At 37.4% G+C, this 72,089-nt stretch overlaps 1 protein-coding gene across 1 annotated transcript; it reads left to right on the forward strand.

The window, feature by feature from the left end:
* The first annotated feature begins 33,584 nt into the window (after positions 1 to 33,584).
* Positions 33,585 to 55,558, forward strand: SLC35B3 (solute carrier family 35 member B3). Its single transcript, XM_080611117.1, has 10 exons — positions 33,585 to 33,609; positions 37,793 to 38,071; positions 39,376 to 39,497; positions 40,439 to 40,593; positions 42,087 to 42,194; positions 46,751 to 46,848; positions 49,596 to 49,688; positions 50,088 to 50,199; positions 53,067 to 53,136; positions 54,260 to 55,558. Exons 1-10 carry the CDS (start codon positions 33,598 to 33,600, stop codon positions 54,408 to 54,410), a joined length of 1,200 nt encoding a protein of 399 aa, XP_080467243.1. The 5' UTR covers positions 33,585 to 33,597; the 3' UTR covers positions 54,411 to 55,558.
* Positions 55,559 to 72,089: the final 16,531 nt, after the last annotated feature.

Here is a 72,089-nt window from a genome sequence, read left to right on the forward strand (position 1 = left end):
TTCTTTACAGTTTGGTGGTCTAGAAGAATTGAGATGAGAGGCAAGAAGAAACAAAAAGTTGGAGCATTAAGAAAGTACAAGTAAAGTGGACAACATAGATGACAACAGAGGGAACATCAGAAAAAAAACAATCCGTTCGACTGCAGCAAAGGAGCAAAATCTGACCAGAGACCTTCTTTCCAAGTTTCGTTTTTATTTTTAGACACTGTTAAAACATTTCCAAGATGACTTTGGAAAGCAGTAATTGTGATATTAAATTTTATTGAAATTTCCTGGGCACTGATTTGTGTACAGGCCCTTACACCAAGTTCCCACGAAGCCGTAAAACGTTTAAAATACTGTCTGTGCAAATGCAAAATTTATGAATTCACACATCTCTGGTTGATTTATGTGAAATAATAATGCACTATTTAATGCTTAAACATGGCTAGGAGCAATGCGAGGCTATCAAGATGTACAATGAAATAATAGATTTATAAGATGGATAACCTTCCTGACTAGAGAAGCTTGTTTAAAGGTGTTGTACAGATATATTAAACTATATGTAATTTTATACTAACTTAATGCTGTAGGCCTATACTGCAAGCAGTAAAAGATTACTGCCACAGTATTTGCAATAATAAAATGATCTGGCCATTCAACATAAGGTATCAGAGGAGTCGAAAAAAATTCTTTATGATTTCAAACTTTTTACTCTTCTCTTTTGATTTAATTTAAACATTTAACTATCTTTGCATTTCACAGCTCATTGTCATCAACTCTCATCTGATTTATCAAAATTGCTTTTTTTCACCCTCCAAGGGCAAGATTTTGTCTTCCTCTCTGATACTAAATAACAACATATTCAGTGATTTTTGCACTGAAATAAAAGGGACTTTATATGGGGCCTGGTGCCTCTTTCAGGAACAGACTTCTGCTGAGGTAGGAATTACCGCTACAATGTTGTTGTGAGTGATAGCTTCTATCTGCTATGTACACCTGGCAGGGCATGCAAAGGTAGCAGGATCTAGCCCTTAAGTAGACAAGAAGCACACAATATTGCATAGCAACACAATATTGACTGATAGTAGCTGGACAACTTGTAAAATACTCTGAAAGATGGATACTTGGTATCACATATTTAAGAACTTGTATTATTAATTCAGCAACAGGTATCCTCTCACATACTCACATGCTTGAGCAGCACCCACGGACACCACACAGAATATTTTACCATGTTCACGTTTCTTTTTCTCAGAATAGTTCATAGTTTGTTTGCCTGGTGTTTTTTAACTCAGTACTAAACAAAAAGATTTTAAATAAAAGGGTCTTTTAGGAAATGTTCACAGTATAAGGGTATTTTCACAGATATTTTGAATAGGACTGTCCTTGAAATGTCAATGCTTGTTTGTTCTATTTTTTTCTTTCTTCTGCTGAGTTTTTAGATATTCAAGAGAGTGGGCTTGCTTAATTCAATCAACTACAATGGAGTGCTTAATTCAATCAACAATGGAGTGCAAGCACACTGATGGGCAATTTTATTTTGTAGACACAAAAAATTACCACAATTTTTTTTATTATATAGCTTGCCAAGATTACCATAGACTGAATCCTCGCCCTGTTTGACACTCAGGCCATGAGAGAGCTCAGAGCACATGCTAAAAGTGTTCAAGTGACTCTAGGATTTTTTATGCAATTACTGGCTTATAAACATATAGAAAAAGCAAACTGGTCTAAATCCAGTACAAGATGTAAGCAGCTAGAACAAAACCAAGACAAAAGGAAGACATTTCTGTATAAAATTAAGTTGAAATACCTTCCCACTCAACCAGTTAATTAGCTAAACCCAGTAAAGCCACCCTGCTTGGCTTTGAAGTTCCTCAGACAACTGTAATTCTCCTTCTGCAGATGGACAGGTCAGTTTGAGCAAGGCAACCTGGACTCACCTGAGATGCATGAATCAGGCAGTTCAGTTATCAACTTCATGGGATTTCCAGAAAGTAAGGATAGGATACATCTTTTCTTATTTTAAATATTCACAATGCAGATGTCTCCTCATCAGCCAGCCGAGGCGGTTTTAGCTTTGATCTATGTCATATTTGAGATGAATGTCAAGATGAATCATAGCCTAGAGATGCCCATTTCTTTACATTGACTAAGAGTAGAAAATACAGGGTCAGGTTCAGAGTTCTAAACTGTAATCTACAGACAAGATCAATTCCGCACTGAGCTCTTAAGACAAAGGATTTGTCTTAAGATTTAATTTGTTCACTGCTTTCTTTCATTTTATCTTAACCTAAATTAATAAAGAATATGGAAGCTATATGATGAGTTTATTATACAGAATAATTGGAAGCAATGGTGTCTCCAAGATCTCTGTTGCTGCAAAGAATGAGGGAAGCAAACCAGAACTCATTGCAGAGATTTGCCCTAACTTGGTGGCTATACTGGGCATCTGAATTGAGGCACAGTATTACACACTCCCATTCTCCTCTGAGCTTGCAAAACTGCTATCTCCTACAAGGAGGAGGAAGAAGAGCTATTCTCTATTGCCAGCAAGGAGGACTTATATTAAATTGTTCTTTGATGATGTTCTACATTTTCAAAGTATCCTAGAGACTTTCAACTAAACCTTTTAACACCCTAATGAGACATGGGAATTGCTGTTCTGCCTCCTTCTAAATGAAGGAACTGAAAGATAGAAATCACGGCCTATGTATTTAAAAGCATTTACTAAATTTGAGTAATTCAGTATCTGGATTCTCATTTTGGGACTCCCAAAGCATAACTTTGAAAGATAATCAGTACCCACTGCTCTAAGCTCAACAGGAACTGAGATGATTCACCTCCTATGAAAAAAATCACACTGAAGACCTTTTCATACAAGCACGCAAAAGGCAGAGCACACAAAATAGCAGTCCCTTTTCAACATGTTTTCCTAAATTAATGGCTTATAAAAAAAAAAAAACAGACAAAAATCCCACCATCTGCTAGTCGCTCTAGCATTAATTAACAGCACAGAAAGAGAAGCAAATACTATATTTGAGCACGTAAATCATATATCTTCATGTTGCATAACTACTTACGCATGTTAGTTTCCTATTCCATTATTAATCACAGTTCTTTATTCTAAACAGAAAATAAAAACTCACACAACCATGAATACTTGCCTTTTTTTATTTTTTTTTTTTCTGTATTTATTCCACTGTCAGCAGTGGTTAGCATATAACAAACATTCTACGAGGAAAGAAGTTCAGTTTGTGCTAATGACACTTCTAATAGCCATTTAAATCCAGATGAAGTAGAATGCAGACAGTTTTATATACATCTAGGTGTCAAGACTTCTTTCTAACCAGTAAAACTGCTTTTTCAAATTTTGTAAAGAAATTAAGTCCAAACCATATAAAATTTTACTTCCACAAATGGTAGCCATAGCTGAAGAATGTTTCCTGCATTTTCAGAGGCTGAGCAAATATTATTTTAAGCCAGTGTATTACTGAGTATTTATAGCTATATGTATTGCAAAGGCACAAACAAGATGGTGAAGGAAATCATGATGGTGAAGGGAATTCATGAATCATGGTGTCTCAGTGGCTCAAAATTTATTGTACAGCTCCCCACTGGGGAAAAAAGCAACACATAAGAGAGGCAGGATAACCCCCACTGTGAACACAGCTACTCTTTCCGTCCTTAAACTCTGTGCAAATCCAGCCACTTTAAACTTCACCAATAAATACTGACAACTTTGACTCTAAATCCTCCATTACCTAAATTTGAAAAAATGTCAGATAAAAGAGTTGCAACTAGAGTTCTACAACCAGCAAGGAGAAATACAACACTAACAATATATTAACAGATGTGTGTTTAACAACTGCAGTTAAAGCCATTTAGAGGGAAATTCTCTCCTCCATTAACTAGAGATTTGCCACCAAGATTTGATGCAGGATACACAATGAAATTTGCCTTAGGTAACCACAGGAGGACAAAAAAAAAAAAAAATCCACTAGCTTCATCCAAGGGCATTTTTAACTAAGTTGTAGTAAAATTACTGCGAAAACTTCCAAAGTAGATCATAAAAATGATTCCATATGGGTATACTCTCTGAGGAAGAATTATATAATAGCAAACTCTCATATAATACACCACAAATACACCACAATACACATTACATCTTATCATGCTCCCTACGTTCATAATATCCAGCTAATAAAAGATTAGCTCACCATTAAAAGTACAGAACTTCTCTGCAAGTCTATCTTGATGCTCTTCAACGAACAACCAAAAACATTGTTAAATATTATAAATGTAATAGAAGAGTAAAGATGTGAGTTAAATACAGCATTAGAAGACAAGAAGAACTTAAGTTTAGATGCTGAAAATATCCCACAAAATCCAAATATAACATGCAAACAAGTACACATCAACTCCATCAGATTTCTCATAATCACTTGTACAGTCTTAACATTTTTAAGAGAAGACTGTATAGGTCTGTGAGAAGAAGCGCTAGAAAGGAACATTTGTTAAATATGTGAATCTCCAGGAAAAGAAAGTAACTACAAATTAAGGTTAATCATAAAATAACTGCAGCTTTAATTCCAATGCGATTATGAACTGAAAATGGAACATAAGTCAGTGAAAGGAATGACAGAGACCATACTCAACCCAAGGTCACCATTCTGGGTATTCACATACATAAACACCATCATACGAACAGCCCAACAAGCTACCTATTGCACACGAGATGTGCTGTTATAGCCAGTACCTTTATTCAAGCTAAACTTCCCAAGACTTTTGAAGAAAGGAACATATGCTACATGCTGAAACTGCTAATATACAAATATTCTAAATCTTTTAAGTTGTTCTAGGAGACACCAGGTACATATTTTAGCATTGTTGAATGTACATTAAATGCTGGGAGAAGTTGCTGTAGCTATGAGCTGAGTAATACAGTATATATTATGTGTTCATTTAGACAAATATATGTATTACTTCTCACTTAATCTGATTCTCCAAAATTGTGCTCTTGCATCAGAACATCACACGTCAAATTTTAAAATAAAACCAAAAACCAAAAAACACCTGAACCCAAAAAACTAATTCTGATCTCTACTAGTCTCGTGTAAATCCAAAGTTTTTATTGTCAGTTTGAGCCATTTTTAGTTAAGTCCCACAAAATTGTTTTTATTCCAATATGTGTAACTAAAATAAAGTAGCTCAACTTTCCAAGAAAATGCTCCATTAGGCTATGACTAAGCATGGAAAGTTTAAGAGCCCAGCAGGGAGTTTTCTGCAAAATTACAAGCAATTGAACATTTCCACTACAATTAATCATGTGCCCTAGGAAATGTACATCTCAGACAATTAAGTTTTCTCCTGCTTATGCTCAGAGCAGCATTTTCAATTGGTCATAAGCTTTCCCTGATTCCATTTTCTTAAAGTGGATGGTCCTCCTACAAGTGTTTCTATGCCATTTCATGTTATGTCTATCAGTTTGTTTAACAATTTTACAACATGGCACTTAAAGCTATACTTTCACAGTCATGTGCACCTAAAAGTAATTTCATTCCCCCAAATAGCAGGCATTATAGTTCCAGCTGTCCCCCGTAAATGAACATGGGAGATGTAGTCAGTACAATTAAAAAAATTATCTTAAAATAAGCTTGATAATTTTGGTATACTACAGATATCTGACACAGAATGACAAAACTTCAGTCCAAAGATTATTTTGAATACCAGGAAATATCATGGAATTTGGTATGTTTAGATGCAATGAATGCAATGGCAGAATTTTTATCAGCCAGCAGCCTGCTCTATCTGCTTTAGTTGAGAGCCGTTGATCCTACGAAATGGTAGACCAGTCAAATTATACATTTGAGTGTTGATCACCTCCTACCATCACCAGCAGTTTTAGATGAGCTGTGGCAAACCAGTAAACAGAAGCCCCAAAACAAAATTGAAAACAAAAGGCACCTTGACATACCACACTAATGCATTCCAGTGTAATCCAAAACATAAAGCTTTGCTGTCCTGAGGGCACAATGTACAAGGGCTCCTGCAACTCATCTCAGACCAAAGTGGCATCCTGACAAGTGAATAGTCTCAGGAACACAATGAAACTCAACAAGTAAAGACCAGTTCAAAGCTGATTTTATTTATTTATTTTTTTAAACACAGTTACCTTGGTATTTAGGCACTAGCATTACTTAAACTGCACATTAAAGCTAGGAAGCTTGCAAAATACTTCACTGAGGAATGTTTTACTTCCCAGGTGCCAGAGCCACCTTGCAGAGAGTCATGGGGTACTGAGAAAAAGAGTAAGGAAACAATACTTTATCCCTCTTCCTTTCTGCATGTCACATCCTCCAGAACATGAGAAGAACCAATCTGTGAATTTATTGTCCCACCACCCATTTGCTTGCACAGAAGGAGCTCAAGACACCTCTTGGAAGCCTGAGAATCATACCTGGTGGTGTTCTGCCTGCCAGTCTCATAACAACTGCAGAAATGGGGTGTAGGTTTCCTGTGCTGAAACCCAAAGTAAACGAAATTGCAATATATTAAAACCAAAAAAAGTTTGTGTGCTGAGAGAAAATACATTTCTTGTTCTTTTCCAATTAGTGAAACCCTGTATCTGCATTTATGTACAAGGAGGTTTCTATGCAGTGAAGAGGAATTATGTTTCTGGCAGCACAATTCCCATGCTTAAAGCCCCTAACTGTATCGGTCATTCCCGAGTACTTTTCCTTCTCTGCAATCCGGAAATCCTCTGGATGTGTGGACTAGCTGTGTAAAAACCACTGCATTAATACACATCCTGAATGACTCAACCTATTATATTTGCTTTTCTATTTTCATTCATTGCATTTCTCAAAGACAGTACTACTGAAAATTACATTGTTTTAGTGGGGCATAAACAATGTAGAAATAAGCTCTTAACATGCAAAGCAATCAAATTAACAAGCCAATATTAAGCTACTTTTTTGTCCTCTCTTTTTTTCTGGTAGTAAATGCAGAACACAATAAGTTCGATGTGATTTACAAGGTGTTAATAAACCTTTAGGTAAATAAATATCTTTATGATTCTCAAGGAGTCCTGAGATTGCCAGGCAGCCTTAGATTCATAGCTGGTTTCACTACAAGAATAAAAACAAAAGCAAAAAAGTTCTTAAGTACAGTCACAGAAGTGGCTGATACAGTGAGATGGTTCCCTCTTCTGGCCAAAGCTGGAGGAGGCTAAATGATGATTTTAATTGAAATCAGATAATTTGTAGAATTAAAAATATTGATGTAAGTCTAATTTTACTTTACAACAAATTAATCTAAACATTTTTACAATTTATTTTCATAAATCAGGGATGAGGTAATTTTCAGAAAACTCTTTCGTGAAGGTCATATAGCTGGTCTGTGGAACTTCATATTTAGATTACCTCACTGATAAGCAAACATTAGCATAGGCCTCAGAAACGTGTCCCACTCACTGTTCTCATAATGAACATCCATTCTGCAAAGGGAGAAAAACACAAAAGACAGCTAAAGCTAAACTGAAAGATTACTTAAGAGCATATTAAAAAAGGCCAAGAGTCATTCCCTTGCTGATTGTGACTAACCTTGTAATTTCCAACAATGTTCTAATCCAAACAGCTGCTGGTAGCTATAGCCACAGAAGTGCAATAATGATGAATTATATATATTATATATATAATTATATCTTATTTTTATACATACTGCACCTGAGAACCTATAACAGTGGCAGTACTCATTCAAGAGCATATATTATCTTTCACCACAAAGTAAATACAAAAATAATCTAATATATGAATTTGTACCAAGAAGGCAGGAAATACCAAGCTGAACTGAAAGAGTAACTCCTAGGGCAATCAGCAAAATATATTTAAATTAATAATATCATTTTAGAGTTGAATACATAATTTTCTGTTTTTATGTAGGCAGAGGCTATTTTGGAACTCATCCAAGGAAATAAGATCAGCAAAATAAACAATGTAGAAGCCAGAGAAATGCAAGAAATACAGATAATGAGTTGTTACAAAATACCAAAGAAATAAACTCATCTTTAAGAATCACAATATCTTACAACAGTGTTAAAGCTCCTTGAGAGATCATTCAGAGCACACTTGGTAACAGTTAACCACAGGAACACAATGCATGAGGACATCTAAAAACAGCTGAAAAGCTGCAACAACACACTTCCTGGTTAATTCCCATCAAATGAAGGGAAAATGGGACTTCCACAGGACCAAAAGTTTTATTCTGATTCTAAAGCTGTAACAGATAATGAAGAATTTAGGGGTAATGTTAATAGTCAGGTTATTCTACTGAAATGCTTGTAGAAGTAAGGAGACACATAAAACAGTGTATCTGATGCTTCACAGTAGTTTGTTATAAGCAGACTAAGTTCAGCCATTTGCCTAGTTTGAGCACCCATTTACTTGTCTCTGGGCACCATTTCTCCCACATCCATCCCTCTTTTTAAATTACACCCTGGAGAAATTCCCTGAAATCCAATTTTCTTCTTTTTTTTTTTTTTTTTTTTTTTTTCCGCAATCCCAGTTACTGCAATACCTTCCTGACAAAAGCCAACATCAAGTTTTGGAGCTGAAACAATGTGCTCTCCAAACTGCTACTTTTCTGGGACATTATATTGCCTCTCCTAGGGGACCTGCAACTGCTCATTCACTGAAAATCCTATAGGCCCTAAATGCTACAATAAAAAACAATAGAGAGATTTCACTATGCAACACACGTCACTCAAACCGGAAAGTTACCTGCTTAATGATGAAAAACTGGGGAAGGACATGATCGAATATTTATTCCATTTTCTTGTGCTTTAAGACTTATGCTCTGTTATATTTCAGTATGAACTCAGAGTACCAAAGTTCCACAAAAAAAGTATCCTTTTCTCCTTCCTCAATTTGATGTGGCCAAATAATTCTGAATTCCTTTAATACCGCTTCTTTTTCTTTCACTTGTCTTGCTTCATTTATTATTCAGACACTGAGCCTACTGCCTGTGGTTCACATCCTGCTTTTTTTTATTCAGGGAAAATCATAGCAAGTCAATCAAAGCTTAGTGTTATAACAGTAACAAAACATGGTTAAAAGCAAACAGAGCATACTGTTCCAGCTCTACAGCAGCCCACAGAGAACTGGGAAGCAAGCACATGGATAGGGAAACGGAAGATTTTGAACAAGGTGCAATCTTGTGTACACACAGCAGGGGAAAACAAAATAATTTTCCACTGAAATTGTTCCATAAACTGGTAAAAAAAGCAAGTCTTGAAGTCTTGCTTAGAACGAAGAGCTATTTACATTAGCAAACAGAGCACAGCCAAGGCACTGGATTGCGTACTAACCTATAACCATCTATATCAAGCTGCTGCATGTTGTGCACTATGGCTTCATGCCATGCCAAGTAGCACTCTCATAGATCATGCCCAGACTTGGTCTGCCGGCTAGCACAGGACGGAGGTTGTTCTCAATACACAATGCGGATAAGGGCGGCCTATTCTAGGAGAAGGAAGACAAGGAAGAGATAAGAATGAGTTTATCTTTAAAGGACACAAGTTATTAATTTGCCATTCTAACTCTCCCTTCTCTGCATCACTTGAGCACCTTTTACATGCAACTTAGAATCATGCTTTTCCAAATAAGATTTTTTAGGAAAAGAAATAATTTTATGAAGCACACTGACCTTAAAACAGCTGGATTTTCTGACATAATAGTGTGCAGTTGCAGTTTTTCTAACAAGTTCTGCCATAGCACTCACAGAGGTGCTGTGAATGCTAATTTATTAATGTTTGTATCAACAAAATATCCTTATTATAACCTTACTTAGAACTGTTTCTGGAAAAGTAAAGACTGTAATTTTCAATATGAACAGCACCTTATACATCACTATACTTCTTTGGGAAAAAAAAAAAAATCAGGAGGTAAAACAAAACACTCCACTTGGCTTCCCATAACTATTTTGTCCTGGAAGTTCAAGGTAATTGGTAAGTTCACTGTATTTGCTTTGCACGGCAAGGTTTTGGTAGCGAGGTGTGGGGCTATAGGATTGGCTTCTGTGAGAAGCTGCCGTGTCCAATAGGGCTAATGCAGCCAGCTCCAAGTTGGAACCACTGCTGGACAAGGCAAAGTCCAGTAGTGGTGCCTCTGGGATAACATATTTAAGAAGGGAGGAAAATTACTGTGCAGGATCAATAGCAGCCAAAGAGGAGTGAGAATATGTGAGAGAAACAGCTCTGCAGACACCAAGGTCAGCGAAGGAGGAGAGGAGATGCTCCAGGCACCAGAGCAGATTTCCCTGCTGTGGCAGACAGTCCCTGCATGCAGGCGGTCCATGCAGCCCATGGAGGTCCATGGTGGAGCAGATCCACCTGCAGCCCATGGAGGACCCTGCACTGGAGCAGGGGGATGCCTGAAAGAGGCTGTGACCCTGTGGGAAGCCCATGCTGGAGCCAGCTCCTGGCAGGACCTGTGGCCCTTGGACAGAGGAGCCCACGTGGAGCAGGTTTGCTCCAGGACTTGTGACCCTCTGTGGGACCTCACGCTGGAGCAGTCTGTTCCTGAAGGGCTGCACCCCATGGAAGGGACCCACACTGGCTTGATAGGATTTTCAGGGAATGAGAAACTGCAGGTCTCCTAGGAGAGGCAATTAATGTTCCAGACAAGTATCACTTGGAAAGCAAACTCCTCCTGAGGAAGAAGCAGCAGCAGAGGCGTGTGATGAACCAACTGCAAACCCCTTTTCCCATCCCCCTGTGGCACTGGTAGGGAGGAGGAACAGAATTCAGGACTAAATTTAAGCCTGGGAAGAAGTGAGGGATGGGGAGAAGGTGTTTTTAAGATTTGGTCTTATTTCTCATTATCCTACTCTAACTTGATTGGTAATAAACTAAACTCCTCAAGTCAAGTCAGTTCTGCCTGTGACTGTAATTGGTGAGTGATCCTCCCCTATCCACGAGCCTTTAGTTATATTTTCTCTTCCCTGCTCTGTTGAGGAGGCGAGTGACAGAGCAGCTTTGGTGGGGACCTGACATCCAGCAATGGTCAACCCACCACACTAATAAAAACAAAATCACTTTTAAATTGAAAAAGTTACATAATATTCAGAAACATCAGAAACATTTTGTAGATGAAATTAATGTTATGGGCCAAAATGAGACTTAAGTAATGCTTAGCTTTATGTTTCACTTGCATTGAATTATAGTGAATTTTAATGTTAGAATGATCTAACATTTAAAGGTTTCCTTAACATATGCAGCAAGATTTTCTTATAGTGGCAAGCCTTTTAAAATTTGACTTCTTGGAATAAATCTATGAATAAAATACTGCTTTACTTTTTGTGAAAGCTTGATTTGTTATATAAAAGAATGACAGAGAAAGTTTTTGCAGAGCAGAAAATCAGAATGTTTTGAATATTCAGACAAGCTTTTTAAATGTCCTTTGTCTCAGATGATTTGCGTCCCGAGTCTTAACTTCCCCAACAATGCCCACATTAAAAATGATAACATTACTAGATGACATATAATCTTTCCGCACACACGGAATCCAGCTGAATAGAGAGGAATTGAGAGAAAATTTCTGCCGATTTCAATGATAATGAGCAGCACATCAAAGTAAGGCATTTAATTGACAAAATTAATGGCAAGAAAGTGATAGTTAACAAAAATAAGTATAGGCAAACTGAATCCCAAATTTCTAAATTTATGAAGAACCTATATTAATTTAAAAATACCAATTTTATATAAAAAATTGATTCTATAAAAACTACTAAATTATTATTTAAATTATATAAAATAACTAAATTTATATAAATTACTATCAGTTGGTTTATACCATTCTGTACCTAGTTTCTAGGATTTTCTTGGTGCAGGAAAGATATCAATCAGAATGTATTAATATTGATACTGCCATTTCCCCGAATAAACACAGAATTTGATTACCATAACTAAGAGCAACAAATCCAAAAGATAAAATTTCACACTACAGCAATTTGAAATTTACACATGCTACCCTCAAGCAGCATTTCCTTTTTTTTTTTTAATCAAGTAACAGATTTTAGTATGTGAAAATTTTAGCATTGTTTGAGGCAGATCTCATTGGCAGAAGGCTCAAAACTTGAGTCACACGTGTAGTAGATTTTCAGGAAAGTTAAAAACTCGGTTAGATCCTCCTCTACTACCAAAAATCCAGTTTCTTAAAAGACTCTATCAATCAATATTTGCTCTGAAAGATGTTACAAATAATTCTGTTAAACAGCCATGATGCTACTTTGTTCCATACACCATTTTCTCATAGTTTTCAAGAAAAAAAAAATTAATCATACCCTCAAAAAGTAAAAAAAAAAAAAAAACAAAAAAAAAAAACACAAAAACAAAAAAAACCCCAAAACACAACAAGAAGAAAAAAAAAAAAAAAAAAAAAAAAAAAAAAAAAACCACACACACACACAAAAAAAAAAAAAAAACAAACACCAAAACAACACATAACCCACAAAAATGAAAACAACCACAGACTTCCAGATTACATTAAGAATTTTGGCCCTGACATTTAAGTGACAGAAGTTCACCTTTCTGTGAAGTTCATGGATGTTATAGTTTAGTATAATTCAACTTTTGATTCCTGAGGATATCCACACAAACTATAACTAGATTCGACTGGTTTAATTTCTTTAAACACACATGTAAATTAATTATTGCACATATTATCAGATTACCTTTCAGTTTTGCTTTCTAAACTTAATAACTATTCTTAATTAGTAGCAACCATGAAAAAACATAATCAAAAAAACCCACCCCCAGAGCTGGGTAAAATGCAGAGACCAAGTACAACGTGGCTTAGGTTTTTTGTCTTTTTCCAAAGTGGGTCTAATGTAACTCTACATAGCACCAACTTATAAGGCTGTATCTTGAACAAAGACCAGAAAAAGCAGATCAGATATATACATCAAAATTTACTAGAATTTAAAAAAGGTAAACTTAAGCAAAGTGAAGATCTGTTGAGATATCATCTATAGATGATTCATTACAATTTGCCCAGCTTTAACCCTACAGCTTTAGAAGGTGGCCTAATAAAAGCCAACAGCAAATGGCAGACTCACCTTGAGTGTCAGTCAGTTTTGCAGTCAACTGGCATTCATGCCAGCTGCACTACTACATGGAAGGAAGGCGCAATGTTTAAGCAATGTTCCCTCACAATACTCTGCAATGACTGACAGACATATTTATGCAGACGGTTTCTCAGACAGGGCTGCATTTACAAGGGATGATGGCAAACACTTCTTTCGTATTTCTGAAGGCCTTTATTCTGAGATGTGACTCTTGACACTTTGGCATGTTGATGTGAAAAGCACGGATATATTTTCCTGCAGTTTTGCATTAGACATATGGGAACCGGAACACACCTGTCACAAGTTGCCAACTGTTACAGGTAGCTTGTAAGAAAACATAACCTCTGGGAATATCCAAATGATACTAATATAGTATGGCTAAGCAGACAGGCGCCATAGTCAGGCCTGGCATGTAAGGGCACAACTGCCATTGACTTTGGATGGTGTAACACTGCCTTACACCATAGCTGTATGTGGTCCCAAATGACTCCCAGTTTTAAAAAAACCTTCATGTTTGAGTTAATCACAGGCATAATAGTAAAGACACACGTACACACACATACAAATATATATATAATAACCTTTATTTCTTTCAGGGTCATTATGACAGCATTTGAAGTAGAATGAAGCAGAAATCACCTTTAAGCCATTGAATAGCTTTTTCCTGAATATCTTCATTCAGAACATACAAGCTATTTCAGTGCCTAAATAATGAGTTCAATCACCCACAACAGTTCTTACTACACTTTAAGTTCTCTAAAAGTAAATAAAACTAAATATGTTACATATAGAGACACATCTGGAAATAAAAAGAGTGAATTTTCTGCAAAAATAGTAGGTTAGGAAATTATTCTTCACCCACAAGTTGAATAATAAGATACAAACTGCTGAAAATTATAGAAGATACACAAACTTCTGAAGTTATAAAGATAATATTTTTAATCAGAGTAGGGACAACAATGCAGAAAGCTCTGCAGAAAAAATGAAGAAGTATTTCCAGAAATATAATCATCTATGAAATTTAAATAATTGGTCTCCTCCTAAAAGCCATTATGAAACAGGAGTATATTGATCTGTACTTCCTCATGCTTTCCCACAGGTGTGCTGTTACACTTGCATCCTTATTCAACTTATGAGCATTGCAACATACAGAGAGCTTAATGACTTCTCTAACATACCTGATAAAAGAGGCTTAAGTTTCATTCAGACCATCAGTTTGTTCAGCTTGCCTGCAATGTCCTACTAATATTGAAATAACTTACTTCTTAGTCATTCTAATAGCTATGATTCTGACCCAACATCAAATCAAACACAGAGACTAGGAGCCTAAGTAACCCTTCCATCTATACCGACAGCCTCAAAATCACCAAATATAAAACCTGTATAAATTCTTTGACAATCTAAATTATCAATATGCAAATGGAAGACAACCTGTGGCTGCACAAGTCTCACACCTACTCCTGAAACACTCCTCTGTTCTGGCTCCTGCCTCCTAGTCAAACCCTAGCACATTCCTAATAGCCAGCTCACGGAACTGCTTGCATGGGTAATACTTTACTATAGTTTGTTTCCATTAATTCTGTTTATCATTTGCACTGAAACAGAGGTCAGGCAGCATGTTTTAATTCCTGTACAAGCTCGCAGTAAAAAACCAAGTTCATACTCCTAAAAAGCTTGCAAACCCCAGTGTCGCAATATTTAACATAATTACAACTATGTGGTATCAGAACCTGACCTTACATTCCAAGAAGTGCTTCATTGAACAAAAATTCCCACTATACTGAGCAGAAGCAGCAGAACACTTGCAGTCTATCGCATCCAATCAGTACAGTCAAGTGATACACAACTTAATTTGTGACTGAAAAAGCACAGTTACTGAGTGATGTGCATCTAGCAATGCCACTTCTTGCAATCATTTTTATAGCAAATCCATGTAGTCACTAGACAGCCCAGGGGAACACTACTGACTAAAGAAACAACTGATAATATTCAAAATGCGAGGTCTCACTAGATACAACAAGAATGGCAGCATGGTCCGAAGGTAACAGAATCTCTAACTGAAGTCCCTGTTCCTAAGAATAGGGATCAAATAATAATAAAGGAAATCATTTAATATTTGTAGCAATTGTGAGTTAACAACCAGACAATGCTGCAACCTTAATCCTGTGATCTTCTACAATAGCTGTCTTCAGAACACTCAAAGCAATGTGACGTAAAAAAAATAAAAAAATCAAGTAATTAAGTAGTTTAGATTTTAAACCCCTCTGCTTAATCTTAAGATTCTTAACATCATGTACTAAGGCACAAAATATGCACTCCTGAAAGTCATTATCAAAATCACAAAAGGTGAAATTTCATTAAAGAAAAAAAGTGCAACCAACAGGTTTAGACTTCCTTGGGATATCGTGCTATAGACAGAAATAGAGAAAAGAATGGCACTGGGTTTGTTTGGGTTTCAAAGGCTGGCTTTCTGTAGGTTTTGAGTCATTTTCAATTTATGTACAAAGAAAACTAACAGAAAATTCATCATCCTCCTCCACTTTTGTCTCTTTTCTTGTGATGATCTATGGTACTGCCTAGATGATTATACTTCACCATCTGGTTAACCTTATCAGCAAGACACTAGAAAACAAATCCTGTGCAGTACAATTTTATCTATACTTCAGTTATTCTGATCACAAACAGTTACCCAAAACTATGAAAAATTGTTACGGAGGCTTGAAATGTGCTGCATAAACCACTCTTGACTGAATTCAACTAAGGGCTCCTGCACTCTTCATGGAAAAAAATATTCCCCCCCAGTGCCACTCATGATCATAGTTCTCTTGAGCAAGAATATGCTATGTTAGATACTAGAGAAATGGATAATACTGGCTCGTACCACAGTATTGGAAGAGAAGAGCACCCAGAAGCAGGTTAAAGATTTTCATAAGCAAAAAAACCCAAGTTTTCTAGTTCTGGTAACATATTTTTGATCTAGGAAAAATAAGCAGCAATGAAATTTTGCATTTGAATCTCTGGGGCAAAATAAGCAGTTTATCCTACAGAACAATAGTTACATTGCAAGTCTCACACAGTGGTCATCCATATACATATGAGAAAAAAAACCCCAGCATTTGCAGCATAATAAATCATAAATCAGCAAAACTGAGTATCTCATACCCTACATGAGAAAGTCATGTTGATAACTATAAGTAAACTTTTAATAAGAAAGTTACTTTATTAGAGGGATGTATATCTGTGTTAATTCTATGAAAATTGATCCTTCTCAGTTTTTTGAGACACTAGAGTCTCCTAAACAAGCCACTGAAACTTTAAAATCAATTTTGACCATGCTAGAAAGTGAAGTGCAAGTCATCAGCCATACTGACCACAGTTCTTCTAACTCCTTATGGAAAAGATTTGCTAGAGTAAATTGTGACTGCCTCACACAGGTCAGTCCATATTCAGCAGGTAACATTCCAAATAGATTGTCCATTCTTAACTTTTCGATGCAGCAGTTTTTAAAAACAGAAATAAAATTTTTAGTCCTATTTAGTCCCATGCACCATACAAGGTCATAAACAGAGATTTGCTCTGTAAATGAATGCAAACTGTTCTACTTATCTATATGCTATAGCATTTCAATAGCAGAGCTGCTCTGGGTTTCTGCCCATGGCCTTTATCCACCATCGAAGTGATAAACAAGATGAATAAACCACAAGGAGGTAGGGAGAAATTACCAAAGAAGGTAGCATGGAGTCAACACAAACTGCATGCCAGGTCCTAATACAGAGCACAGTTAAGTGTTTGGAAAGCTTTGATCTCAGTGCTATAGAAAAGATACGGTATACTGTATCCCACTGGCTAAAGAAATTGTGGGTAGCTGGCTTGCTATGAATTACTGTAGTCCCCAGAAATTCTCTAATTTATGCCAGAAACTGTTGTAATCCCTCTCTTGACAAAGCCTTCTGTATTTCACCTCTCGGGACAGTTGTATCAAATAATCTGACCACTAGGTCATGTATATTATAGGAATACAAATGTTTTACTGCAGGACTTCAAGAGAGAGGGCAGCGCATGCTGTTATTTTTGGAAAGAGCAACGACGGTATCTTCTGATAAACACTTCACTTGAAAAGAATTGAAACATTTTTGTTTATAAAACAAAAATGTCAAACACCCCTTACATATTGTTATTCGAATGAGAAGCCAGTAACACAACATAGGTTTACCCTGAATATACAGATTTTAGAGAACTACAACCCTATTACAGTTTATATTTCACCAACCTCAAAAACTACCTTACAGGACCACCACATCCTACTAACACTTGATGTTCTGCGTTCCTAAGGAATTCCATTACTCTTAACCACCTTTACAATCTGTCTTCCTCATACCTACAGAACGCCAAGAGCTTTGAAATGTATTATTATGCAAATATCTTGGGTGCCCTTACTACACATTTATATTGCAGAATAATCAATAAATTATTATTTCAATATTTATTGGAATCTCAGAATAAGAAAGAAGACAGATTACACAAATCCATCTTAGCTGATTAATGGGTACTCCAGCAAAAGGCATACACTGATGGAGTGGGTCAGTATGCAGACTATATTACTGAATATTTCAGCTGGGTTGTAAATATAGTATCTGTTTCTCTTAGGGACTGTCACACTGAGTGCAGTATAAAAGGCAATAAATTTCAACAGATTAATTAACTCTTTGGTTACTGGGGCTGTGTGTCACCTATCCTGGCACCTAATAAAAAATCCTTTAATGCCAAGACATAAAGAAGGGCCTCTTTGGAAATGAGTTATTAACAGCATTTTGTGAATAGATGGAGAAATTGTAGCCCAGCCATTTAAGTGTCATAAAGTGCAGGCAAAGGCTGCTGGAGGCCTCTGAGGGACGCCAGGCAATACCATAACAATCAAATCTGAGATGGAAGAGGGATTGAGCTGTCCACTCAGAATTTTTATATTGTCAAAGAGCAGCGAGGAAATAATGTGATCAAGAAGTGAATTAACCTTGTGTGTGAAAGAAAGGGGATGATCTGATGGAAAAGGCAGTAAAGTAAAAATCACTCCATAATGCCTACATTGCAGGCTGGTCATGAGGGGCCCCTAATGTCTGCAGGCTGTCAGGGAACAGATCCAGCCCTCTAAGTACCATAAACGCATTACCTGCATTAGTCTGTAATTGGAATACATTTATTCATACTTTTTAAGTTCTTAGGGTTCTGGTGCTGGCTAACCACACAGTATTAATTTCTGTAAATGTTCTCTGTTTCCATCTTTGTGATAGAACATGGACAGTCTTCTGGGGCAATTAATACTCAAAAAGGGATGGAAGACATATATGTCTTATACCATGTTACATTTATACACGTCTATATCACGCCACACTGTTTAATCTTGTTTCCTTGGTGTCAATTCCCTATGAAGCTATGCTGGCACTTGTAGTAAATAACAAAAAGAAATTTGTACTCTTAGAATTGACACAACCATATGGGAGGACTCTACCAAGGAGAAAGTAATCCATATGAAATCTAACAAGGTTGCTTTGACCTAAATGTCTTTAGGAACATGCTAGTCAAGCAAGAGGCAGTGAAAGTCATATAGTACGCTTCTGTTACATAGGAGTGTGCAATTTTCTTTTTTTTTTTTTTTTTTCCCCTCCTCTTAAACAAGGTAAATTTTCCTTGGACCACATTTTATGAAAGTGATGGGCACAGTCTAGGAGTAGATAATGTCTGCTGGACACAAGCCTCCTACATATACGTCATTCACAATCAGATGTGAAGGCCTAGACGTGAGGCCTAGTATAAAAATACCATGCACGGGTACATACACTTAAAGTGACCCACAAAGACAGATAAATTACACACAGAGTGGGTTCACACCTAATGTATTGTATGTTTAAAAGTATCTTCTATTATTAAGGCTGCCTTCCTCATAAAAAAAATTGTTCACTATTACTTTAAAGAAAGGCATATAAGAGTGCAATGAGAGCCAGAGACCATCTAAGCAATTGGTTGCAGCATCAATATATGAACTGAGCACAAGAAAAGCATCCTTTAAAGGTCTAACAAATCCTTATCCTGACTACAGAAATAACTACAATTACAAAAACAATATGCAAGTTTAACAAAGATTTAAAAATGTACTATTGCTGTCCAAGAATTCTTATGTTACTGAGGAAAATTTAGTTATTATCCATTCCAACATACTTCAGCTGATCAAGCAATCACAAACAGATTGAGAAATGCAAGGATGCAAGGTCTTCTTGTTGCTGCCAATAGAATTTAACAAAACGAGTACATTTCCTAGCCAGTCATTGCCCTGACAGGAAGCGCGCAGGACTTCAGGTATAAGCCATCTCTCTTCACAGATATGTTCAGCCACCATCCTTGGGATATCACTCGCTCCTGACTTACAAATCTCCCCAGTCCAGCCCCTAGCACTTCTGACTCTCAGAATCTGAATACAGTTTTACTGTAGCTGAAAAGATTTATTACAAACTACTGTTGCAACTAATTTTCAGAGGACCTAGAGTAAGTACAGTTGCAGCTCTCACAGTCCACCCTTTCCTCTAACAAACTGAAACTAAGGAAAAGAATTTGCAGCTGACATTTCTGCAAATACCACTTCTTGGACAAGCTTTGGTGAAGCTGCATGTTTATATTTATGCAGAGGATTTACTAAGAGTAGAAAGGGATACAAAAATAAACAATTTCATAAACTGAAAGTATTTACTACTCATGGGGAATATATTCTCTTCCTGAAATTCTATTCAGCAGGTCAACAATAGCAGAAGTTAAACGAGTTTGGAAAGTTCTGGACATGCTTATATAACAAAGAGATTACATTATGAACATAACCATTGAGTTACATTTCTCTGCTCCTTCAAGATTGTCCCCTCTCTTATAAGTTCATGACAAACACAGAATAAAAACCCTTTTGTCTGTCAGTATTATATCCACTTCCAGTTGCTACAAGAAAATACACAAAAGCTGCCTCTAGGAGCATCTTTCCAGGGCATGAGAAAATACATCCCTAATCTTTCTGTCCCTTTTGTTCAACCAGCCAAATATCCAAAGCACCTAAGTGAACAAGCAATACTGGAGAATACATTCAAAGCTGAAATTAGGTTAGTCAATTCCTGATTCTGAAGAACAACAAATAACATACACAAATCTATTACCCAAGAAAATGTGGAATCAAACTGTGCAGCACTGAACAGATTAAAAAGCACTTTCATCTAAAATATATATATAAAGTGTGTGTATATATATATATATATATATATATACATATATATATATATACAGTGGAAGAGCTGAATGAAAAAGTCTTTCTCCAGGTCTGCAGAACAGCTGTGAAGGCCAAGCATGGCTCAAATACAACAAAATTAAATCTAGCAGAAGTCCAGGCATAGACTGCCAAGCACTGGGCGCAGCAGGGACACAGAAACCACTCATCCTTCCCTCAGACCTCCAGTATCAGGTGAAAACACCTCATCATTTTTAGTAATCTCACACTGATAATACAATTGCTTGAAATGAAAAATAGTTTTGCCAAAGAATATTAAATTCAGGCAATATTTGCTAAGCCTAATGGCATTTGAGCACATGACCACAAAAAGAGCAAGACAAAGATCAATTTTTCAGACTCTCAGATTGGTGGGAAACAGACACTTAGCTCCTCAACACACATCACAAAAATTGACACCTGTATGAAAAGCTTGTTTAGTAGTTCAGTTACATTTTTGTTCCTTAAAACTTATTACTGAATCCACAGGCTTCATCTTCTGTTTACAAAACAGGAACTTCAACCCACAAACTACTAGGAGGAAAATTTACTTAACCCATACTCATGTTCACATTCATGATCATAGAAGCCTTCCTAATCCTGATTAACTCTTAAATTTCATTCAACTAAAATCACAGAGCAGAAACATACAGGTATGTGTAAATAAAAGTGACAAATGCCTTGAACCAGCAAAATTTTGAAAAGGAATCAGCTACAGGTTGGGCAGAGAAGAGATTCAGAGCAGCCCTGAGGAGAAGGACTTGGGGGTGTTGGTCAATGAGAAAATGAACATGAGCCAGCTTCAGTGTGCACTCGCAGCCCAGAAAGCCAACCGTATCCTGGGCTGCATCAACAGGAGCGTGACCAGCAGGTCGAAGGAGGTGATCCTGCCCCTCTACTCTGCTCTCGTGAGACCTCACTTGGAGTATTGTGTGCAGTTCTGGTGTCCTCAACATGAAAAGGACATGGAACTGTTGGAACAAGTCCAGAGGAGGGCCTCGAGGATGATCAGGGGACTGGAGCACCTCCCGTATGAAGATAGGCTGAGAAAGTTGGGGCTGTTCAGCCTGGAGAAGAGAAGGCTGCATGGAGACCTCATAGCAGCCTTCCAGTATCTGAAGGGGGCCTACAAGGATGCTGGGGGCAGACTATTCATTAGGGAGTATAGTGACAGGACAAGGGGTAATGGGTTAAAATTTAAGCAGGGGAAGTTTAGATTGGATATAAGGAAGAAATTCTTTACTGAGAGGGTGGTGAGGCACTGGAATGGGTTGCCCAGGGAGGTTGTGAATGCTCCATCCTTGCTGGTGTTCAAGGCCAGGTTGGATGAGGCCTTGGGTGACATGGTTTAGTGTGGGGTGTCCCTGCCCATGGCAGGGGGGTTGGAACTAGATGATCCTAAGGTCCTTTCCAACCCTAACTATTCTATGATTCTATTTGCAATCAGCCTAGATTGCGAAATGAAGTCAAACTCTCCTTAAAGTTGAAGCATTCTGGGACAACGATCACCAGGCTGTGAAAGAAATTAATGAGCTCTAACAGTACAAGTACTACTGCCCACTGTGTTATAAAAGCTTCCTTCCTTTAGTTTTCTCACCTAAAAACCAGAAGCTAGAATAGAAACAGCATGGTGTTGAAAGACTATTTGTGAGAGCTTACATCATCTTCAGAAATAATCGTACACTGTACTAGTTCAAAGTATTACAGATAAATAGCTGGACTAAAAGACCACATTTCTATGCAGATGACTTGTCACTTCGGGAAGCAAGCAAACAAAATTGTTTTCATTCTTTCATAATGGAAAATGTTATAAACGGACAGTGTAAGTCATGAAATATCACTGTTCATTGGTCATATCTACCACCACACTCAATCACTCTAAACAGAACTCAGTTCAGTTTTAGTCATGGAATTTAAACATCTGTGTGAACACTCCAGCAAATGTTTCTAAACACATGTAGAACATTGAACATCAAGAGACTAAAGAATCAGAGGGAAAATTACAGAAAGAAGCTTTGTTTCAATCTAAAAAAATAATCTGTCATTTTTTGTAAGAGTCACTGAAATATGTACAGATACCTCAGCCAAAAGCAGTGGTTCTGGTTAGTAAGACTGGAACAATTGTGCTGGTGAGTGAACTACCAAAAAGTTGCTAATAGGGAGGTTTCAAACTAGCAGAGTTTTAGCTACTTCCTATAAGGAATGGCCTTTTAGATTGCTGAAGTATAATACCTTACAAGCAAAAGACCATGAAATTAATATTGTCATGTAACCAGGCGCTCTTCTAATACAACTGCAGTATATCATGTTTTCAGAATGGCTGATTGTGATTAACGCTTACACAAACAAGTAGAATAATACTCACCATGCTTACCAGCCAAGGCATTTGCCACAGCCAATGACATAAGATCAGCTATTCATTTTAGTAAATCTACAAAAGTTATTTTTTCTTTTTAATTTCTTATTCTCTCCTGGAGTAAATAAGAAAAAGAAAAGTGATTAATTGCCAAAATTGAATGCATTGGGTACAGAGGACCTAAAGCCCACTAGGTTCTATTTAAACAAAAATTGTTCAACACTACCTTTAATCCTTTACAATGAACCCTGCTGGTACTTGCTCATGGAAAGATTTTCTGCCACCAGCTTTTGTGCCCCTAGAGATTTTAATCTTTCTCACACACCATTAATAATGCCACTGCTCCAGGTATCACTAAGCAATACAATTAACGGAGCCCAACTGCACTGCAGCCTTGCCATGTTGCAATGTGCTTTGAGTCTATAAAGAACATGCTGAAGGCCTTGGCAGAATTGGCTGGACTACCTCAAAGCATAATGCTGTGTAGGTTCAGGGGGAAAAAAAAACAAACCCAAAACCAAAAAACAAACAAGAAAAAAAGAAAAAGAAAAAAAAAAAAAAAAAAAACAACAAACACACAAAACCCCATACACCAAAAACTCCACAAAAAATACACCGCCTTAAACATAACCAAGCAATTGGAATACAACTGTAATAAACTGAGAATAATGAGCATGTTATAATGCTACTTAACTTATTTGTAAATATCAGTTTAAACTGCTTAGCAAAGGAAAAAAGCTTGCAAGATGGACCGTGGGGAAAAAAAAAAAAAAGACTCTAGATTATTGGCCTAAGTTCAGCAGCAGAGTTAGCAATTTATGGACTTGATTATACCTTCAAAATGAACAATAACCCAGTAACTACTGCAGTAGAAAGGTACTAAATTTTTATGATATGGGGTAATCAGGTTGGCTACCAAAGACATAGTAGACATGCTGCAAAGAAGAAACAATTCACATTAAAATAGCCACCTAACAAATTCCCTTCTTGAAAAGGATATTTTTCTTTATATGATGTCTTTAGCAGACTGTAGGCTGTTTCTTTAAATGAATGCATATGACACAATTTTCAGGCACACTTGGTTACAGAAAAAGGCACTGCATTGTACATCATGTTTAGAAATAAATAGAGCTGTCATACCTAGATTCATATTGACATTTACATCAGACTCTTAATCTGTATAGATTTGACATATAGGAAAAAGTCAGTCACCCCACATATAAATGATACTTACATATTCATAATCAAAATATTTTTGGTTATTTACTCAGTAAAGCAAAACTAGCTTCTTTATATGTTTCTAGTGTGGCAGTAAACAGTCTGACATTTCAGCATATTTGGAGGCAGTATGCTATTTTATTGCAATTACTATTTCCAGTGAAAAATTAAGGGGCAAAAATTGTGGTGATTTCTCAAAAGAATAATGTATTCATTTTTGTAGAGCAAAAAGAATTGTATTCTTTGCTTCATGGTGTAATGGGTACTCACAGACTGTGGAATTAGCAATTTCATGCAAAATCAGTAAACTTTTCCCTTTTATTTAGTGCATGAGTTGTTAATAAAAATGAAATAAAAAAAATGAAGTACCCATGACAACTCAATAAGCACTCAAAGGAATGGAATGCTTATTTAATTACTTAATGACTATAGGAGTTGCTATAAAAATTATTAAAATTAAATTATAAAATTCAGAATTTAATATAATATCAAATGGTTTTATGACTCTACTATGTTTTTTTCAAATTTCTTGCTATTCTAGAACTTAGAACAGCTTTTTTACTGTCCTCTCCTGAATGATTGTGTAATGAGTTAAGCCCAAAGCTGGGCACTATCCCTGTGTAGTTAGATGGTGGATGCATCCATAGGGATTTCCAATGAAGTCACATATGACGTGAGACATTTTTTAGGCCATTGAAGATATCGATTTATCTTTGTCAGCTGCATTAATCATGCCAAAAAGTATCTTTCTGTTCAAGCATTTTAGATAGACTCTGAATACATTGTATCTTACCCTACTTCAAAAAGCCAATACACAATGCTTTAGAAGGAGAAAAGGAAGTTTACCAATACACTTAATCCTAATGAAAAGAAATCAACATAACACCAAAAATGCTGATGAAGCTCAGCCTTCAAAGACACAACTCTCTGTGTCTTTACCTGAAGGTACACATACAAATTTTATCCTTCCAGTTATTTACCAAAATGTGTGGAAAGGTTGATTGGTTTAGTTGGTTTTGAAAGTCACATATTCACAAGCTAAGAGGTGTAATGTTTGTCAGCACACTGAAGGATCTAACCATACTTCTTAACTGGGTATTTCTTGAAGCAATAAAATTCCCAGTGTAATCCACAGCCCAGGAGCTCAAATATCTTTGAGCCAAGGCCAGGTTTTAAACATCACACTGTGTAATGTTTATTCAGGCTTAAGTTGTGAGACTATGTAAGCTACAGCCTGGCAGCAAAGCAAAAGGGAAAAAGCAAACTAAAGTAAAACTACTACTACTACTACTACTACTACTACTATTTTAGTAACTCAAGTGAAAAATACCAACATGACACAGTACAAAAGCCTAGCAAAAAGTCCTGAAGATTCAGAAGAGACACTTGACAGACTAAGGATTGTCCTGTTCTGAGGAACAATGGAGATCAACACTTCCACAGCTTCTGGAAATCTTACCAGATGTCTGTATTGGAAATGGCAAGATACTAGTGCTTCACCTTGTGGCATGTTAGCCCTAGCTAACCACCACATGTGTTAGCAGTTGATAATTGCTGTATATTGGAAATTATGTATAATATGCTTGCACTCTCTCCATGTACAGCAGAATATGCCCAAATAAAGTGATTCCACAGAAGGTATATTATACCAAATGGACTGTACATCATTAAGAATTAGCACTTATTTCTATTTTTCCCTGATATTCCACATTATCAACTCCCCTGGTCAGAGAGTATTTCCAATGTAAGCCTATACAAACTTGAGCACAACTGAAGCCCTGTCTTGCTTAAAAAAATCTAGAACCTATAGTAGTAATAATAAAGAAGATTTAAGCATAACTAGGAGACTTTCTTACTAATGGGAAAAAGACATTACACAAATATGCACAATTCAAAAAAAATTGCTATGAAAGGAAAATACTATGGAAATAAAATTCCAAGAGCTTCTTTCTGACATATATTCTTTGTGCATTGAAATATCTACATAATAAACATTTTGTACTTCCATCAGTGCTTGCAACTGGGGGGTGCCTTGGGGTTTGGTGGGGTGGGAGTGTGTGCTGCTTTTCATAATCAAAACCTGTCTCTCCACTCACAACTTTCTTAAGGTAGCAATTTCCAATAGTATTGCTGATTATTTATTCCGATTCACAGGGTTTCACCTGGTCAGAAAACACAGGCAGCTGTTTGCTATTAGGTGGGAAAGACATGGTTCTTCAGGGATCTACAGCAGTCAGCAGCTGCACAACAATCATGTGTATGTCCAAAAGCATGCAGCACCCTGCTGTCTTACAAGAAGATCGCCAGCTGGCTTGACCAGACCATTAGCACAAGAAATCAGAGGTCTTGTTCACTGTCGTGGAAAGTAGGCCATGCCAGTAAATGTGCACTGACAATATTAGCACTGAAAAGCATCAACTAAGTCTGCTTGCTGTCTTTGTACATCATAGTAACATTGAAATCACACAGACAAAACCAAAAATCAATAGAGCACTTGGAGATTAAATACAACTTTCTTGAGAGAGATAATGATACTTGGGGAAGAAGGGGTGGAGGGAAGGATGAAACATGACATGGGACATGACATGGGACAATAACAAACATAGTTGTCCCTACTCCTCTTCTGTACAGCTCTGAAACTTGAACATTTCACATTTCTAAAGGCATTTTAGTTACTTTCATTGTCTTCATGCCATTTTAGTATAAAAAAATCAGGCAGAGTCCTGAATAGTAGGGTCTCAAAGTAAGAAAAAGCAAAGCAAATTACTTAGAACAAAGCAATGCTCTTGCAGGCCCAGCCCCCCGGTCCACACATCCAGACAATTATCATTAGCCTGCACATTTTTTCCTATGGCCTTTTAACATATGGCAAACAATGGTGAGATTGTATAGAAGGAAAGATATGCTCAATAAATCACTCTTATCTCACTAGTTCACACTGTGGGAAACCAGGCATGAGACATCTCCAGTAACAGAAAGCAGTACTGATGACACCAAATGCTACAAACCAAACCAGAACGCAACCTTATAGCAAAGAAGAGGTCAGAGGGTGCAGCTGGCAGTTACAGAAATCTCAAGACTTTGACAGTTTTGATCACCTGCCTGTTGCAAAGCTTGAACTATGTTTTTCACCAACATAACCAGGGAAGCAGAACCTGGCACATGTCAGTTCAGAAGAGACTCCACTCAATGCCAAGTAGAGAACATCTGTGATGATGACTCTCTGGATACACTAGTCAATTCTCTCTATCTTTTCATGGATGGAATATATAACTTTATGTTGACTCGGGGCAGGGACAAGTAGTCGCTATAGTATTTTCAGTGGATACTCTTTGCTATAGTGTGCCACATGGATCTATTCTCAGTTGTAAGGTAGAGAATAGGATAGCTTAATAGAACTTTTCATTAAAATGATTTGGCATACAGATGAAAAGTTCTCAACCCTTGCAAAATACAAGCTTACCAAGATCTGCATTCCTTTCTTACCTCAGCCACTAAAGTCCACATAAATTTGGACATATCATTGTATCTTGTAGCATACCAGTTCTGATGCCCATAAAGCAGTGACAAAGATATCTCACAGGAGTGCTGTTTTATCAATTCATGTTTGAAAGATACTCATAAGACACTATAAAATATCATAAAAACACCCATGAGTACAAAACAAACGACATGAGAATTCATTTCAGAACCCTCTCATGCGTAACGTTAGTTTCTTCAGATTACATTATGTTGTAGAGTTATTTCACAATCTTTCTTGCCTTCAGAAAATTTGAGAATACATGTAAAACCTATTATTTATCATACCAGGTCTTTAGTAATAAATGCAGTACATTGCTCTTAAATGCAATTGTGGCTAATTCCCAGCTGAATTTATTTTTCTAGCACATCAGCAAAGCATACAGAGTTCTCTGACTCAAATTATTAACTGATATTATTAACTAATCCAGTAGAAGAAACCACTGAAGTGCAAAAATTACTTCAACCCTCTATTAAGAAGAATTAAGATGTAATGATGAATGAACCTTGGAAACTCAGGATTTTTTATACAAATTTATTTCCACACAATATAAAACATTTTGATATTTATCTAAAAGTATCATTCTCTAATCAAACCTGTTCAGATCTATTCTCTTCCTAAAGCCACCAACAAGAAGCATAAAATAGACCTCCTATTCTCCTTTCCTTCTTCTGAGAAATAGCAAAAACTCTTTGTTTGTTTTGTCTTCCAGGAATATACCTTGTTTGTCAATCACTTACTTTCCAAGTTCAGGTACCTCAAATACTGTATAATGTCTCCAGTTACCCATGGCCTTTACAGTACTCTTCAATCCCAGATACAGCCAAGTTGAGAATCTTTTAAAGCTCCGTACAGCAGCTCTTTAATTGAATATTATGGAGGCCAAGAACATAAATAGCTTCAAAAGAAGATAAAGTGATGGAGGAGATGTAAGCTAGTGGCCATTAAACAACCTAGACACAACCTTCACTCAAGTTACTAGCACAAGCCAGACAGCTATGCTAGGAGGAGGACTCTTAAATGTATCCTCAGCTACTGAGACTCCATCAGAGAGAGTGACTAAACAGACCTCTGATCTGACCCAGTATTTGTTCTTAGGTTAGTTCTCAAGCCCAGATATCCCTCAACATTTCATCAAAGCACACATCACAACTCCAGTACGTATAAAAAGCCACCCTTACTGAGCAAACCTCCCAAATCTTATGCTTCAAGAAAGAACATCTATCACATCTTCACTTCTCAGAAGTAGGGCCTGAATTCAGACTTTGCACAGCCATGACACACCCTGTTATTTACAGCCTAGAAGGCCTTAAACTACTAAAAAAAAAAATAAAAAAAAGTCATGCAATAGGACAGTGAGAAATTTTTTTATATAAAACATTCTATCAATCAACCTGCCTCACTAGTACTAACTCTGCCTTTGTCTCCAGCGTAACAGAAGACCTGCAGGCACAAGTGAGACAGCTTTTACTCACATGCTCTGGAGTGTCATCAGTGTAACATTGTCAATTTCAGGTCATAAGCCTGTTCAGAACTGCTTATGAATAAAAAGAAGTTACTCTAAAGAAGGCTGCTTGTGACCTAAACTGACTGGTAAAGTTACCTTAACTCCCTCAGATCATGGAGTACAAAGTAACTTGAATGCATCCAGGCTTAAAGCACAATTTTTCTGATATCAACCAGTTATGACTGCAAAATTCCTTACGACATTATTCCAAACAAGTGGTAGAATATACATCCGCACACCCACTCTGAAAAAAATTACTTATTCTTTGCACTTCCAAGTACTAATATGTATATGCACCAGCGACAAGACAGAAATAATGAAGTTGTATCTAGACAGTTATCAATACTTGATAGATTATCTGTCTGGTCGTATGTCCCATGTTTTAAGTGCAATTTAAAAATCACTATTACAGTACTTTGTAATGTCAGAGGCAGAACCTTAATTTAACTTTACGATTCTAGATAAAATAGCTTTCCCTTGAAAATGAAGTGATGCATCACACATTTCAAACTGGGTATTCTATAATCATAGAGCTTTTTGTTACTGTTAAAACTGCAATTTAGTTTCTGAGGCAGAAAAATGCAGTAGTACAAGGAATATGTTAATAAAGGTTTTAAAAATTAGGCTAAGAAAAATCATTGCAGCTCGAATTTCAGTACAGGAAATTACAAGAAAGGACTCAGAAAACATTTGTTAGAGAAACCTAAACATACACATTTTAAGGTGCTTTTTTAATTGCATGGATATTATACTTAACTAGCCATCAACAGTTTTGATGGGATCTTATTCCCAAATTCCGTATTTAGTTTGTTCTCATTCCACTGCATTTCAGAGTTAACAGCAATAAAAACCTGTACAGAGCTGGCAGGAAAATCTTACTGTGAAACATATGGCATTAAATTATCAGTAACACCATTATATTTGTCAACAGAAGACAAATATTGGTCTTCTCCCCCCTCTTCCCCATGCTAGACAGGTAAACCGCCTTTTTTCTTTTGGCAATCAAATTTCTAGGTTCACCTAACTCCCACAAGCTCAGCAGATGACAAGTTAGAACAGCCAAAATGCACTGTCATTTAACCAAAATACTTACTTTTGCATAATACTCATGTGTCTTGAATGCAGACCCTAAAGCAAAATTCACAGAAAAATAGGAGGCTTTGCATGCAATTCTCCACCATTTTTGGTAAAGATCAATAAAATACATTGGGTTTAGCTGTATTAAGACTTCAAATCCGTATCCTCATTTGCAGTTTTTAGTCAACCGAGCAGATTCTAAAATCATTTATACAAAGCTAAGAAAACACACAGCTCTAAGAGGTGGGTTCAAGCTTTTGAAAGTTGCATTACTTTGCTTTTCATGCTGAAATACAACAAAAAATCCTCATTGTTTTGCTTCATTAACTTTATTTTATTTATCAGCCAGGTGAAAATGTTTATGGATACTTGCGTCATTAATGGAAGGCCTATGTACATGTTTCAAAGGGAAACATTCCTGTATTGAGTAATTTTTGCACACATGGGAAATATTTTTTACTCCTTTAAATACTTAATAGGAACACGTTATGCCACAAAGATACTACTGTCCATAATCCACTAGGAAACAGCAAGATGTGCATTTTGTAGATTCCCTTCCACTAACAAGAAACCCAGAACACATTTGTCCTGCTATTTCCCAACCTACTGTGTAGGGCATGGGTACAGGAGTACCATTTCACAGTTGAAAAATTAGAAATGCTCATATTCAAACAGCTGGAAAACAATCTAGGCTAGACAACAAAGACAACAAAACCTAACATGAAGCTGGCATTTCTAAGTTGGATTGTAGTGAACAGAAGTTCTTGTCAACAAAACTACAGCTGACAGCATTATTGTGTATCTTCACTTATGCATTCCAGAAGACAGACATAGGATTAAGCAAGTTTGTACACAGAGTAAGCTTTCCTACTGGCACCTTGAGTTGGTTCAAAGCAGAAGTAGTGCAGACAGGTACAGGCAGCATGAGAACTTTGAGATCTTTAATGCTTCCACTGCCTGTGCTTGTGATGTACAATATCTATTTCCTGGATAAAGAGAGAAGTTAAGCCCCCAGAGTCTGAACCCCTTACCTTTCATAAGCTCTAACTTCATTTTTAAAAATGATAAAAGAAAATGTAATTTGCTTTCCAGCTTTACCAGTAATCCATACGTGTTCATATTGCAGACTGCAAAAACATCTGTGAGATCAATAACAAACATCCTACTCCTTGTTCATTCTTCTGCCTTATGTAAAGAAAACATTCCCCAACGTACATCCACTCTACACTTCTGCAGTTTGAATGATAGAATATGGATAATACAAACAGAAACTCACATTGTAAATGGCAAAATGCATGTCCTTTATCAAGTCAGGACACCTTTAGAAACAAAAATCAAGTTCTGCATTTCTAGACAATAAAAAAAATTAAAATTTTACAATAAGACAGCAACCAGACTGAAAAGTCTCAGATGTCAGGGAGTATCAGAATCACGTTGGCCAGTGTCTCTCCTCAATGCTTTTCCATGTCAAGAGGCCCACTTCCACAGGTTCCTCATTCCAGTTACAGGTTACTCAGTCAATCCCCTTTAGTGCTAAGATTTGATTTTTTCCTCCTGTATCTGCCTGCTTCCACTGAGTCATTCAGGCACACTCGACTCCAAATCTTGCCTCCTATGTACTTTAACTTGCCTTCAAGCTTCACAGAGTTGGAAGTTTTGCACTTCCTCTTCTTACCTATTTCCCATCTACCTGTAACTGGGAAAAAAACCCCATCATGGACAAGTAATCGCTCCACTTATATCTGTAAGATATACAGACATTACCTAGAGAATTTACTTATAGGAAATCCCAGCTGCCACATGCAAGCTTGAATATATTTACTTATTAGGGCAGTTACTTCTATCATGAAGATAGCAAGAAGCACCATCCCTATTGCTGCAAAAAAGCACAGTTATTTGCTAAATGTGAAATCCTCAATTCAAATAGTGGAAACCCAAACTGGGAAGCACCGGAACCTCTCAAGAAGACGGCTGCAGATGCTCAACCATCACTAATCCTTTTTCTCAGCAACACCTAGTTTGCCGAAAGGTTTTGGGGTTCACTTTTTCTTAATTTCAATCTCGAGCACACACCTTTTTTTTTTGGCATTTGTCACTTAACAAATAAAATTATTCTAAATGCCGCTGCACTTGTTGCTGCTATCCATCATATGTGCTGACTTACTATGCTAGCACTCAAAAAGGTAAAGGATAACTTGTAAAACACTGCAAACGTAAAAACTCTTAATTTCGAAACACTAAAGGACAATATATATATTTCTGCATAATGTTAAGTACTTCTGTACTGTTCCTAGAAACACAGAACTTCCATTTCATAGCCTGATACGATTAACAGCTAGACTTGATGTATTTTCACGTTACAACTAATTCATACATTTAAAAAAAAAAAATGCCTGTAGCTACCTTTTCCCTACGCTTTTTACCCGATTCTTTTGGCCATTATGTTCTCTACGCAGTTTGCTGTTATTGCTCTCGTTCACCTTTCCGCTTGCCATTATTTAATATTTTCATTATCTCCCTCCTGCAGCCTCACGTGTGAGGATCACAAGGCAGTGTAGAGTAAAACTCATTTAGGTGATTTTTATTAAGGCTGCCGCTTCACACGGCTGATTTACTGCTTACATTAGAACAGCAGAGCATTAGCCAAGCCTCGGAACAAACCTCCCTGCCAAGCATCCTGAAGTATTTCGATCCCATCGAGCTGTGAAACGCAGTCGCGTTCTCACAGGGCTTTTTCACAGCGTCAGAGCCCTCCGGCTCGCTGCGGACCCGACAACCGACCCCGGTGCAGGGGGGGCACATCCGCACGGCGACTGCTGAAAATCAATCGTTGCCCTCTCCGCGCCGCCACTGAGGCACCTCTGCCTGCCCTCATCAGGCGGCCGCTACCCGCCACCTCTGCAAGAGAACCGGGCAGGTGAGGAACAGGGCGCACCCCGAGAGCAGGAACGCTGGCTCCCACCACCCGGGCCTGCCTCCCCCGCCCCGGCTGCGCTCCGACAGAACAGAACGCTGTAACAGAGCTCACCACTGCCCGCTCCCACCCCAACCGATCCCAAACCCAACTCTGCCGGCCAGGACCGAGCATTCCCGGCAAGCCCCGCCCCTTCGCCGCCGAGGTGGGCGTGTCCTAACGATGAGACTCCGCCCCCAGAGCGGGAGGGCGGAGGAGGGGAGTGAGATGTGAGCCTGAGAGCGACATCAGTCGCTTCAGGACGAATAGCAGAACGCCGAGCGAGTGAGCGGTGCTCTCTCGATGCTCTCGGTGCTCGCGCCGACCCCTGGTATCCCCATCGCCACTTCCGGGGGTGTGGCAGGCAGGCGAGCCGGACGGGAGCTGCGGTGGGGGCGGAGGGCAGCTGGGGGTTGCCGGCGCGTCCCTCCCTCCCCGCGTCTCCCGCCGCCCGTCAAACAGGTACGAGGGTGAGGCTGCGCTTCCCCGGCACGCACCGGGACAAAGGGGGAGGAGGCGGAGTCGCGGTCGCTTTCTCGGGAGCGTCACCCGGCAACCGAGGGCTATGGGTGCGATGGTGAGGAGCGCGGAGTGCTGAGGACCGGGCAGGAGCGGCGTGTGGCTGGTGCTTAGTGGCGGGAGGAGTTTGGTCGGCCTGAGGAGGCGGTGTCCCGCGGCGTTGGGGCCTGTGAGCAGCGAGGCTTCCCTTTCCCAGCGGGGAGGAGCGAGGAATGGCGGCCTGTTGCGGCTGCGGAGCCTCTGTCCCGGCCCTGCCCAGGCAGCTGGCAGGTGCTTCGGCAGAGCCCCGTCTGTCCTGGCCTTGGGGGATGGCGTGAGCCAGCCCTCAACAGCCCGCTGGCAGAGGGCTGGGCGCAGGCGAGTGTTTAGGAAGAAAGCTTCAATGATCGTGTTGGGCCCTGTCCCCATTCCCTCTTTAGTCTGCGGGGCAGGAGCGAGGTACCACCAAGCAAGGGATCCGTTCGAGTTTGCCACAGACGTGCCGTATAACCCGGAGTATCCCTGTTAGGGTGTCAGCTGCTGGCCTGCCACCAAGTGTTTGTGGAATTTGCTCCAAAGGAAATTGAGCATGGCCAGGGCCAGCGTGGAACCTGCCTTGTGTAGCTCATGCAAGTGATTTTTCTGAGAGTACTGAGATGCTCTTCAGGGTTAAATAAGAAAACCCAGCTCTTTCACAGTGCTTTTTTCATGGTTGGTACAAGGCATTAACTTTTTGTGGGGCTTTTGCAGTTACTCGTTCATTTGCTTCTTTTTGATGTAGTACTCTGTTTTACTTGTGTGCTAGGTTAAAATCTTGCTCTGCACGGCACTTTATTTCAAAGGGAGAGAAACAAAAAATCTCCTATCTAAATGCGTTGTTTACATTTTTACACATGGGAAAAAAAGAGGAGGGGAATATGCTATTTTATACATCAGGACAGCTCTTAAGTCACTTGGCTCTTCAAAAAACAGATTTTTTGCTTTAAACTTAAAGTGGGTAAATTTAGATTAGATATAAGGAAGGAGGTCTTTACTATGAGGATGGTGAGGCACTGGAACAGGTTGCCCAGAGAAGTTTGTGGCTGCCGCATCCCTGGCAGTGTTCAAGGCCAGGCTGGACAGGGCTTTAAGCAAACCTGGTTTAGCAGACACTGCCCATGGCGATGAGTTTGGAAGTAGATGACCTTTAAAGGCACCTTCCAGCCGAAACTGTTCTATGATTTTTGCTGCATGTTTGTTCAAAAGGTGAATCAGTTGCTTGAGGGATTTTGGTGAGAGGGGGATGAACAGCATTTGTGGTACTTAAAAAAATAATAGTTTGAGAAGTCACACTAAACCTCAGAAGAGTTCTGTCACTGTTGGTAATGAAATTACTTGTTGGAGAGTTTTCCAAATGGATATTTACGTTTGCAATTTCTTTAGTTGTTAAATAATGTTTCTTGAAATGTTTCTTGAACGTGATAGAAAAAAGCCCTAAGTACTATGCATAATTTTCTTATGGATGGGTTGGGTGTTGTTTCTTACTACTTCAGGGGTAGAGTCAGTAATTGATTAGAAATAGTGTGCAAGAAATTAAGTGGACCGATTGTAAAAACTGGTGGTGTTCTGAGGAAATACTATAAATAGTTGAAAATTGGAAAAATTGTGTTGTGTGGGTTAATGCTGGTAGGCATCTAAGCACTGTATAGTCCCTTGCTCACTTTCCCTCCCACTCCCAGAGTGGTGAGGGAAGATGAAAAGTAAAACTAAGAAAACTTATGGGTTGAGATAGAAATTGTTTAAGAAATGGGGTAAAAGTAGAAAAAGAGAGACTGAAAACAGCACAGGTGATGTAAAGGCAATCACTCCCACAGGTAGACCAATGCCCTGTCAGTTCCTGAGCCAAAATATAGCTAACCTCCTGAAACCCTCTCCTCTCACATTTTATTGCTGAGTGTGATGCTTTATCACATGGAATATCTCTGGTTAGTTTGGGTCATCTATCTGATTATGCCCCCTTCTCACACTCTTGTCCACACCCCAGACTATTCAGTGGGTAGGGGACAGATGGAGAAACAGAAGAGGCATTGATGCAGTGTATGCTCTGCTCAGCAACAGCTAAAACTTTAGTGTGCTGTCAGCATCGTCTTGATCACAGATCAAAAATGCAGCACTATACAAGCTGCTATGAAGAAAATTAACTCTGCCCCACCCAGACCCAATAGATAAATGCACTTGTTACTATTTCTTCTTCCCTCTGCTTCTTCTGATCCTAACACAGGTATTACACAAATAATATCTAAATTAGTGGCCAGAGTGGGAAATGTAGGTACAATGCTATGCATTATACAATTCACTCAGTTTTCGGACTCCTGAAGCACACATGACAGTACTTGGCTGTGTCTGCTGCTGGGCATACATAATTTTCTGTTTCAAGTTGGCTGCAAAATGAAGCTCAGATTACTTCTGCAGCTCTTGTTCCTGCTGAGAAAGTGTGGCATCAACAAATTTATGTAATTGCTTTCATAAACTTCACCTTAAAAACAGTTCACTTGTTCTTTCTTTCATTTTTAAGCTGCTCTAGAATAGAGACAGTCTAGGGATGAAAAAGTAGTTTCTAGTACTGTCAGTTCATAATCAGTTCACGCCTATTTGCTCTCATTCTACTGTCCTTAAAATTAAAACTGTCTTTCCTCCTTAGCGGTAGCCCCTGTGATACTTTTATTGAAAGTAACTCTTATTTTGTTTTCATCCGTGTTTTTTGGCTAGTGAAGTTACACTTTCATTTCTGTTCATAAGGACAATCTGTTCCTCCATTCTGATAATCTTTTTTGCAGTTGCTCTTCAAATCTGTCTTTGAGGGCTATCAGAACTCTCTATGATACTGTACTTAAAGGCTCACTAGTGCCCCTCTTTGCAGGACATTGGTACTTTTCTGGTTTTACTGAAAAGGTCTCCTTTTTTATGGCCACCTCATTTTGGGTTTACCTGACAATCCACAAGGGTAAACTCTCTTCCTCTCGCTTTTGATTTTCAACTAATGAGCTCTGAATTTAAACACAAATAAGTATTATAGTCCCTAAACTCCTGTTACAGTCCCTAAGCTATTCTTTAAAAACTTTAATAGGTATCTTGTTCCAACCTGATAGTAAGTTATATCAAAAAAGGAAACAACTGCATTACATTTTTTATACTAATCCTTCATCTTGCAGCTAAATTTGTAGATTCTTATATTGTACAATAAATGACCAGTGTCCGTGCAGATTACATTTACTACATTTATTGCATGATTGAGCTTTTATATACTATACATTGTCTGTTTAAAAATAGGGGGAAAAGCATTTTTTTGTGTATGTGTGATGAGAAGTATTTTTGAGCTGGGGAAAACAAACCACAACAAACAAAATTTAATTACTGACTTCTTGCTGAGGTAAATGCTGACCTGCACTTTAAAATCTTGGGACTACTGACTGACTAGTGTGTTTATCTTGGGGCTAAAAAGAAAAAAGGAAAAAACAACCCTCAAACATCATACTCTCTGGTGAGCTGGGAAAAAGAATTATTCTCCTCAATCTAAACTCCTTCTGCAGCTTTAGTCATCCAATTTTGTTTTCTGTTACACATGGAAATGACTGCATGTGGTTAATATAAAAGGGACAATGCCACAAGCCTCATCAGATAACCAGTCTAATTTCTGAGACTCTCTTAACCTTCTTGTTTCTGTCTTCATGTTCTGTTCCTCAGAACTGTGTGAGAAACTGAATAAATGTGAAAGTGAAGGGATAACTTCTAGTTCAATGCTTGTAACCGGTCATAGCCTCAAATGTGTATTTTTCAACAAGGCTTCCCATGTAGTGGGCTAGTCTAGTATGTTTCACTGTGAAAATGAGGTAGACGGAGCTACAGTGCTTCAGTATCAGTTCTTTCCTTGTGATTTAATCATGGGGGTCACTTCTTGTCAAGCAGTCACTCCTGTGCAAAAGGGCTAGTTTGAGTTGTTGTGAAACTGACACTGGTTTTCTATTGCTAGTGTTTTGGGGTTAGTTGGTTTGTTTTGTATAGTGTAAGAATACTGCTTCCTACATGAATCAAAACTCTTTTTATAAAATGATATTAACTCACGTTAACTTTGGACATCAGGAAAGAGAAATAAAATTTATGAATAAAACCAATCCAACAAAACTCTTAAACTGTTATAATTTCCATGTAAATGTCACATTTGTTTACTGGTATTGTTGAAAAGCTGTATGTTATGTCTTACCTGACTTCACCATTTCTTTCAGCGTTCAGACAGAGGACACACAGAAAAAGAAGAGCAGAAAGAAGATAAAAATAACACCGAATGCAGCGAACTAGGAATCATGGATCTGAAATTTACTTCTTCAAGAAAATACATTTCCATCAGTGTACCTTCCAAATCTCAAACTATGTCTCCTCATATCAAATCAGTAGATGATGTTGTAGTTCTTGGCATGAATCTCAGCAAATTTAACAAACCTACTCAATTTTTCATCTGTGTTTCTGGAGTTTTTATGTTTTATCTGATCTATGGATATTTACAGGTAAATACTATGAACTTGTGTCTTAGGCCGATTCCTTCTACCCCTTTTCTTTTTCAGTAATATGTAGAATATGTATTTTAATATGTGTAGACATATATATGAATCAGAATTTAATAGCAGTAAATAATTGTATAATGTAAGATTCCATTATAATTCATATGCCTACAAGTTTTGGTTCAGTTGGACTTTCAGAACTTGGATCTTTTACTTCTGTGTGCGAGATAAACTTTCAATATTGTTTTGAATATGATTTCTTAGTCTTCTGAAAACAAACAAATTGTAGAACCCTACACCCTGGCATGTAAGTCTTCATTGGTATTGAAACCTTTAGATCTCCTTGAGTTCCATGAGTGCTGTACAGTAGCAGACTGTTGTTCTCTCTGCTCTCCTTTCAGGGCAGAACTGAAACATGGACTGTGTTGGTTAGGTAGAAGAATAATACTTATGCTGTTTCAGTTAAACATTTCCCTTCTTGCTAGCCTTTTCTCATTTATCTTGAGCAGCTACACTTCTTTTTAAGTTCAGTGAGTATTCTCAGTAAAGCAGTGATTTAAAAGTTGGTAATTAAAAATCACTGTTTCCAATGTACCTTTCAAAAACAGCTGAGAATTTTGTTAAAATAAAGTTATTTCCAGAGAATTAAACAAAGTTATTGGTAATTGAAAGCAGAATCCGAAACAGGAAAATATTGGGTAGAGTTTTGTTTCATAATTGACACATCTGCATAATTCTTTATGCAGCGCATGTATTTTTCCATAACAAAGTGCTCTAGTTTTAAATGTTCCTACATTCCTACAGCCTGCAAATTTATAAGCTCACAAGTGCTGTTTAATGTAGGCACTCAAAATACTAGGGGCACATTCCTAAGAGATGAAAATTACCAGTAAATGTCTGTTAGAGAAAGGTAGTATTTAATTTATTGTGAGATATCTATAAATTTTGGATAAAAGCAGTCTACTGAAGCAAATTAACTGAAAACCAACTGGAAAGCAGTCAGGAAACTATCTATAATATGGGATGACTATTAATGGATCAGATGTATTCCCCTTGATGAACCAATCTATTAATTTCAGTGGACTTACACCAGTAGTAAATTTTCTCATTGCATTTTGGAAAACCTAAATTGTCTTTTTCAATACTTTGCAAATTATGTATAGTAGGTAAATCTTATGGTTAATAACCACCAGCTGCAAAGGCTAGCTTTGCATGTACATGAAGAAAAAAAAAATCTGTTGATTTTGGTTTGATTTAATGTTTTGGTGCCTGTGCATGACCTTGCTGGGTTGTTTTTTTTTTTTTTATAGGAATTGATATTTTCAGTGGAAGGTTTTAAAGCTTTCGGTTGGTACCTCACTTTAGTGCAATTTGGATTTTATTCCATTTTTGGACTAATAGAATTGCAGTTGATTCAGGACAAAAGGAGAAGGTGTGTGTTTTTCCAAGTATTTTACCCACTGTTCATGTTAGAAGCATTTGATATTTATGGTAAATTTAAATTGAATGTGAATACTGTGAGGCATTGTTAGCAGTTCCATTGTTAAAATAATGTGAATTTACTGGAACAATGTTAGGAGTGTTTTAGAAGCACCCACTTAGATTTGAGACCTGTAAATAGTCTTCTTGACTCTACTATCACATTGTCCCACTTACAAAGCATATTCTGTCCCCAGGGTGGCTGAAACAGACTGACTCATGCATGTGTTACTTGGGATTATCATGTCTAGAATAGGACCAACTGCACTTCACAGCACTTGAAGCCATCTGTCACTGAATACCTTTTCCTCAAACCTTGGCACCTCCTTACCAAGAGGTTCCTCTAACATGCTGTGTATTTTGGAGAGTGTCAGAGGTCTGCTCTCTGTTTTCCATGTGTCTAAGTAGGTTTGCTTTAAAAGGTGTGCATAGGTTTTGTGTTTTTCATTTAAGATAGCATTTTCATTCTAAAAGTGTCAACGATCATGTGAAAACTTCACAAAAAAAATTGTCACAATGCCATGACAGGACTAAGAGTGAGGGTATCTTGGTATACCAACCTTCTGTGTTTCCTTTGACAAATAAACTGAAGCCTTCATCTTGACTCTTCTGTAAATATACCTTCTCAGAAGGAGGTTAAATGATTACTACTTGAATACTTGCTGAGCTATGAAGTTTTATTGTCTTCTATTTGAATACTGTTTATTAGCAGTAATTGAAAGAAATGACATTTGATACCAGTCATTTATGTGCATTTTTAAATTTGTTGCAGAATGAAATGCATTGAGAAAGATGGTCAAGGTGTATTGCAAAATATTCCTTTATCTAAATTTTCCAAGCTAAATCTCCTGTAGATGACTGTAATACCAAGATTCGTATGTTTATATTTTGTAGAATTCCTGGCAAAACCTACATGATAATAGCGTTTTTAACAGTGGGAACTATGGGTTTGTCAAATACCTCTTTAGGATATCTGAATTACCCTACTCAAGTCATCTTCAAGTGCTGTAAGCTGATTCCAGTTATGATAGGTGGGGTTTTTATACAAGGTAAGTTAGTCTTGCTATTAGATTATTTTTTAATTGTTTCTTTGGGAGGCAGTCAAGTATGGAATCCTGTACTTTGTTAAATTCCCCTGAGGCTTTTGGAGAAGGATAGGTAGCATTTTTCCTTTAGGAGAAAAAATACATACTTCTGAAGCATCTTCTCAGATTTTTATAAATACAATTAGATGTGGGGAAAAAGAAGTTATACTGGTCACTCACAAAACTTCATTGTTAAGTAAAGTAACGTTGTTTTCTAAACCAAATCACTTCATAATCGAACCATTTTCAATAGCGAAATGAAAAATTTCAATGGAAAAAAAATTAAAATCTAGCTGTTTTGTGAAGAAATCCCCAGCTCTTCTTGTTTGAATCCCAAATTCCTAATTAAAATTCCTAAATTTTGATTGTTTAACCAAAAGTACATGACTTTAAATGCCTTTGGCTAGTCCCAAAGTCATAGCTCATATTCCAAGAACAGAAAAAAGGATCTGGAAAGCAACAGATAAAGTGTATAATAATTTGAATAAACATCAGTAATTCTGCATTTAAAAGACTTAAGCAGATTATAAATATTTCTGTTTGTTCAATATACAAAGATTCATGAATTCAGTAAAGCTCTGCATGGGTAAGTGACATGAAACAGAGTTAGGATGATATGTTTCTATTGTTGAAGTTAATTTTGCCCTTCTATTTGCAATAGAAAGTTAAGCTTTCAGAAGAGGTTACAAGTTTACATATGCACATGCATGCACAGTATTTACCTTTTATTAGGAGTTATTTGTATTATTTTAATGCAGAAAGACTGGTACTCCCTTAAAGCTTTGTGAATCTATATTGTAGTTGTATTCTCTGTGATTAAAAAAAATACAATTATTATGTAAAAATTTTCAGTTAAAGTTTGAGAAGTTCAAAAAAGTTCCTTTGGAAGCTTATAGTGAAAGTACAGTTTCTGAGAAAGGAGTATGTTACTTCAAACAAGATATATTAACTGCTGACTTTTCATTTCTGTACTCTTTTTCTGCTTCCATCCGTATCCCATCTCTTCCAAACTAAAGACAATATAGAGTTCTAAAAGTACCCAAATAATCTGTTAGTGTTTGGTAATGACTCCTCTCTAATCAATGAAGGCAGCCAAAATGTCTTTCATGAGGGAAAAATATTAAAACATCTAAGCTGATCTAAAGTTTCTGAGATGGTGCTTTGTCAGGGAGGATGTGCCATGTGTCATTGAGAATACGCTTTATGTCATTAGGGTTAAAACTAAAACTGACCACAAGAATCAGATACTAATCTGCTAAGATCCTTTTCCATGTTAAAAGCTTCTGTTGTAGAAGAAACTAATTTCGGTCATGAAAAGGCATAGCATTAAGTCTTCTGCTTAAGTAAAAATGTCATTGGAACACTTATTCCTTTGACTTCTAGTCTGCTGAGCATGATAATCATGAAATTCTGAGAGTGGTAACAGTCCTTTCATGTTGTTTGTATTGCTTTTGTAGGAAAACGTTATAACATTGCAGATGTATCTGCCGCCCTATGTATGAGTCTTGGATTAATATGGTTTACTTTAGCTGACAGCACAGTTGCACCAAACTTCAACTTCACAGGTAAATATATATTATATTGTAGAGATTAACAAAATGCTTGGGTTTTTCCTACAATAAGTGTTCTATAGAAGTTCTAAGAGTTCTTCGTGGAGTGCCTTCAGGTATCGTATGGAAAATGTAGGTTTCTTTGCAACTGCACTTGGCAGAACAGTATCAGTGCTAGAAGAGACCTTTATTCCAAGTGGGGTTTTTTTTGTTCTTAAAACTTCTGGAAATTCCACCCTTTAGTTTGAAATGCCTCATGCTTGTTCTCTGGGAAGTACTTACTTCCCAGTAGATATGTTTATCTATGATAAAATTCATTTTAACCATTTTAAAATGTTGACTTTCTCACTCGGATTTGCTGTAGATCTTAGTTGGAGTGCCCGTGTTCTAACTTTTCTGTGATGTGTAAAATCAGAAGCAAAGAAAAGATTTTAACCTGCTTGGGTTTAAAAACTTAGTTGAATTTCTATCTCAAATGGCAAGAGAGAATTGGTTCTTCATTAAATCCATGTAATTTACTTGGTCAATGTTTGGATTAATAACTGAATAGTCAACTTTCAGTGTATTCTCCTTTTGAAATTCTGAGATGAGTTACAACAACTGTTATGACATATTTAGTGTGAAACTATTTCTTAGTAATGGAGGCAGTGATTTAGAAGTTTTGTTCATAGCCATAATAAATTCTTGGTTTTCAGGAAAAAACTTCTGGTTCTCACAAAATATTATTTCATCTAGGGTTAGTAACAATCAATTTGTTGTGTCACCTGAACTCTATATATCTTTTGCCTTCCTCATAAATTAGTTCTCATGCATTTTATTGTAATTCTAGTGCTATTTGTAGTGGAAGAATTTAAAAAGAAAAAAAAAAGTGAATTATATAACCTGCTGTGCATTTAATGTGTTTGTGTGGTGTAACTGGATAGCTGCTTTAAAAATATAAATATTTTGAGTACAGTATGACATTGATAAGCATGTAATTCTATTCTAGTGTTTCTGATGTATAGATACATGTTACCATTGCAGTTATTTTTTACTACAGCCTATAAGTGCATTCACATGTTAATATATTCCTTTCATGAAATTTGAATTGTTTCAAATATGTCTTATGACTTAATTCTGAAAAGATTTGGAAAGTTGATTCTTCAACTGAATGGGACAAGGCATAGTGCAGCAAATGTAGTCAAGTTCTGATGCCCTCAAAGATCTGCAAAACACAAGATAAAAAACTTTAAATGTCTTCAGAGAATAAACAGGGTTGTCTTTCATTATAAATTTATTTTGAATACTTCAAACAGGTCTGTATGTGTTGAAGCATAGATCACTACCCTTTGGAGGAAGTTAGTTCTGTGAAAATAGAATATAGAACTAGAATTCAAAAGTCTGCATCACTCCTTAGGAAGGTGATACAAAATTCTCCTGCTCACCTTTTGAGAGGGTATTTTCTATATTTCTATATTCTCTTTTCCTGTTTCATTTTATTCCCATGTTGCTTAATTTAACCAGAAGAAACTTTTCATAATCGAAAAAGTGGAGATTTTCCATTTCTTGGATGAATTATGGAGATAGATGATCTCTTCCTTCAAGAAATGTATTGATTTTTGGTATTGCAGAAATACAGCTGCTGAAGTGTAAAACCAGTGTTAAGAATTATTAAAAACTTCACTCACTCTGAAAAATGGCAAATTCTTTTGAATAATTACACTTTTCTTCGTGTAAATCACAGAATAAGAACTGAAAGCCGGAAGGCAGAATTTTTTGTCTTCAAGGAGTATCTTCAAAGAAATAACAAAGTATTTAAGGATATTCAAACTTTGAAAAACATAAACAGCAAAATAAATGTTTAACTTCAGAATTACTGTTTTCCAAAATTGCAGTTTTCTGTTGCTGCCTACTTACTGCCCTATAAATTCATGGGTTCCTTCCAGTGATTTATTCACAATTATTAGAACTGCTTCCATGCAAATGAGTATGATTCTAGCATGGTTTCACAGAACTACTAACTTGTTAAGACTAAAGATGTTTACATTTCACAGTTCTGAGAGCGCAAAACTTTACTGTGACGTTAAACAAAATTCATAATCTTTGTTTGAGGCAAATACTAAAAATGGAACATGAGCAGATATAAAATACTACCTGGATGAACAATTATATGAGGTTTTCAGTTTGGGGTTTTTGTGGGCTTTGAGGTTTGTTTTTTTTTTCCTTTCTTGCTGTTGAAATCTAATCTCAGTATTACTGGGCCAAAAAGGTGTCTATGCAGATTTTGTTTACACATGAAAGACGTCAGCTAAGAAAGCAGAAGCTCTGTTCTGCCAGAACAGGTACATATTTGTAACAAATGGAGAGGTATTCTCTTCAATATGGAGTTGGTGCTAAGAGTTCAAAGCATCTTCTGTCATTATTAGATCGGAGAGGTAGTGGTAGATATCCTAAATAGCTGTGAATAATAGATACAGGAATTCCAAGACAGACCAGAAGAGAAGGGTGTGGAGAAGGAGATAGCCTTGAAACATTGGTGTTATGGGAACTTCCACTGTTCTGGCTTTACAGGTGTAAGTGAAATTAACTATTTTCAGAGAAGTCACAGTAAAAATATTGGTTCTATGCAAATTCTTCCATCCTGGACTATTTGTGCACATGCAGTTTAGCCTTGCAGACCAAGGTGTTTTGTCCTTAGCTTCTCTGTTGTTAAGGAGATACTACTTGGTTTGTTACATCTACTGTGTCTTCTAATCGTATGTATGTGAATTATTAAAGAGGTCTTAATGGGCAGGTAAACTCCAAACAACATGCTAACACATTTGTGTGGTACCAATTGTGAGTATGAGAATGTGTTGGATATTTACATAAGTTCCTCAACAACAACTTATAAATGTATAAGCAGTGTTAATATCTTAAATGACTTCAAACATCACATTAATAGGGTAAAATACAATGTAATGTAGTATTTCAATCAAGTTGGTTAGTGCAAGACCTCCATGTTTAATATCTTTCAGAAATAATTTAGGACCATTCTTTCAATCGTTTCTACTCACACTTTACATACTATATAACATTACGGGTCTCTTTCATGGTTTTGCTGCTGCTGCTTAGCAGGTGTAGTGCTGTTCTTCTCTTCATACTCCAAACTGTGTATGTAATATTAACATCTGTCTTGTCTCCACATTTCTCTTTTCCATGCACACTTGCACTTCAGATTCCAGGTAACCTTTTCATCTCAATCCAGTACTGAACCTATGCATTTGTCCAGTGTTGCGCCTGGTTCATTAAGCACTGCTGGAAAATACATGATATTGAACATGGAGATATACTCAGTCACTTTAACGAAAGGGATCTGCAGCAATGCTATTGGCAAGCTATACCTTTGGACCAGAGCTGAATCCAATTAGTTAATATATCTATGTCTTCAGCATAATTAGTATTAAGGTTATCATTTCATTTCCTCATACCTTTTCCAATGCCTGATAACTTTGAGTAATGAAAAATCTTTTTATATTGTCCCAGTTGTATATTACTCTAGCCTGGGAAAAGAAATGGTTCCCCAACAAAAAAATGCTGGTTTGAAAGTCACAGAAGTTTCTCAAGAAGATGCCACCTTAAACTTCATTGTTCTTAAAAATGTCAAATCTTTAAATTCTGAGAATCTTAGGAACTGGATTTTTTTTTTTTCCTTTGCCAGAAACTTGCACTCCATTTGGTCCAATAAAACTCCTAATCTGAGACCTCCAGTAGTAAACGTAATATTAAGAAAATATAACACTGCTTGTTTCTAGTCTTACACTCCTCATTCGTCGAGACTAGAGCACACCGTAAACATGATTTTGATGACTAATATCTTCTGTAATATTGTATACCTAGGAAAAGTGGTATTTCAACCAGTATGTATCATTAAATGCAGCAGTCGCTACAGTCATGAAAGAATTGAAGTTGGGAGGTTGGAAAATGCATTGTGACTGGTGTGAAAAGAAAGTTACTAATTTTTGTTGTTGGGAAGCTGATTGCATTATTGACTGTGTAATGACTTTGTTGTGAACAAATATGGTAACCTAAAACCATGGGGTTTGTACCTGAACAGCAGGTTTTAAAAATTAGTATTTCAGAAATGGAAGACTTCTGTTGTGAATCCTCTTGCATTTGTTTAACCATTATATCTAACATTTTTATTTGCCTTTTTCAGGAAAAAACAGGAGTAACTACCCAAAAGAGTGTGTTGTCTGGTTATATATCTTCATTAAAAATACCTAAATAAATGCAGTTGACATTTTTTCACTCTTGTTACTACACAAAGTACAGCTGGCTTCTTTATAGCAATGTCCAAATGTTCTTGTCAAGCTTTGAGGCACACAGTGCTCAGGAGTTAACTGGTGGAGAGAGTGGAGACGGACACTGCTTTATATCATTAAATCATTTTGCTGACATTTAGAATATGCTATAGAGGGGGGTTGTTAAGATTTTCCTGTTCCTTAGATTTATTTCTTCCCCCCCCCCCCGATAAGTAAGTAGTGTTTTTTGTCACTGCTCTGCTGATAAATATTCTGAACAGGTTTTTGTTTCTTTCTTTCTTACATTAGGTGTGGTCCTAATATCCCTTGCCCTCTGTGCAGATGCAGTTATAGGAAATGTACAGGAAAAAGCTATGAAGTTGCACAATGGTTCTAATTCAGAAATGGTAAATACCAGATTTGCAGTTTTAAAATAACATATCATAGACAAGGCATACAATGAAAGAACATGAAACTTAATCTTCTTTTCTCTTGCATATGTAAAGGAGAGCTCTTCGTGTACTGTTCTTGAAATTTTCTCTTTGTTTGGGAGCTTTTGCTGATATTTTGTTTGGTTTTTAAGGTTTCAAGGGTGCTGCTTTCTACGTGCAACTTAATGTACATATATTGCAGCTACAGAAACACTCATTTCTAGCAACAATTTCTATGTCTACGCTGCAGGCCTGAAATCGACAGAGTGTTTTCTGAATGATCATGTGCATCTCTGAAAAATACGTACTGCTTTTCTAGTATAGATGTGCATGTGTTACATGGAACACATTGCTTTTCTTACTTGCTAGACTTCTGCTTGTAGTGTGCTAGCATTTGAGAGGCAGCCTTTTTTGAAGCTTTTGAAATCCATAAAACTGACTTTCAGAATAGATGAGTATGTGTGTTCCTGATTCAGTGAAATACATAATTCTGTAAAAAAAAGTCTTGCTCAGTATTTTTTATATACTTACTTGGAATGTGGATTATCTGTTTGTGAGGAGTGCTTTTTTTTTCTTTTTTTTTAGATAAAATATGTTTGAACTTGGCATCTTTTTCTCTAAAGTCAATACAAGAAAATCTTTTATTATAACAGGCATTCTTTGAATATGCCAAAGTCAAAAGTAATTGAAATTTAGTTTTCATATTTGGCAGGTATTTTACATTTAACTGGGAAATCCAGTTTCTCATTTGTGAGGATAACTTCATACATGGAATAAAAAATCGGTTAGAAGAAAGTTTCATTTAAGGCTGAAAGTGATCTAGGTTGGCTCAAGAAGTTTGATCTGAAAGTTTCTGGGAAGTGGAAGAATATACCAGAGAAGTGTCACTGTGTTCTTGGTTTTACTTTTGTACTTTTCTCTAGTATTCACTGTTGACTGCTGCTGGAAGCAGATTTTAGCTACATGAACCTGACCTGACCTAGTGCAGACTTCTGTAGCTGTACTCTCTGAAATCCAAAACAAAATATAGTCTGTAACTGTTTTCTTGCCCACTTTGTACCTTGCCAGCAGTCATCTGACAGTTATTAACTGCCTTACCTGCAAAGCTCCTGTTACCTCCAGAACCTTGCTACTTATTCTGTGATAGTCTGACAAATTTTGCTCTTCGTATTGTATGCTCATACTTTTTGTACAGAATCATTGTAGTGATTAATGATAAAAAGATTTTGGTTTTTTGAGGCCTAGAGATTACACTCCAGGATTTTGTTTGGAGAATTCAGTGCAGGAGTACAAGCAGGATTTCAGAAATTATTTTTCCAGCCTTGATAATGTAGGTAAAAATTTAAGAGGTCTTCTGTATCAGAGATCGCATATAATGGACAGTTATCTGGAAATAAAACTGAATAGCAAAGGAATGTGTCATCCACAAGATCTGTTTTGTTGCTGAATGTGGAGCTTGCCCTGGATTAAGCAATTATGAAAAGAGAAACCACTGCTCTGGAAGGTTATACCTGATTTTGCCTTGTATGTCATTCGTATGAAGTGACCTATATCACACTGCCTAACAAAGAACTAACAATGTGGTACTCAGTCCTGGTTGTGAAAGTGAGGTCTTTCGGTAGTTTGGGAGAAAAGCTGGATGTAGAGGCAAATTAAGAAGTAGAGGCTAATTTTTGTGTGTATAAACGGTGTAAAATAAGAGCTCTGAAGATCAGGTCATGAGCTTCAAAACAGTTTTGCTTTTAAAAAGTATATTCATCCTCCTTTATTGTAGAGCAGTGATAAGTCTTTTGATGTCTCATGGCATTGTAATCAAATGTTAATAGATTTATTTTTCAAATAATTGAGATAATATAACAAAAAGTAGTTGATTAAACTTGTGTTGAAAGAAGGCCTGTAATTGACACTGAGTTTTGAAAGTGTAGTCAGCCTGTTCTAACTAATGATGTGTAGAATAGTTCTGTTCACTGTATCCCTTTTTCACAAGAAAAAGCCCAACAGCTGAATGCTTCCCACTACATAGATGGACAGTTTCAGCTTCTATTGATGCTTCTACATGGGAAAGGATAGCATGAAGGCTCTTTCGTTGCTGTATGAAGCTATGAATTAAATAAGGGTACAGACAAAATTAATACCTGTTTGTTGAGTATAGGCTGTTTTGAGTACTGAGCTAGGTCAGAGCTGGTTGAAAACCTTGAATCCTATAACCGTAACACGGGTGCATCATGTACTTGAACTGAAGTGACACAGATAAAGCTTATGTGACACTTCTGGCAGTTGTGGTGATTATGTGCTACCCTTTGTACATTTAATGTAACACGGATCTTTACTGTGTAGGGTAAGTAGCAGAAAACAAAGTACATTTAAGATATTATTTGAACTATTAAATTACATAGTTATGTGAAGTTTTATTTAGGCTGTGAAATCCTGTATTTGAAGGGTTTACTGCAGTCAACTTTGACCTCAGGATATTATCAAACGACTACCCTACAAAACCTTTTTTTTTTAATGTAGTTGTGGGTAGGAAGAGTTTCTCTATCACTTATTACTCACTTTTCACTGTAAATCAGCTATTATAGAAATCCTAGTAAAAGTATCTTCAAACATTGCAAATTTAACTCTGAGGAGTTGAACATATTAATAGGACCAAGCATTTGAAAGAATTTACTTTTGTCCTTTTGTATAGTATCACCTGGTAATTATTTTCTCTTAAACTATTCTAGGTTTTGTATTCCTATTCAATAGGTTTTGTGTATATTTTATTTGGATTAATATGCACTAGTGGATTAAGCCCTGCAGTAACATTTTGCTCAAAGGTAGGTGTAAAGATTTCCTTTTTTTCTATGAAGAATCTCATTGGAAAACATTGTATGGTTTAGAAAATCTCACCACTTATCTAAAGTCTTTCCATCATGTAAACTGGTTAACTTGTATATTTCATACATTAAGTTGTTACAGTCTTTGATGTATAAGATAGGGTAATGTTTTAAAAAACAAAACAATCACAGGACCAGGCTTATGAGCTTATAATTTCATTATTATTTTTCCATTATTTAACTAAAATTAAATAAGGATCTTTGCATGAATGCATTGTTGAACAGCTTGTTATTGCTGAAGCAGTTGATTAAATTTTGTAGTTTTATGTCATTTTGCAATACCTCAGGGTTTGTTTTACATTTTCCTAACAGGCTTTTTTTTTGTTGTTGTTGTTGCAGCATCCAGTTCAGACTTACGGTTATGCATTCCTTTTCTCCCTGACTGGGTATTTTGGCATATCCTTTGTTCTAGCTTTGATTAAAATCTTTGGTGCCCTTCTGGCTGTAACAGGTATGAACAAATTATATCTTTACTGCTTTTGGTATAAAACCGTAAAGTAATTCCATTATTTAGGAAGGACCTTTTGAGAATTGTTCTTACTCTGCATTTTTTTCTGTTCTTTATGCTGACCGATTGTGATTCGTGTAGCACTGATCTTTACTAGTATATGTGGTTGAGAGCTTCCTCGTTCCTTCTGTGCCATATTTTCAATATTGAAGAGGCTGCTAAGTAATCTTGTACATGTAGCCTGTGCTATGTTTTAGTGAAGGAACAACACTGTTCTACAAAGGGAAATTGCAATGGAAATGTATAGTCAAGTGACTGAAGTGCCTACATATCAGAGTATCCCCAACTGCAGGAAAAAGGGGAAATGACCTTGCTGTTCATTTTAACAGCAGTTGATTCCACTATTAACATTTTTTATGTATCTAACAACACTAAAGGAAAAGTCTGACACATTTTTCATCATCTTCATGTGCACCTGTTTTAGGCTGTTCCTGAAATTATTACTCAGCACTATATACATACCGATACAGAATGTAAAATTCTTTGTCTGTAGAAAATTGTTGCTTCCAAACTTAAAATGTAACTTGAGTGTGTTTTTCAAAAATCAGTTATTTAGCTTATTCTATCATCTCTATAGTTGCTACAGTAGTCTGTCAAGAACAGTTACACTGGGCTCATTCCTTCCTCAGGTTACCTTTCCTTTAAACTACAAACATTAATCACAAGGGCCTGCAGGGGAAGTTGTAGCAAGATGCCATGGAGATACTTTCCTCTTTTCCTTCTACCCCTAAAGGCTGGTTTCTGTCAGGTGATGCTCTACCTTCATCTGTGGTCATGGAGAGGAAAATACAGACAGGTTTTTTTCTGACCTGAGGATTGCATGCTTTGCTTTCCCATTAATTATTTGTTCTGCAGTGCTTCTGTTTCATGTATGTTTTTAATAAAGTTCTTCTGACTGGACAAAGGTCTTCTGACTGGAAATTGGCCCAGATGAGAGTGTTGGTTCATGTATTAAAATAGCTTTTTTAAAAAATAAAAAAATCTTACTGTGCTAAAAAATGTCTAAAAATACTAAAAAACCCTCTCCAGGTTTTCTTGTGCTTGACCTTGATAATTCCAACTCTTTAGCCCTTTCTGTCTTGCCTGTAGCAATGTGAAAATATTTATTGTGCCTTGGAAGAACACCACATTCATTACTGTCCCTCCCACCCCTCATCTGCCCTCCCCTTCTTTGGGGGGGAGCGGGGTGAAAGAGTTTAATGAAAATTATATTTCTATTAGCAGAATGAGAAATTATCAGACTTAATTGAGCAAAAGAAGAAAAGGCACTTAATTTAGAAGGAAATGGTTACATAAATATTCTAATTAATAACTGATTTGAAAGAACAGAAATAATTGTAATTAGAAAAACTGAAGTAATTTACCGATTTTTTTTTTTTAATTATTCATCTGTAAACTGTTTTCTAATTAAAACTCAATTTTCTTTTTAATTCTCATTTAATTTTTTATGTAATAGAAAATCATTTTATTTGATGCACATAAATTTCTTTACATTTTAAGAAAATTGCTACTTAGAAGTTTAGACGGGCAGATAAAGCAATGGTGAAGACTGTTTCTTCTACTACAAAACATGCTTTTAAGTAAATATTTGTTTGTGGGGGCAGGTTGGAGAGAATGAAACTTGCTTTTCTAGCCAAAACAGTGAGAAATTACATCAGGGGTCACTGGTTCATTTTTTCTCAGTGTGTTACAGTAAGACTAATGTGAGACTAATATGGATGTAGTTGTACAAGTAAGGCTTTCCAGTATTGTATAGTAAAATGTACTTGATGGTAAGCAAAATACTTCGTGTTAATAAAAATACATATTTTTATTTAAGTGCAGGCAGTTGTCTCTGTTTGTTTGTTTTAACCAAGTGAAAAGCCTGCACTATTATATAGAATAGCCCCTTCTCATTCCCTTAACCATAGCTGAATTTGTATGCCTGGCTGTACTGTCACTTTTTTTAAACATTTGCAATAACTTCTACTCGTTTATTGGTTTTGTTTCAGTGATGAAGTCTGTAGGCTTCCCAGTACATAATTTGCTGTATTGTTCATAGCAGATAGCAATGAAATTGTTCAAATCATTGTTGGAGCTACAGTTAGTTTGAGAGTATCCCAAACAGATAGTTTACTTCCATTTTTAGTAACAGGGTTGTGTTCTCAACTCCCCTTACTCCCTTAATTCTTTCTAGTGAGAAGATGACATGTAGAAGAAGGTCTTTTAATGGTTTTGATGAAAACTTCCCAATGCAGCCTCTGAAGTCAGACATCATTGAGTTTCTTGGGTTTCTAACCAAAATTGTATTTCTCTGCACTGCTAGGTAAATTTTCAGTAACTTCAAAAGAATGCCAAGGTGATGACACCATTCCACTTAAAAATAAAGCCCCAAACACCACTGAACTGTAATAGCATGAGGTGGAAATGGCAAGAGGTTTGGTGTATCCATATAGTGATACCAGTTTTTTCTTCTTTAACAGATTAATTTATACCATTAGTTACTTGAAAGGGTTGTTTGTTGCTTTCAGATATTGTGAATTGATCAGCATGAAGTTATTAAATAGCAAGTCTTCTGGAAGTTTCTCTGCTGCAGATACTGTGACTGAAGCTGATGCTACTGATGCAGTGTACTTGTTTCGAACAGCATATGGTTCTAGCGCTATTTTGTACTGGACTAGTGCATCTGCAGTCTGTGTTTGCACCAAGGATGATCATTGTGTTAGCCAGACAATTAAGTAATGAGGTTATCTACTAATATTGAAGCCTATATTGTGTTCTTTTGCTGTGACTGAATGCTTAAAGAAGTAAATATTGGTTTTCCTCTGCAGTAACAACAGGAAGAAAAGCAATGACCATTGTGCTTTCTTTCTTGTTCTTTGCAAAGCCGTTCACATTACAGTAAGTATTTACAGTTTTGAATAGGGTTTTATGTGTGTTATAAAAAAATCATGGTCTTGATCATGGAAATATAACAACAGTAATTAATCATATTCAGACTTTAGTGCTTTTCATTTCTTATCTTCTACAAATGTTGGCATTCTGCTGTAAATATTGACTGGCTTGTTGATGCTAATCATGCTAGAGAAAATAGTTTCCATTTTTCAAAATGTCTGGAAGACAAGCTAGTACACGTGTTGGCATTTTTGGGGTTGGTTTTGTTTTGGTTTTTTTTTTTTTGTTTATCTAGTGCTTATGATAGCTAATAAATTGGGTACTTTCTCTGTGAAGGAAGATTTAAAGGAAGGCATTTTCTCCATGATGGTATTATTTCCCCATTTACGAGCTCAGGTGTGAGTTCTTAACTAGCCTTTTTAAACAACTGCAAGCTTCTGTTATCTTGAGATATTAAATTACAAGTTTTCTGAGCTTGGGTTTCTTCCCTTTTTTTTAATTTCAAGGAAGAGCTTACATTGCAAAATGCAGCTAAGTTGATACATTGGTCCTGATTACTTCTGGTTTGAAGCAAAATAGTTCTCAATTCTATTGCTATGTGTAATTTTTTTTGAGGTTTGAGAACAAAGCTTACAGCCAAATGCCCTAGTGCAATTTACTTCAGCTAACAATCTTGAAGCTTAAAATAATGGAGAGCTGAAACAAAAATGCGCTTACATTGGAAACTATGACTGTAAGGCACAGAGTGAGAACACATATTGGGCCAGTTACAGAGAGTATAGCTCTCATAACTGTAGGAAGAAAAAATGTACTAAAACCCCTCAGGACTCCTTTATTCATGTGAGAAAGAGCAGTTACTGTTTAGTTGCTATTTAACTATAAACACACCTTAATAAGCTCTTCAGCCAGAACAGGAAAAGGAAGGGTGGAAGGATAGTAATAATAAAGATGTAAGCAAATCTTTCTCACAGTCCACTAATTTGTGGTTGTTTTTTTTCCTTAAAGTCTTCTCTCCTTAATGTGGGGGCTTTATTTTTATTTCATCCACAAATATTGGTATATAAGTGTTACGGATAAAGTACTAATGTACTAATGGTAACTTTTTTCTCTTCCTTCCCCTTCCTTTTAGGTACGTGTGGTCAGGCTTACTGGTTGTCCTTGGTATATTTCTGAATGTTTACAGTAAGAATATGGATAAAATCAAACTGCCTTTCCTGCATGGTCTCTGGAAAAAAAATGTGGAAGAAAGAAAAACAAGGACGTTGTCACAAACTGTATAGACAGTGGTTTATGCCTTGTCTAGACTATGACTTACTATTATTTTATTGGAACAGTCTTCAACTGATTCACTTTCCAAAGGGAACATTATTAAAACCAAAGGAGCTGAAGGCATATTGTCTGCTTGCAGATTGCTAGAAGTGCACATTTTTGTGAGCCCTTTCTTCAGAGCACTTGAATTCATCGTTAAAGGTGTCGTAGGCCATTGTCAGATGGCACTATCAGGCAATGAAGGACAACAGCTCCCGGCAAATGGCTGAGAAGCTACACTCCAAGTGGGACAAAGGAGAAGAGTATTTTGGGCATTTTAATAATACTGGCCATGTGGCTGCTCTGAGATTAGTGGTCCTTTGTTAATTGTCTATGTGGGATAATTTAAATGTAATACTGTATTAACATTTAGTGGAACCTTAATCAGCAACTGGTTGACCAAATTGTGATTTTAAAGGTGGAAGGTTTACAATATGGTATGTTGTCGCTCTTTTTCATTTTAAATAAAAATGTTGGGGGGTTTTTAAGTTACTGATTAGATCACCACAGAACTTTGTATTTATTGTAATAATTTTTTTTTCTATGGGAATATAACAGTGTTACTTTTTTTTATTATTGCTTGCAAGTAGCTAAAATGAGATTGAGGTTGTGCAGTCAACACACCTATGCTTTCACAAGTGGTGAACGGGCTTTTAGGCCTGAACAGGGTCAGAACACAGCATGAAAAAGCAGAGATTGAAACAATGGTGTAAAAACCTGTTATTTGCTTATTCTGTGGTGAAATACAAAGTTTTTCATTGGCCTGTGGCCCTGCATATCATGGTGGTGTAGAGAGAGGTGGAAGTCCTTTAAATTAGTATCATCAAATCAAAAGTCTTCATTTGCAGTATTGGAGTAAAGAATAACAACATCTGCTAAGGTATTTGGAATATGTATTGTGTCAGTCTTAGTGTGGTCCTGTGATGAACTTAAGAGGATTAGGGTGCAGATTACAATTTTCTTTATTTAATGACAGGAGGAGATGGTGTAATACCAGTCTGTCTTTTTAATCATGAATTTAAGAAATTAATTTAAGACTAAATCCATTTATCTCTCTTACTTTCATATTCAGCTTTCTTTTGAATTGCTTGCCATCTCTTTGATTTTATGTATTTAACAATGGCACTTTAAGAATACTGATCACCTTACAGTTAATTGTTCTCATGTTGTCATGACTTTTTTGTTGTTGTGTCTCTTAGATGCATCTCGGTGTGTGTTCTTTCAACTTAGACAAAAGTAAATTGGATAATAGAATTATGCAGTCAGGAAGGATGTACAAAGAATTGAAATATCTCACAGGCTTGCCTTCTGCCAAAAATGCTGGTTTATGAAAGTATTCAAAATGTGCAAAAGTGTGTTTCAGATGCTTAGGAAGAATTGCTGTTCCAAGGAGTTTGTGATCAAAGCACACACACAAAATGTGCCTTAAATTTTGCTTATTGTCTTTGTAGCTAGTTTATGCCATATTAAATATATTATAAAATAGAACGTGGAATAGCATAGCCACTCTAGCACAATGGGACAAATGAGTGGAGAGCTGTGTTAGCATAACTGCACTGTTTCTAACACTTGAGCTACTGTGGTGTGTCAGCAAAGCCTTTTACCCCATACACATCCAGTATTTCCAAGTTGGGAGAATTTATTACATGTAACATTTTCATTTTTCAAATTCCCAGCTACTGCAGGATTGATTCTATCCTGGATTAGGTAGAGAGGTGGGAGTGTGGCCAACAAATACATCTTGAAAGAGAAGAATGGCCTGCCATGGCTATTCATTTTCATGTTGCAGTGATTTTTATCATAAGAAAAAGGGTTACAACGCAAGAGTGCATTTGACCAAGTCAAGGGGATTGATAGACATTTCTTTCCTCGTAATACTTAATCAACTTTCATATTCTCTTGCATTCTTTTCACTAAATGAAGTTGCTCTTTCCAACGAGTTCAAGTTACCTATCAAGCTAAAAGAGGGACAGGTTTTGGACCACTGGAAAGAGAGTAACTATGGAACATTTCTGTCTGTTCGTTAGCTTGGTGGAACTTGCCAATAAGCATTTGAGCATTGTTTTGAGGATTTTCTAGTCTCAGCTTTGCCATCTGTAAACTCCGTTGCTAAACTTTGTTGAACTTAAGGAAATCAAATTACATGAAAGCTTCATGCAGAAACATGCAGAAAGTTGTAGTAAATATAGTTCATTTGGCATCTGTTTTATATAACTAGATGAGAAGTCACTCCCAAAGTTTGACTAGAATTCAAATGTAGCATGTAGGTTGATGAACTGTTCATAATAATCCCATTTTTCCTCCGTTCTCTCATTTTGGAGAGCATAGTGTTCACAATAATTTACTTTTTAATTTATTCTCTGTTATGTACATGCCTGAGTTAATGGAGTACACCGTAGGGGAAGTTTAGATTTCTTCTTTTTTTATTCATTTTCTTAACTATAAAAATGTCTGTTTTGTTTTACAGGTGTACTTTTAAAAGTTATTTTTATATACAAATGAATATTGATGGTTTAGTGTTAATAGCATACATTTTAGAGTCAGATTTTTATTTTCACGGGTGTGAGTCTGGTACTAGCTAATCAACAGCATGCAGGTGTGTTAAAGAAAAATGTACACGCAAGTGGGAGTAGTTCATCATTTGCCACCTCATGTCTGCAGTTTTATGCTTTCACCAGGATGTTAAGAAAACCTAAATTTCAGTGGGTTGCTGTTTGTGGGGGAGGTGATTGGTTGGTTGTTTTTTTGTTGGTTTTGTTTGGTTTTTTTTAGTGAGTCTTATAGTGCGTGCGAGTAAGAGAACCTTACAAAACCCTCCAAGTGTTATTACAATGTTTTGGTTTAGGATCTTCTGTACTGTATATGTATATGTTGGTTTTGTGTTGTCTGTGAAATACAAATAAGGGCTTGTCCACAAATCAACTGTAAATTCCTTATTTTTCGTATAAGAGCACTTACATTGAGGTGTTGGTTAATCCTTCCTAATGTTGCTGTGTAGCCTGATCATAATAACGTTTGTATTTTGTATTCATTGGCTCCTGGACTCTTTACAGTAGGCATTATGAAGCTACAGAGAAAAAAATCATTCGTTCTGTCACCATAATATTTATTACCTAGCTATAATGTGAATTAGTTGCTGCTTATTCTTATGCTACACAGCTTTCTCCTCTCTACAGAAAACTGTGATAAAGGAATTAGTTATTCCTGAATTGAAGTTCACACTAAAATTTAAGGCTGCTTAGGGTTTCCATTGATGTCAGCAGTCTGCCTCTGTGACACCCACTAGTTCTGCCTCTTTTGGAGGACTGAGGGAGCTCCATTTTCCTAAATTAGTATGCATTTGCAGTTGCTTTCATATTACATTTTTGCATTTATTTGGCACGGTTGAATACCGAAGTAATTGTGCAGTGAATTTCTCTAGTATTCCAGTACATTAATATCATCAAACTGTTAATTATTCAGCTATCTATATGTGAATACAAGTATGGGAGAACTAATGCTCTGAACGTCCCCACTCTCCCCAAACCTACACTGTTTCTGATACTGCATTAAACTGTTTTTCTTAATCTTATTTTATCACTTATTTGCACTTACCAAACATTTTGAGCTAAAACTCAGGCATCTATCATTACTACTCATCTTCCTTACTTGTCATTCCGAATTTTGGATGCAAACTCCTTTTTTAAGATGTTCTGTCAATGCAGTATGCACTGTTTAAAGTTTCTATTCCTGCATTTAAGGGCTCACATGATGCTAGTAGAGATTGGACACATTTTGTATTTTCTGTTTCGTATCAGTTATGAGTGACTGAATAATTCTTTTACATCCTCTTTTCTCTACAGAGAGGAAAAAAAAAATATACTTTCCATTTATTTTTGGAAAGGTCTTGATGAATACACATACGAGTTAACTCCTTGACGTCATTCCATCTTCCAAGAAAATCTCTCTTCTCCCTTGCTTGCCTTGAGAACTCGAGGAAGAGGAAGTAAATTATTGCAAGTGCTCTTTTTTGTTTAATAAGTGCCTTCCTTACTAACCTGGTTTGTCTTGTTTCTTTTCTTTCTGCCTCCCATGCTCCTTGGCACAAACACGCCCTTCTCTCTCATTTGACCACTGCTTGTTCAGTCGTGGAAACTTTTTGAGTTGTTTACTGTTCTGAAAAGAGGTATAGAAATGCATGTATACTCTGGGGGGCAGGAAATAATAAGTAAACTTCACAAGTTAGGGAAGTAATTAAATGGATTCATACTTTCTTTTCTGGAGGGATTATACATATATATGGTTTAGGTAATAGCTCTGAATTTGTTAGTGGAAGGGGTTTTATTCTCTATTACATTTTACCTGTTTAAAATCTTCATATTAATTTTAATATTTAATATAAAACTCCTGACTACTCAGGCAGTTTATAGAGATTAATTTTAGTCTTGCCTATGAGGCAGAAAAATCCTATCTCCATTGCACTGATGAAGCAGAGATGGTAACTTGCCCAAAGTTGCCTTAGTAAGTCTGTGATGAGCAAGGAACAGATGTTAATACTCTCAGTTACTCTATGCCTCAAGTCCAGCAGAGCCCTTCTGTACCTGAAATGAAACCATACCGATGTAAGCTGAGTTTTCTTTTACCCCAGTATTAGAGATGCTTCTGTGTTCTGTAGTAGTATAATTTAAAGTGAAAGTAAGACAACCAGGAAGTAGGCTTCCTGCATTTTGTCTGAAATTTATCTGCGTTGTGCGCATTGTTACTGTCTTGTTGATTTTCTGTTCTTGCTTTGCTATTGAAACAAGCTGGGGACAGTAGCAGTCATAGGAGAACCATAATATCCTTCACTTCCAGGTGGCTGGTCCAAATTTAGTTCACCTTGCTACTGGTCAAAAGCTGCTGCCATTGGAAAAATGTGAGGAATTGTCATAATGTGAGGAGCTGAGCATAATGTTGTCATGCCGGATCTGTATCTTCTTGCCAGTCACTTGTAGAGAAGCAAAGATGGTAACACAATAAAGAACATTCATGCACAAATACTCAGCTGAGAATATAATGCTGATTTAATGCTTCTTTTCTGTACCTGGATTGGTTTCTGCTATTGTCCTGTTTTTTCTTGAGGTGTGATAGTACTCTATTGCTTCTCTACACTTTTGGATATTTAAATATTTTTTCTTTGTTAGATTTCTCAGGTTTTTTGCTTCCTCTATTTTAAGTGTAAAGTTCTACCTTGTAAAATTGTCATTACATCTGTAGTACTGCCTCCAGTTCTTGGCTCCCCAGGACAAGAGAGAGATGGGGCTACAGAAAAGAGTCCAGCAAAGAGATGTGAAGATGACTAAGGGACTGGAGCATCTCTCCTGTGAAGACTGGGAGAGCTGGGACTGTTCAACCTGGAGAAGAGAAGGCTCAAGGGGGGGTTTCATCAATGTATTTAAATACCCGAAGGGAGAGTGCAAAGAGGATGGGGCCAGGCCCTTTTCAGTGGTGCCCAGTGATAGGAGCACGGCAATGGCACAAGTGGAAACATAGGGGGTTCCCTCTGAACAGCAGGAAATACTAGTTTACTGTGAGGGTGACAGGTTGCCAAGGGAGGTGGTGGAGTCTTCATCCTTGAAGGTACTCAAAAGCCTCTGGACATTGTCCTGGACAACCAGCTGTTGATGGCCCTGTGTGGGCAAGGGCAGTTGGACCAGATGACCTTCAGAGGTCCCTGCCAACCTCAGTCATTCTGTGATCCTAAATCTTGTGGTCTTTTTCCTCCTGTTTCCAAAGAGTTAATAAACATTTGAAACACATCTCTGTGTTGGCTACAATGACTCTACTGAAGCTGAAAAAGCCATCCTGACAACACCCCACAGTGTGATTCTTGCTGAATAGTGAGTGTCTTCAGAGCACAATTCCCTTGAGAGAGATACCTTCATTTGGTACCTGCTGCTCAGTGCAGAGTACGTGAACCTCTTAGAGCCAATGCAAGAAACTGGTAGATGAAATAGGTGCTGTCAGCACAGAACTATTTAAATGTATTCATGAATGAGTTCAGAGTTGCTTTTGGTTTTCTGCATTTAGCTCTTGCAATGGTATTGAGTGTTTTAGTGCATCTGATCTGCAGAGCTCTGTTAGAAGTGTTGCTAAACCATTTGCTTTCTGTTAGTTACCAACATTTTGCATTGCCATGGTGTGGTAGATGCCTTACTACTAGTTCAAAACCCAAGTATAAATTCTACTTAATACAGTTCTGTAGTATCAGGCATTTACACGAGCATATATCTATGCAAAAATATCTGTTAAACAGCAGTCCTAGTTCCATATAAAACAGAAGAAAAGTTCCTGTGTCAGGTTGAGTAACTGTTGGTGCTCAGTGCTAACATAAACATGGATATAATCAAACCCATAGAGGGAGAACTCTATTTCACTCTACCACAATGAAAACAAGAGTAACACAGCAGTGGCATCTCTGTGACTAAGCATTGTAAAAGCTGTGCAGCCCAGTTACATGTATAATGTGATATTGGCTGCATACTATGGAGGTGCATTGCTTCTCCATGGCTTCAAGAACTGCAAACTCTCATGGTAGTTCTATTACGTGAGAGCTGTTGCAGTGTTTTGCAGGACTAGGCATTATAGCTAGAGAACCCTCAGCACAAAAAATTAAGGGCGCTATAGGTTGTACTTAGGAAGTGGATTATGTTATAGCTATCTGCAGAAAGCAGACACATTCAAATGTGCAGATAGGTGTTATTCAGACCTATATCAGCTGTAATTTGAATAACCCAGTCGAGCTAAATAGTAGTCCCTCATGAGCAAAACAGTGCAGTAGGAATTGGAGGTGCCCCATCTCGACTTTCAATATTGCCTACAGTTTAAAGTACCCCTTCAGAAGAGAGTTGAGAGGGAGACATGGCTCTGGCCACTGTTGCTGCAGAGAGAAAAGCCACATTATCCAACAATGCTCAATGCTGTTTAAAGTTAGAAATGGCTTCTCTGCTCACTTTGTCTTTAAATGTAGCCAGCTCTATTAATACTCCTGCCTAATCCAGTAAATCTTATGCTTACTAATAGGTAAAGTTATGTTTATTTTGAACTTGATAAGTATTTCAGTTTGAGCTAGACATTGCAGCCGTTTGGATAATCATGGAGTACTGCATCCAGCTCTGGAGTCCTCAGCACAGAAAAGACATGGGACCTGTTGGAGCTGGTCCAGAGGACAGCCATGAAGATGACCAGAGAGCTGGAGCACCACGCATATGAAGACAGGCTGAGAGAGTTGGGGCTGTTCAGCCTGGAGAAAAGAAGGCTGCGTGGAGACCTATAGCAGCCTTCCAGTACCTAAAAGGAATTTACGAGAAAGATAAGACAAGCTTTTTAGCAAGGCCTGTTACAATAGGATGAAGGGCAATGGTTTTAAACTAAAAGAGGAGAGATTTAGACTAGATATAAGGAAGAATTTTTTATGATGAGGGTGGTGAGACACTGGAACAGGTTGCTGTGGCTGCCCATGCCTGGAAACATTCAAGGCTGGATTGAATGGGACTCTGATCAACCTGGTCTACTTGAAGATGCCCGTGCTCATTGTGGGGGTGTTTGGACTGGATGACCTTAAAGATCCCTTCCAACCCAAACTGTTCTATGTCCACAAAGAGGATTTGAGGTCCCTGAAAGGCTTTAATGCATAAAGCAGAGTTCATACAGGCTTCAGGCAGTGACTAAGCAAAATTTAAGCTCTTTAGGCTTTAACATGCCTTTAATCTTTTGTTGCCTTAGCCTAAAGTTAGGATTATTTATTTTGTGTGCTATCCAAATTTTGGATACTGGAAAATCATTTTAGTGAGGAATATGCTAAAAATTGCCCTCAATAAGCAGTTCGAGTTAGCAGCTGGTAGTATTATATCCCTAGTTTATATCATTCTGTGCAGTACAGCTAAAAGTAAAAATCTGAATGTGAGTGCCTGACCTCTTCAAATGATGTCTCTATTCATGGTTTTAGGTAATACCACCATCCTTGATTTTAACAAAAAAACCCATACTATTTGGAATTCATAGGTAAGCACTGGTTTAGAAGTACCCAATCCTTACTGTGATCATACCTGATTTCCCTGGACTCCTATCCTTAATAAATGACTCATGCCTGGCTGTACAAGTTTGGTTTGCAAACTCCATCTTTTCTGGGATTAAAACAGCCTGAGATTAAGCAACCATGCTTGCATGCTTGCCAGGGATAAGACCAGTCACTGCCTAAAGCTTTTGGATCCCCAGCATGGAGGTAAAGGCAGCTCGAATTGACCTTCTTAGAGTTGGTAAATTCTGCATTGCAAGACAGCTTCAATATATCTGTTCTTTCTCAGATAACAGCTCATATTTTTCCAAGAAGTTGAAGCATAGACTGTGTACAAATGATACGTTTGGCTTCTAAATAGAAATGTCACTGGTTGAGAGATCTAGCTTTTTTCCTACTGAGAGCTAAATTTGCATGGAAAAAGGGTGCAGGTGTGTACCAGAAAGGTGCAATGTGGTATCTTTTACCAGGTTTATTTCTGCACTGTGTACTGTGGTACGATTAGGAAAGAAATGTAAATCAAGATGTGTCGGACAGCAATAGCATTAATTCTTTGATACCCTAATTTTCCATTGCATAATTTTGGATGCAGCAGGTACAAGGCAGGTTTCAGTTATTGGACTAAGAATCAAGATGAGGATTTTTCAAAGCAATTGAAGACAACTACTTTACTGTTCTGAAAATATAAAATTCAATAACCACAGAAGAGCTCTAGACTGCTCCTCTCTCTGCTAAGCTTCCCTTGCTGTCTGTGGACACCCACTGTGAAGACAGATTCATCTTAGACGTATACCTTGGTTGATGGGCAAAGACATTCTTTTAGGTATGCTAACACATCATAGTTGGAAATAGGATGACTCCTGTCAGTCATCTTCATTGCAGGTCCTTCAAAGTGGAGAATAGCTGTGCCAAACTGCAAATGGTTGAGATACCCTTGGTAGATGTGCAGATGGCTGAAGGGGGCTGTATATGATTTAGTGTGTGATTTCTTCAAACTATTAGATTTCTACTTCCTGAGCTGTGGTTGTTGGATCAGTTTAACTGTTCTCTCTCTGGTAATTTCTTAGAGTGTTAAAATGTATAATTTTGTATTTGCACTGTTTGAGGGTGCTTCAGGTTGCTGGTTTGTTGGTTTGTTTTTTTCCTTTGTGTTTTGCTAATTAACATTCTGTGGTGCAGGGGATTCTTCATAAATAATTTTCAATATTGAGCTTTTTATCCCCTCTGTTTATTGAGACACACAGTAAGAGCTGTCTGCATCTCTTCTTCCTTGTGTTCATTTCTATTATTGTAATCTCTCTCCAACAGAATTGGTAACCTGTGTTATTTTCTCAGCCTCATGTAGTAAATAATGGTACATGTCTGAAGCTTATCACAAGAGCAAATAAGATGGTGCATAATGCATCATCTCTCCAAATTGTCACAGCAGGAAGTACAGGGCTTGCAGTCCATCCATTACCTCTGTTATTTCTCACAAACCCCCTGAATTTTTCTGCCTGTGGATGCTGTAAGGCAACAACCAAAAAAGAGATGAGGTGGCTACAAGAGGATGTGGACCTCTGGGAGAACGTTGTTCCTTTTAAGTCAGAAGAGCAACCCACACTGGATTGTTTATGGTTTTATCTCAATATCTGCTTTTCTGCCCTCACCTATTTTGTTGTTTTTCTTAGGTTTTTTCATTCCTGTAGTCTAACTGGAGAATACCAGTTAAAAACCTAGCATCCTAGTTACTAGTTTTATACTGTACAAGTAATTTTTCTGTCAATTTACGCTCCTCTCATTATGACAACAACTATGATCTTATTAAGTGGTCATAGGTTTAATTTTCAGTTATTCTTTTGAGCCAATTTAGTCTGTTTGCCTCTGGAATGCTGGTATCCTAAAGCAAGGCAAGTTATTTACTTGGATTCGTTGCTCAGAAGTCTGTGGCTGAGACTACTGCAGATTGTTTTTTAAACAATGGATTAATAAAATTCTGTTCAGTCATGACTCCCTGTTTCTCCACAGTTGTCTATAAAAATCTATATTGTTAGGTTGCAAGAACTGCAATAACTACAAATTCATAAAAATCCTATTGAACAAGGTACAGTGCACAGCATAGCATAAAGCCTATTGACACGTATGAGCAGCACAGACTGCAGATCTGTTGTTATTTCACTACAATAAGACTGTAACTGCTACAATTCAAAGGAGAATAGAAGCCTCAGAATAACAAAATCTCACCTCTTTGGGATATCTTGTTGAAACAGAGGAGCTAGTGCTTTCCTTGTCTTTCCTGAAGAAAGTATTGAGACCTGTCGTGGTTTAAGCCCAGGCGGTAAATTAGAACCACGCAGTCTACTCCCCCCGCCCCCCCCCCCCCCCCCGAGGGATGGGAAGGAGAATCGAAAGAATGTAACTCCCTCGGGTTGAGATAAGAACAGTCCAGTAACTAAGGTATAACACAAACCACTGCTGCTACCACCAATAATAATAGTGATAAGGGAAATAACAAGGGAAGAGAATACGATACCATCCGCCGGAAATGAGCGCGACAGAGAAAAGGGACGTGCCTTTCCGGGTAACTTCCAGTTACATCCCCCGGCATGACGTGCTGTGGTATGGAATACCTCTTTGGCTAGTTTGGGTCAGGTGTCCTGTCCCTGCTTCCTCCCAGCTTCCCCTCCTCCCTGGCAGAGCATGAGACTCACAAAGTCCTTGGTCAGGCTAAACATTCTGACCAGCAACTGAAAACATTGGCTTTATTAGTATTATCCCCAGGCCGAAAGTCAAAACCACAGCACTGCACCAGCTACTAAGAAGGAGAGAAACTGACTGCTGCTGCTGAACCCAGGACAAGACCTTTCCTTATAAATGGAGGATGGGAGACTACTATGAGCTCATCTGTTTAATACGCATGAAATTAGGGGTTTATGCAGAATAGCTAACAACAATAATTTTTTAAAGAAACTGTGGATACAAGTAGAGAATTGTAGAAAATCTTGAAAAGCAAAGCAGAGAGATTACTACAACCAGCTCCTCCTTGGGGCTGAGCTTCTGCAATTTAAACTCATTCAAAATCAAGAGCCAAACTGAAGCAATTACATGTATAGCTTTTGGCTTGCACTGAGGGCAGATTTCCTTAGGGAAAATGTAGAGAACATTTTGGTGGTAGGAGAGGCAGAGGTTTCTCCATACAATCAAAACCCAAGGAAGAACAGTTTGATCTGAGACAAGATGTTACATTTTTTAGTTAACAATACTGTTAAAAAGCCAAAAGAATGAAGGAACTACATTGACAGAAGTGCTGGAACTGGAGACTTATTCAGTGGTCTGCTTACCAGACCAGTCTTTTTGGCTGCTGGAGTCTCTTTCAGTCCTTTTTTCTTGAGAAGACTGTAATGTTGCCAGAGATGGTAAAAATTTATATAGTAGGTTGAAATATGAGAAAGGAAAGATTGACGGACACTATCCCAACACTGCACAATGTAATCTACTTGGGCATTTTTGTAGCTAGCAGAATTAATAGAATTAGGTCTTCTATGTAGGTTTTCTGTAAAATGTGCATTGTTTCCTATCAGTTTTACAGAATGAAATTGAATCAGCACATTTACAAATTATTCTGCTCAGTTTTATCCTCTGTATTTCCCCAGCAGTTTAGCTGGAACACCAATACCTGACAATCTGTTCTTTACACTTCTGTTACTCCTCCAAAGTAAGTCTGGGGTGGCAATGCAGGAGGAGGTCAAGAGTGCATTTTGAATGTGAAGAAGTATTGGGTCCTGTTTAACCCATCCTGTAGAGATATGGCCACTGAAAATCATCTTTGGAGGGGAAAAAATGTCAAAATACTGACCTGTTTTTCTTTGCTCTTGATCTAGACTTTTTTGGAGTAACTGACTGCCTGGGGGTAGGGGATGTTTCTCAATGGTCTTCATTAGGAATATTGAATGCTAGTATTTTATTTGAGTTTCTTAATTGGTATTCATGGAACGAATTTTTAATGACTTGTCCTAAGGAAAGTCTTAAGCTAAATTAAAACTAAGTTCAGGTTTTGATAATGTAATGCACAGAACAGAAATTCTATAGAGAAGCTGTAACTATCCCCAGCCAGAACAGTACAGTTTGCCACTTTGCCCTCCCTCCTCTCTCAGATCCCCAACACCTTTTCTCTCCTTGATTCAGGCATACAAAGGATAAAACATTGGAGGAAAATGTATAGCACTGTTTTAAAAGTGCTTAATTTGAGAAGCTAAAATACCTCTCTTCCTTTGAATAGTCATGGCTTTGTGTCTCTACAGGGCTGAATTGAGGCAGAAAGCTTTAGTTACATTCTCTGCTTTGTTCTCTGTTGTTTCCTAAGTGTAACTTTAATTGAATTTCCTGTATTTACAGTACTTTGTTAAGGAGAATATCTGAACTGCCTAGCTATCGCTGTTAGTGTTGGGGTAATAGCACATACCTATCTTTGCCTTGCTGGTTCCCAAACAGCCCTGTAGTACAAAGTCATCCTCATAGAAAACAAACAGAACCAACAGGCAGACAGCTGCACATGAAAAGTGACAAAACATTTCTCCCCATTTCACAACAAAGAAGGAAGGACAGCTGACATAGGAATGCTGTGCAGGGTGGCTCTAACATGGGCCTGCTGCATCCCAGCTTGGTGTCTTTATACCATAACTGCTGGATTGCCGTATTTCTCCTCCTTTGTTTTATAGGATGTACTTCTGGTCAGTAGCTTTATGCTGCTGTTTTAGGAAATCATATTGCACAGCTTTATTCCCATCAGCTGACAGAGATGTAAGAATTTCATTAGCTTGATAACTGCTCTCGTTCTGGCTGATATAACATGAAAAATGTAGTTTGAAAATACCTTCCAGGGCTGCTGAGGTGGCCCAGATAGGTCTGTGTCAGAGACCCCAATTCATTTCGTAGCCTTTTAGTCCTCTGGATGCCACATTTCCTAAGTAGACTCCCACCAGTTTCTGCACAGCAGGCAAAAGGGCAGCTGAGCAATGAGCTTAGTCAGCACACGTTTGGATACTTGCTGGAGATTCATCAGGAAATGCTTCTGATTCAGTAACTTCCTAAGGCTACTTTAATTAGCACACAGACTTGCAGCCTTCTCTATGCCAGGATGCTCTCCCGGGGCAGCCAGATAGAATTGGGTCCCTTTCCCACCTAGCTACAAAGGGAGCTGTGAGTCTCCTGGGACACATGACCCCAAAGCAAAGCACTCCCATCCTCATCTGTGAGTTATGGATTGAAATGTTCACGTGCTCAACTTTATTTAGGGGAGATAATGTTCAAACCCTGAAAGCGGGAGTATTCACAAAGTAAAATTGTTTCGTACATTCCACTTCCCAGGCAGAGAGCACAGTTATGCCATGTGACTTCTGCATCCACTCAAGATACCTTGGCTAGCTACCACTGAGCACCCAGCTCCTCCTGGATAAACAACAGGCTACAAATTTGTCACAAAAATTGGCAAATAATGTTGAATTATAAATATATTTGAGAAAATTGTACTGCGTTGGCTGACAATTCATTAAGAAAAAGGAGCTAAAATTGATCAAATGAATTGTTTGTTACTAATTATTTGCCTAGTGCTAGCTGTGATGTGAGACCTTGAGGGTGGGAATAAATTATCTTAATGAGGGATTAGGTTAAGGCATGTTATAAATTCTGATTTCAAGTGCTAACCCCACCATTAATATATTTGCCTATAACTGTGAATCTTTTTTAATAGCTGCCTGTCTTCTTTGCAGTGCATAAAAATGTTCCTCTGTTTTAAATCCATGTTCTGAAAAGGAATTATGTGGCCTCCCATATTTTCTCTTCTTTAGAAACACGCAATAAATACCTATGAGGAAATAACAGTAATGTAGACTGTAAGCTATATTTCATTATGGAGAAATAAATGTTCATATCCCAAGGACAGATGAAGTACCAGATACCTGTTACTGTGAGCTGAATACAGTCCCTGCTTTTGAAAACTTCATTGGTATAGTGCATGTGGCCTGAAAGATATATTTTTCCAAGTAAAATGAGGCTGGAGAAATGGGGATAAGCTGCTTTATACAACTTGGAAGAGAAAAGAGGAACATGACTTAAGCACTGTACAAACTCATGATGGTAACAGTTGCCTCAGACAATTCAAGTAGCAAGGATTTTAAATCTGATCTCCCTCCATTAAGTATCTGTAGCCACATTATTATCATACTTAATTATTATAACTGCTTTTAATAATTCACAGCAAAATCTGAGGCAGGTAAATCATAAGCCAATTGAGATAAGGACCATTTCTCTTTCTAGTAACTCTAGATACTACTGCAACAAAACAACCATGTAATAATAAAACATGTTTTTCTCTCTCTGCCTCTTTCTTGTTTTTATTAGTTGTCCACAAACTGCTTTTAAAAGAAAGGACATCTTACTCTCTGTATTTCTACAGGCAGGTCAGCACTCACAATCACTCAGCAGGTCAGTGTGGCACACAGCTTCCCACACCATGCCTTATGTGCATCAGTCCTACGCATGCTCTTTCCCTTGGATATTGCTTCCTCAAAAGATCAGCAATGCTGGCTATTTTGTAAGTTGAGGTTGGAGAAGGCGGAGGATATATTAGGTGGTCTTGCGTTTCTGTGAACTCATTTCAGAATCTGACTGAATCTCCTCTGTATTTTTAAAGCATGATGTAATGCCTCAGTTTGCCAAGAGCTTTAGAGCACTCTTAAAAAGAATATTTTTCCTTGTCTTCTTTTTGGTTTGTCAAATACACACTGCTGGTTTTCACTAGTTACCTATCTCTTTCTTTCTGCAGCACTTTGTGTATAATTGGTTAAGCTCTAGGAGCACATGGGAGATGAGACACTCCTCATGCAAATTGTCAGAGCTCTTTGGAGATGCTGTTCATCTCACTGGGAACAGAGCTGGGCCCTCTCTGCTTCCACAGAGATTTGTTTCTGAGCACTGTCAAGCCCCTTGCTATTGATATTCAGAACAGTAACAAACTTCCCAGCATTCATTATCCTGCGTGGTATCAATTCAGAGGCAGCTTTTTTTGTTTTGTGTTTGTGCAGGAAAGATTCATCACATTTTTGGGTCAGATACCTTGTCAGCTCCACAAACACATACACACGCGCACGCAGAGAGAAGAAAAAATGAGCTTCATACGCTTCATTCATGTCAGAACTCAACAACTTTAAGAGCGCAAATATTCTGCAGTCACTCATGAAAAGAAATTTTTAATAATAAATATCTAACAATTAATGGGCTGGTAGCTGCAGTTGTCTTCAGGGCATAATATTTAATTTCCTTGCAATGTTTCATATCCTTACTTTTCATGCTGCAACAGTCTATCATTAAAACCAAATGCAGGTTTCTATCACTTTTATTTATTTTTCAGATCAACTTATAAATCAGTGCCAGGCCTTGTTACAGATGAGTTCCAATAAATTATCAGCTGTGGACAAATTCTGAATGTTAAGCATTCTCTGTTTCTCTGTTCTCTGTTTCTCCCTTTATTTTTCTTCCACTCACTGTGCTCCTGTGTTGCCCTCTGAGCCTGGAGCACACAGCAAGCAGGGGCTTTTGGAAGGATTTTTCCCCCTTTTAAACAATGTGAGAACCTGGCTACTTAATCATGTGTGATTTAAATAATACAAGCATTTATTTGTTTTTCAGGAAAAAAACCCAAACAAACCAAAACAAACCCAAGAAAACCAAAAACAAACTAGGGACATCTCTGGACTTTAGTGAGAGAGATATTTTCTCTTTTACCTGTAGCTGACAAGTAATTCCCGTAGTGACTTGTAACCCTAATCTAACTTACATTAATTCTTATGCCAAAATGCTTTGTCTTTGCCCTATTTTTTTTGCAGGTAAATAATTTATTTGCAGGTAAATAATAAGTGTTTTTGTGAGCTAATGCTAATTTTTCCTCAGTTGATCTGTCACTTCTTCCAAATTGGGTTATTGAGATTAGCAGTGTATCTATCTATCAGTTAAGTAAATTTTACTTCTAGTTTTACCAGAAGACTGAGATGCATCAAAAGGCCTAAGGTGTCATAGTCTTGCACGGCTAATGGGAAACTCTGACTATTGTAATGAGTAGAATGACCTTTAAAAGTATTCTGGGTTGCAGTTGTCTACAGCCGCTGTGCAACAGCGAGTGAATAAGCTGTGATCCTTAGCCTGAATGAACTCTGATCTGTCCTGGGTTCAGCTGGTAGCAGTCGAGTTTCCCGCATTTGGGAAAATCACAGAGGTCAACACATCCAGAGTGCAGGGTATGAGCCTCACCCTGGGACAATCATCTGCCTGATCATGGTGTCTCCCCTGCCAGATTTTACTACTTTGCTCTATTTATCAGTTCATATGAATGACTGACAAAGGGAATTAAAGACATCTTGATCTGCAAAACCTGCAAATTTGGGGACAGAGCAAAACTACAAGTTGAACTTTGCTACCCTGCCCTGCCCTGCCCTACTGAATCTAATTCAGCCCATTTATACTGTGTGATATTAAAATCTGCCTAGAACAAGTACTGAGTGGGGAAGTGCAATACACAGCTTTCCTGGGGAGGCATATTTTAAATCTGGACTCAGTGGGAAAAATCAACTGATTTTTGCATCCTTCCCATTAGTTTTACCTAGATGATAAGGAAATCAGGGTAAAAGGCAGAGAGAACCTTTCCCATTCTCTCCAGTGAACCTTTTGACTTTATTTCAAAAGTATTTAATAGGGCTGATAGGATGCATTTGTATGTTCGTTTAAATCCTGTAGTGGCTAATCTAGGTAGGTGAGATGTTCCTGCCACACACTACAGGGACAAGCCTGTCCTCACAGAATGATTCAGGTTCCTGTGCTGGTGCAAGGAAAACTTTCTAGTGCTTCCATTGACCTTTGTCACCCTCAGGTGATGGCCTCTCAAGCTGCATGGGATTAGGAGTTCCCCTCATCAGTCTGTCTCTCTGTCAACAGCATATCTTTACAACATAACATGGTCCTATGATGTGATTCTATGATCTAACATAGATGTATTACACCTTAACCATAGCCCAAACATCTCACAAACAGATTGACTGTACACCAAATAACAGCCAGAAACATGGTTTCCATTACCTGTAATGCTGAATTGATAACAGTTTGAAACCCAGATGCTGTCAGCCAGACATCTAAATTCGTACTGAGATGCCTAGATTTAAGCTGAGATTTAGCTGTGTATGCTCAGTGGCGCTGACAAGCAGGGCACTTTTTTTTTCCTCTGTTTATACAGAAGCTGATTTCAGGAACCCAGACTGAAAAATAATAACTGATACTGATATTTTATTACTGAGAAATTTCTTTCTTGATCTTCTAAACCCACTGTGCTTCTTTGCACTGTATAGAGCAATGTTGCCTTATAGTCAGACTGCAGGGGAGTGTGAATCAGGACTCCAGTTTCTATCCACAGCTCTCCTAGTGGCTTCACATAAAGTCCAGGACAAGTCTTGCTCTTTCCCCATCTATACCCTCTCAATTCCTACAACAGATCAGTAGGGGATACTACTTCCCAGGGCTGCTGTGAGGCCTAATTAATTTGCAGGGTGCTTGCAGTTTTTGAATGAAATGTGCTATAGAAATGGAAAGGCAG

The sequence above is a fragment of the Psittacula echo genome (genome assembly GCF_963264785.1).
Source record: "Psittacula echo genome assembly, chromosome: 2".
In the NCBI taxonomy this organism is placed as follows: Eukaryota; Metazoa; Chordata; class Aves; order Psittaciformes; family Psittacidae; genus Psittacula; species Psittacula echo.

Bases quoted from the DNA above. Each gene is read 5' to 3' on its own strand.
- SLC35B3 (XM_080611117.1), top strand. The intron at 46,849-49,595 runs GTAAATACCAGA...AAACTATTCTAG, and splicing joins ATGGTTCTAATTCAGAAATG to GTTTTGTATTCCTATTCAAT. The intron at 53,137-54,259 runs GTAAGTATTTAC...CCTTCCTTTTAG, and splicing joins GCAAAGCCGTTCACATTACA to GTACGTGTGGTCAGGCTTAC.